The sequence below is a fragment of the Vipera ursinii genome (genome assembly GCF_947247035.1).
Source record: "Vipera ursinii genome assembly, chromosome: 3".
Taxonomy (NCBI): Eukaryota; Metazoa; Chordata; class Lepidosauria; order Squamata; family Viperidae; genus Vipera; species Vipera ursinii.
In genome coordinates this window covers 197,064,734-197,136,822 of record NC_139516.1, presented here as the reverse complement: position 1 = coordinate 197,136,822, position 72,089 = coordinate 197,064,734, and the positions used below count along the sequence as shown (strand labels likewise).

The window sequence follows — 72,089 nt, the reverse complement described above, 5'->3', positions numbered from 1 at the left end:
TAGTTGTTCTTCCTTGCTGATCAAATGTACTTGGCAAAAAAAGAGTGGACTCACATGATATCACTGCCCATCAAAACTAAATGGTGGCTTCAACTGTTTGGGGTATTATTACTGCCTCATTTTAACTATAGTTCTGCTGGCCATTCAGTTGCAAATTTAAATGGAATATTTCCAATTGGGTCTCTATTTAAAACTTGAATGTACAGAAAAAGATAACATAAAACAGAAGAGAATGGCAGAAAGAGAAAGGAACTAAATTAAGCATGTGACTAAAATGTTTGCACTTGAGACAAGCCCTTTGTAAGACCAATAATTCATATAAGGAAACCTTAGCTTTCTCTGGAGGCTGCCTGAACAAACAAAGATTTAAGGAAGGATAGGATGACAGAGACAAGCTTGCTTTTGAGACTCTGCTATATTAAAACTCTCCATATGAGACTCTGCTATATTAAAACTCTCCATTTGAGCCTGGGCTATAATAAGCAGCAAAGCCTGCAGATGAAAATTAGGAATGTGCAGAATATTCCTCCTGTTCATGGACCAAGAGAAAGCAAGTTTCATGCTTACGGTATGAATCTGAACACAAATAGAAACCTTTGAATCTACTTGATCAATGCAGCAAAGGCTCAGGGCAAAGGGATGGACTATAGGTAGGGGAAAGGAATGCGAGATGATTACATATGACTGCATCGTCAGACTCCTTTTGGTCTCGACTGATATCTAATAGACAGTAAAACTTTTTCTCTAGGAATATAAGGCAACTCAAATCTCTCCCAGAAAGTCAAGCAAGAAGGTGATTCAAAATTTAGAAAAACCATGTAAACATAGACTAGGTATCGGAATAGAGCAGGAATGGTATTAGGGAAAGAACAGAGAGTCAGTACTGGAACCCATGGAAGCTCTAGGTTGATTAAACCAATCCACTTACACAAAATCCCAAATGAGACAATTTCATTTAAGATTGATGGATTTTCAGAAGCACAGAGTCCAGATCATAGGTAATATTCTACTCTAGTAAGTACATTTGAAGGAAAATGCCTGGGCACAAGTCAAAAACAAGCAAGCAAACAAAAAAACAGTGACAAATTGGTACATATTTGGAGGAGGCCTACCAAGATGGTGAGGTGTCTGTAAATCTGCTGCCACAATGGCTAAAGGACCTAGATATGTTTAACCTACAGAAGTGACAAGTGAAGAGAAATATAATAGCATATCTTCATAAACTGTATAGGGCTGTCAGACAGAAGAAGGGGTAAAGGTAAAGGTAAAGGTTCCCCCGCACATGCGTGCTAGTTGTTTCCAACTCTAGGGGCCGGTGCTCATCTCCGTTTCAAAGCCGAAGAGCCAGCGCTTGTCTGAGGACATCTCCGTGGTCATGTGGCTGGCATGACTGGACGCCAAAGGCGCACGGAACGCTGTTACCTTCCCACCGTAGTGGTCCCTATTTTTCTACTTGCATTTTTACGTGCTTTCGAACTGCTAGGTTGGCAGAAGCTGGGACGAGTAACAGGCGCTCACTCTGTTACGTGGCACTCTGGATTCGACCTGCCAAACTGCCGACCTTCTGATTGACAAGCTCAGCATCCTAACCCACTGAGCCACCGCGTCCCTTGAAGAAGGGGTAGACTTGCCCTATATTGCCTTAGAAGGCAGGAGCATGTTCTTTGTGTTAAAACTATAAGGAAGGAGGTTCAAGCTATATCTCAAGAAGGACTTTCTGAGAACATGAACCATCAGATAGTGGAACATGCTACCAGAAGAAGTAAGGAGTGTTTTTTGGTAAAGATCTTCAGATAGAAGCTGGATGGTCATCTGAAAGTAGATTTAGTGGATTTCTCAGTGAGCAGGGTCACCTTCAACACTGTGACTTCAGCAACAGTTACATTTTTTAAAAAAAGAGAGGAGGGGAAGAGAGAGAGGAGAGGAGAGACGAGAACCTTCAAGATAGATAGGAAACCAAATCATGTGGGCCAATACAGTTCTGCCCTAGATTTAGCCCTCTTTTAACTGATTGTTGCCTTGGTAGTAGCTCTTCCTCCTGTCCTTCAAGGCCATTCTTTCTTCACCCTATAGGAGAACAGGAGAGGAGCAAGGATACACGAACTTTAGGTTAGGAAATAAAATAAAAGTAAGTATATCCAACTTGAAGGGACACGGTGGCTCAGTGGGTTAGGACGCTGAGCTTGTCGATCAGAAGGTTGGCAGTTTGGCAGGTTGAATCCCGAGTGCCGCGTAACAGAGTGAGCGCCTGTTACTCGTCCCAGCTTCTGCCAACCTAGTTTGAAAGCACGTAAAAAATGCAAGTAGAAAAATAGGGACCACTCCGGTGGGAAGGTAACAGCGTTCTGTGCGCCTTTGACGTCTAGTCATGCCAGCCACATGACCACGGAGATGTCCTCGGAGAAGCGCTGGCTCTTCGGCTTTGAAACGGAGATGAGCACCGGCCCCTAGAGTTGGAAACGACTAGCACGCATGTGCGGGGGAACCTTTACCTTTACCTTTTATATCCAACTTGGACATTGCAAAGTCATGTATGGAAGGATGGAAAAGAAAAGCTATTGTGAGTCTTGCTTGAGTGGTGCTGTGCTTGCCTGCTCTGTCCTGATCTGGAGGTAGCTTGCTTCAGGAAAGCTATATAAATCTGAACTGCCAACCTGTAAAATCCTTTTCATCAAGAATCGAATGCTTGGATTTTTCCTGATTTGTGTGTGTGTGTGTGTGTGTGTGTGTGACCGAAGAAAACTCTTTCTAGATGGAGATATCAATCTTCACTATCTTTACCCACCCTAAATGCCTTCCAGATATGTGGACCTCATTTCACAGAGCTCTCCTGCCAGCATGGCCACTGCTGAGATTTCTGACAGTCTATCCAGCTGGAGGGTGCTCAAGTTGGAAATTTCGGTATTTCACAATGTTTAATCTATGATGGCAAAATGGGAGCAGGAGCACTAATGGCCGTCTCTCCCCCCCCCCCTTCCCCATACCTTGGAATCTGCTGCATGCCCATTTATCTTCCTCTGTTGTTGTTTTTTTCTCCCTGGATCTCAATATGTGCTAAAAATGCTGCTTTTGAACAGAAGGGTGTCTCAGTAAAACTGAAGAAGCATATTGTTGGTAATGGTGGGAAGAATTCTAAGTTTGTGGAGCTGGCAATGTATATGATTCTTACCCGATGAGATCATTTATTTGTAGAACATTTTTTCTACATGAAACTTTGGACAGACCAGAGTTGAAGAAGGTGATGGTGGTAAATGGAAGTCTTCACTCATTTTTGATGGGAAAATAAACAGTCACATATTACATTCCTTTCTCCTTCAACTGAGTGACCAGACAAAAATCCCAAAGTGTCTTGCAAATACAGACCGATTAATAATAAAAACTGAACCTGCCACATGATAAACCCCAGTTGCACGCAGCTTAAAGCAGAGAGTCAAAAGAAAACACCTACAAAGATAATTTGTCACCCAGAATATAAAAAACAGAATTACTTCTAATGAGGAAACAAAGTTCTCTTCTTATGTTTGAATATCATCTGTGGCAGCTTTTCCCAACCTTGTAGGCTCCTCTAATGTAGAATATAGAATAATAGGATTGGAAGGGACCTTGGAGGTCTTCTAGTCCAACCCGCTCTGCAAGCAGGAGAACCTATACCATTCCAGACAAATGGTTGTACAAACTCTTCTTAAAAAACCTCCAGTGATGGAATGAATACACACAACATCTGAAAGCAAGTCATTCCACTGACTAATTGTTCTGTCAAGAAATTTCTCCTTAGTTCTAGGTTTGGATTTCTCTTTAATAATCTTCCACCCGTTACTTCTTATCCTGGTCTCAGGTGCTTTGAAGAATAGGTTGACCCTCTCTTCTCTGTGACAACACCTCAAATGTTAGAAGACTGCTATGATTTATGACATCTGACTACATCATTCCATTTAATTTCTTGCATATAGATTCTATTTGTAAAGAAGAAGAAAAAAGAAAAGAAAGGGATGGGGGGGGAAGAAAAGATGTAGAGGAGTTTGGCCTTAGAGTCTAACATTTTTTAGATGCTTCTACTATAAATTTCAGATGTATCAGCACAATGGTGCTGTTGTTACAGGATTAAATATAATTTATTTTGTAATTAATTTAATGCTTCCTTTTAATTATTATCCTAGTTCCATTTTTATTGGTTGTATTTATTTATGTTGTTTGTTTTTATTATCCTACTAGCAAGCACAACAAAATATCCCCCAGTTTTACTACATGTGTAATACGCTGATTGCACATTTTCAATAGATAAACCAAACAAACAAGCAGTCATTTCTTCTAATCAAGCGCACATTGTTATCTGATTGATGTGTCACATGATGTATAAAAGGTTTGCTGTGATTCATCAAAATGCTTTTCAGCAGCTGATACCACGAAAATCTGTTCTTTGATTTCTCAAAGGTATTATGATAACTCTACCTTCCTTCTCCCCCCTACCTTGTGTATGAAGACTATATTTCTCAATGTTTTCAGGATCTAGTTGATCACAGGATAAACCAGGTGGTATCTACAGGACAAATGAGAAAGTACAGTTGGAGGGGTAAGAATGAATTGCGGGCCCTTCATCTATGTATGCTTCCTGACACAGTCTTTGGCTTATGAATATTGCACACTACAGCAAACATTGAATTGAATGCCTGTGGATTCCAGCTACAGTTGTAATTAGCAGCAGTGATCCATCTCATTCCCAAACCCAACTGCTGTAGCTTGTGGTCAAGGCATCCGTGCCTCAGAGAGATGCTTCATGCTGTGAGGGCTCCTGTTGTGGTGAGTTGATGCATGAATGGTGAAACAGGGAGGCATTAATATGTGTCAGCCATCACTGCCTAAGACAGCACCAGCATTGCTGACATATTAGGTTAAGAGTTCCAGATATCTACACACACATTCCATTTGCATGAGAATTGTTCTAAGAGAAGGGATGTGAGATAGTCTCTCCTTGCATTACAGGAAATCTGTTCATGGCAAAATGGCACGAAGGAAGATGATCAGATTCCCAAAATCAAAAACCAGGACAGACGCCAGGCAGTCCTTGACTTATGATCACAATTGAGCCCAAAATTTCCATGGTTAAGTGGGGCAGATGTTAAGTGAATTTTGCCCCATTTTATTATCTTTCTTGCCGTTCATTCTTGTTGAATGAATCACTGCAGCTAGTAACACGAGTGTTAAATGAATCCCCCCTTCCAACTTTGCTGGTCAAAAGATCGCAAAAAGTAACTTCAAATGGTCACTAAATGAACTATTGTAAGTCAAGGACTACCTATCATTTGTACAAATTTACTTTATTAACATTAAAGATTATGCTGCACTGAATTAGGGCCATCACAATATGGTGGTGATGTAGGATGTCTCATGCCATTATTGATTTCTTGAAAATTGGGAAGACAATGTCCAAATTCTATAAGAAGAACTGGTAGTCCAACAAGAGAAAATGGAAGAGTATTCATAGAGTTTTGGGGTCTAATCCTGTGACTTCTGGATGTATCAGACAAATATCCTCATCATCCCTACCTAGAGGGAGTTCATTATTATAACGATATATTGTTTTCCTAGCGTTTAACTTTAGTATAGTCCAGATTAAATATGATTAAAATCAAAGTAATCAATCAAACAGAATGTGCAGGGCAAATGGGTTGGTCATTCCCAAACTGGCATTTCCTCTGTGTGTCAAATTACTATTCTCATCAACTCTGTTCAATATGACTTCCAGTGTCAGGCACAAGCAACCAGATCCACTCATAGAAAGGTCAAAGTCAGCAACTTTATTGTTTTCTATCTGTATTGCAAGAATCTCCCCAGATTGCTTGCCTTTCCCTGAGAACAACCAGATGAGGTTTTGTGGAACTTCAACCTTATGTCTTTTGCAGCTGCACAAGGACTCAAGGCTAGCTCTCTGCTTGACCCCTCCTCCCTGCCTGGCTGGGAGTTTCCCCAACATTCATATTGAAATGATATGTTGCTTTCTACCATTTCAACCATCAATTACAAAATATAGATTCTGTGTGAATAAAACAAATCATTACAATAATAACCTTGCAATTTCTTAATAGCAATTAGCAGGAATTTAGTTTAATGGAGCTAAAGTTTAAAAGGAAATAGTCTAGAACACGGGTGTCAAACTTGCGATGTCACGTGATGTGTCACGACATATTGTGACTTTTTTCCCATTGCCAGCAATGGGGTGGGCGCTGTTTTGGCATGACGCATCTGATCCGCGGGTCGGCAGTTTGACACCCCTGGTCTAGAGCCAGACTTACTGATCTGGTGGCATGTAAGTAAAATCAACAACATCATCTGAAGTTCACCTCTCCGAGATCCTAGCAGGCTTCTCCCCTCAAATAGCTTTCAAAGTTCAAATTAGCCTTGTTTAGAAGATTTACAAGTGCAAGATTCTGTTAATACAGACATGTGAAACACAAGGCCTGGGGGCCGGATCCGGCCCACGAAGTGGTTCCATGCGGCCCGCAAAGCCATCCTGGAAACAGTGAGGGAACAGCCCCCACTGCCTTGGCCCTGGCCCAGAGACCCTCCTTCTGCCAGAGACCCTCAGATCTGTCCCACTCCTGCCCAGGCCCCCATAGGCACCCTTGATGCGAACGATGTAGAGCTGGCCATGCCCACCCAGTAGGCCATACGCACTCTAGCCACGCCCACCCAGTAGGCCACACCCACCCAGCCCCTTGAGGGCAACCGCAATGCTGATGTGGCCCTCAATGAAATTGAGTTTGACACCCCTGTGTTAATATAACCTTACAATAATGTTAGAACCAGTAGTCCTGGTTTTGCTTCTTGTCTGGATTACATCTCAAAGCAAATATCAGTCTTGCAAATCTGAAAGTCTCCCGTCTTTCCTGGTAGTCTTATCCAGTCTAGCAAGCCAAATTTTGGACTGGGTGAGAAGTTGATGTGATCCGATAAGCCTCTTTTTAGGTTTAACCCAAATGGTTGAAGGGGAACTACCAGCATCCCTTTGATAGCAGAGGAATATATTTATTTAAGAAAAATAATCAGACGATTGTGCAAAAGTGCAATTAGGTTAGATAAATAATATAAATTCTATCACTACCATTTTATTTTCATTGTTGTTATTTTAATTACCAGTTACTTACGGTAAATTTATATCTTCCAGGAGTTCAAGGGAGCTTAGACGAAAATTGCCTTCATTTTATTCCCCCAATAGCAATTCTATGAAGTAGGTTGGGCTGAGAAAACAACTTGCCAAAAACTACTTGATAAGTTTCTTTGGACTGGAATCCAAGTCCAGATTAACAATTTATTCCCTGCACTGTATTATTATCACTGTCACCACACCCTCTTCAGAAGCCTAGAGCAATGTATCCATTAATCAGTGAATAAAAGCAATAAAGGGGACGCAGTGGCTCAGTGGGTTAGGACGCTGAACCTGTTGATCAGAAGGTCGGCAGTTTGGCGGGTTGAATCCCGAGTGCCGCGTAACAGAGTGAATGCCTGTTACTCGTCCCAGCTTCTGCCAACCTAGCAGTTCGAAAGCACGTAAAAATGCAAGTAGAAAAATAGGGACCACTCCGGTGGGAAGGTAACAGCGTTCCGTGCACCTTTGGCGTCTAGTCATGCCGGCCACATGACCACGGAGACGTCCTCGGACAAGCGCTGGCTCTTCGGCTTTGAAACGGAGATGAGCACCGGCCCCTAGAGTTGGAAACGACTAGCACGCATGTGCGGGGGAACCTTTACCTTTACCTTTTTAAAAGCAATAAACAATAAACACAAACTTCCATAAAAAGCAATAAAACAATGGGAATAAATGCCTTTAAAACAATTCAATTAAAAGCAGGTCTAAAAGACAGCTTAGATTCACAGGGGTGTCAAACTCAATTTCATTGAGGGCCGCATCAGCATTGCGGTTGCCCTCAAGGGGCCGGGTAGGTGTTGCCTGGGTAGGCGTGGCCTACTGGGTGGGCGTGGCTAGAGTGCGTATGGCCTACTGGGTGGGCATGGCCAGCTCTACATCGTTCGCATCAAGGGTGCCTATGGGGGCCTGGGCAGGAGTGGGACAGATCTGAGGGTCTCTGGCAGAAGGAGGGTCTCTGGGCCAGGGCCAAGGCAGTGGGGGCCGTTCCCTCACTGTTTCCAGGATGGCTTCGTGGGCCACATGAAACCACTTCGCGGGCCGGATCCGGCCCCCGGGCCTTGTGTTTGACATGTCTGGCTTAGAAGGAAAAACAATTTTTTTGGGGGGGAGGGGTCAGTTCTAACGATCCCTATTGCTGCTTTGTTCCCAGCATAGCAACTCTTCTTACCACCCAGTTCTCATTTCAATCAGTGAGGTGTTTTTTTTCCCTTTTTCTTTTCTAAGCTGTTCCCAATTTTGCAGCCAGGAATAAATGAGCAAATGTATGTGCAGACGCACCTACTCCCTGGAGTACTTGTCAAACGCAGCATCTGGATTTTTACGATCAGAGAGCAGCATTTTTATTTGTGTCCGTAAGTAAATAGCAGATGAGACAACACACTTAATGTAATAAATCAGGGATCTGAACACTCAATAAGGGTGTGCTCTTTGCCCTTTCCATGTTTATATAAAAACATCACACAGAACCAGATCATAATGGAAACTGCTTCATTGTATAAAATAGACCCAGCTAATATTTTGATAACTGTCAAATGTTCAATTGTGATAAGGGGTTACTGATTCTCACTGATTTATTTTCAACTTTCACTATTCTCATCATTCCCTGTTCAAATATGTTCATTGTAAAATAACATATAGCTCATTGATTGGTCTACTCCATTTTTTCCTTTCATAAAGTGGGTAGAATTTTGTCAGGATACCTCATATCTAATTCCAGGCACATTGAATTCTGTCCATGGCACAGAACCTGGAATCCCAAATCACTCTATTTTCATTTTTAAAAAAACTTAAAAAAAATCAATATTACCCTCACAATAGTGAAAATATATTTGAAGATATTCAAGTTGTTTTAACAAAAGGTTCTACTTTTACAAGGCTATTTCATCATCTTGGCCTCTTGTCAAGGGATTTACAACTCAAAGAGCTCTTTTAACAGCTGCGCAACTGGCCAAAATCAACATTTTCCTGGCATGAAAACCATGCTTTCCAGGCACAGAGATGCAGTAATGAGGGTTTCATGGGTCTAATTAGTTCTGTGATATTTATATTATTTATCTATATTCCTCCTTCATACAACTCATGCCAGTAGAACTGCAGTTATTCTCCTCTATGCTCTCAGCTCTATTCGTATTGAGAAACAGAGGCTGACAAAAGCTCTCTTGAGATCTTTATTGGAACTTCTCAATCACATAATGTCTATTGATCCAGTATTTCACACAAATATATTTACTTCCACTTTTCATGAAGCTGCATTAGTTGTGTAATCGTATCCCCCCCCCTTCATTCCATTTAAAGCCTTCTACGGTGCAGAATTGGGACATTGGAGAAAAAATGGACAGTACTGAATTTGTCCATCTGCTCTTGTCATCTAAAGAGGCCCTCTTCAAACTTCATGAGGTTTGGACACCTGTGTGTGGAACTATTCAGAGACTCTACCAAATGTGCTGGAAATACCGTATTTTCCGGCGTATAAGACGACTGGGCGTATAAGACGACCCCCAACTTTTGAGAGGATTTTCAAGATTTTTCATCTTATACGCCGGAAAATACTTACATGCCAGTTGCCAAGTGTCCAACACAAGCCCGATTCAGATCCGTCTGATACAGATGGTGCAAAGCCCTGCCGGTTCCCGCCTGACGCCGGACGGCTCCGCCGGTGCCGCCTCGAGAGGGAAGGGCGTGAGGCGCCTGCCACGGCTCCCTGAGGACTCCTTAGCAGCCGGGGAGCGCGCGTGTGCGTAGGACTGCCCTGCCGGCTCCCGCCCGACGCCGGACGGCTTCACCGGTGCCGCCTCGAGAGGGAAGGGCATCAGGCGCCTGCCACGGCTCCCCGAGGACTCCTTAGCAGCCGGGGAGCACGAACGTGCGTAGGACTGCCCTGCCGGCTCCCGCCTGACGCCAGCCTACCCTGCTTCCTCCACAGTGAGAGGGGAGGGCGTGCCTTCCCGGGCTCGTCGACTTGCAGCCACACCAGAGCCGAAAGGGGCTTTTCCTTCCACCCACCCTTTGGAATAAACGCAAGAGCTCCCAGGGTCTGGCATTTGCAAGGGGGAGGGGAAGGGGCTTAGAGGCTCTTGGGGGTGGGAAGGGAGAGTCACGTTGGAGGGGGGACTGGACTAAGGAGGCTTGAAGTTGCTTTGCAAGAACGGGGGCGCTCGATTGATTTATGTACTATTTTCCGGCGTATAAGACGACTGGGCGTATAAGACGACTCCCCAACTTTTGAGAAGATTTTCATGGGTTAAAAAGTCGTCTTATACGCCAGAAAATACAGTATGTCTGCATTCAAAGCGTACATTAAACCAGCAAGTCAGATTTCCTATCTCCAAAAGATTGTTAAGTCCACAATAATTGCAAAAGATAAAATCACCAAATGGGTTTTACAGATGATCAGATATCTGATCTTTGGCAACTGTGATCCATAAAAAAATGGTCTGGCCAATCAGATGCAAATCCATCATTGCATCACTGAGTTACGTGGACCATTGAAATCAGAGATGAAAAAAATGAACTATGAATCTCTAAGGAATCGCTTTTCCATCTGGCTTTGCAGGATCCTGCTGAGCCTTAGACCTTTTGCAGTTGGGTGCTGCTTCATGAAACAGTGGTCTTTTGTCTGAAATCTTCTCTGCCATGTTGGCATTTTGAGACTTTGTTCAGGCAGTTTTTAAATCCCTTCTTTCTACAAGCAGGCCGACTTAAATGTTTGCAAAATAAACGTGAACATCTGAACGGCATAATTGCTTTCAGGAAGGAATTCCCTTTGTGTCTGTATATTTCTATGTGTGTGCATGCTCATGCACACCCACCCTCCCACACCCTGGAATTATAGCATAGTCATAATGACCCAGAGGCCTCTTCCAAGTGTGTGAGTGTAAACAGAACCATTGATTGATGCTTTCCCCCCAAAAAAACACAGCTGACACAGAAATGAACATGTTAGCAATGCTGACCTCCTTACCAATGCATAATGCACATGACAAAGCACTATTAGTGTTAAGAAATGTGTCGCCATGTATGGTTCTCAAAAACTCTTAACCCCAGCAAATAAAAAAAACAATTTAAACAGGAAAAATTCCAAAAAACTTTGCTTTGGGAGGACAATTCTGTTGCTCTTCTTTTTGCCAAGTTCCCTCCCTTATTCCACTTGATAATGATATCTTTGGGTGTGCGTGTGAATGTTTAGCATTACACTGAAGGCATGCTTTCCCACAATTTTATGGGAATTTAGGAAAATTCTAGAATGTAGGAGGAGAGGCACTTTCCTGAGCACTTCAGGTTTCATTTTTGGAAAACAAGTTTCTAGCCCTTATGATTGGGAGAATGGGTTGCAAAATAATGCTGGCCAAGTTTCCAGAGAAATTGACAAATGAGGGGGTATCTTTTAGTGGTTAGAAATATAAGACCTTTGCTTTGCAGAGAAAAATAAAGAACACTGTGAAATTTCTAATCCATTCAGGTTGAAGAATTAATTCTTTCTTAGGACCAGTTTTCCCAACATATTTCTCCTCTCCTTCTTTATTTTTTCTTCCTCATTATTTTAAAATGGAATGCTGGCATAAGGTAAAGGTAAAGGTTCCCCCGCACATGCGTGCTAGTCGTTTCCGACTCTAGGGGCCGGTGCTCATCTCCCATTCAAAGCCGAAGAGCCAGCGCTTGTCCGAGGACGTCTCCGTGGTCATGTGGCCGGCATGACTAGACGCCAAAGGCACACGGAACGCTGTTACCTTCCCACCGTAGTGGTCCCTATTTTTCTACTTGCATTTTTACGTGCTTTCGAACTGCTAGGTTGGCAGAAGCTGGGACGAGTAACAGGCATTCACTCTGTTACACGGCACTCGGGATTTGACCCACCAAACTGCCGACCATCTGATCGACAAGCTCAGCATCCTAACCCACTGAGCTACCACGTCCCTCTAATGCTGGCATGGCAATACCTAAAACCATTTGCAGATTACAGTCCAGGCTGACTTTTCACAGAAGCTCATAAAGAGAGCCAGAAGTCTGGCAAAACACCCATATCACTAAAGCTGCCAATTTCATATGAAAAGGGAAAGATGTGTGTGCGTGTAACACACACACACACACGCGCACACACACACACATACACACACACACACACACACACACAGAGAGAGAGAGAGAGAGAGAGAGAGAGAGAGAGAGAGAGAGAGAAATTCTCAAAGAGCAATGTCTGAAATAAAGCTTATGCATTGCATCAGGGAGCCCTATGTTTGAAATACAAATAAGGAGAAATAACATTGGGGAAATCTCTCAACTCAGCTTGTGATTAGAAATACTTGGACCTAAATCGGGTGGATGACAGGTTATGGACTGATTGTGTCCTTCCTTTTCAGAGAGAAACACACAGTAGTGTATACAGACTTCCCCTTTTCCAGTTTCTTACAAATGCTCCTGGACATCTGTTGGCTACAAGCATGTACAAACAAGTTGGAAAAAAAACCCCAACAACAACCACAGAAGGAGCTAAACAAAATGGAGTCCCACCCCCCCCTGCCATTCAAGGTCTGATCAATAGCAGATTTGCTTGTTGTGGGCACTCAGCTTCTGAAATTGGCACAAGTTCCATTGATTGGATCAAGCAGAGGGACTGAGCAGATAGGTTCAGGTAACATAGCACTTTTGAGTTGCAAGGACAGCTTTGAAGAGAGGCAGACTTACTTACTTCCTGCCTGCCTACCTGCCTTCAGAAAGTTAAGGCAAAGATGATCCATCCATCCATCCTTCCTTCCTTCCTTCCACCCTCCCTCCCTTCCACCCTCCCTTCCTTCCTTCCGAAAGTTAAGGCAGAGCTGACCATTTTCTCCTCCTCCTCTGCAAAAAACACTGGAGGTTGAGTCTTATGAGAAAAGGAAGTGCATGCATGCATGCAAAAAACAAACAAACATGAAAACCATTAAATCCAACTGAAAACAGCAGCAGTAGTTAGGAAACAAACAGCAGCTGAAAGATCTCACCAAAGCTGCCATTCAAAGCTGATTTCGATCAAATAGCTGTAAACTGGCACAAGCATCGATAAAGATGAGTGCCACCTGGATGCCCTAGAGAAAACAATTGTTCAGGGTAGGTAGGAACTGAGAAAGATCCATCTCTAGTACTTACTTACTAATACTTACTTCTCCAACTACCCAGGAAAGGGAAGAGTAGGTGTTTAGAGTAAAAATCTCTACAGTATAGACAAGCACATGGAAACCAAAACCAAGTCATAAGTAGACCCCCCAATTCACAAACATTTGTTTAGTGACCACAACAGCACCGAAAATGTGACTTAATGACTGTTTTTCACTCTTAATGACCATTGAAGCATCCCCATGATCAGACGATCAAAATTCAGATGTTGGTTCATATTAACGACAGTTGTAGTGTCCCAGAGGGATGACCTTGGACTGCTTTCCTTGGACTGGAACCTGACTTTTGCTATTGATAATACAGGTAGCCCTTGGTTTACGATCATAACTGAGCCCACAATTTAAGTCATAAGTTATGACAGTCATTAACCAGGTCACCATGCACCCAATTTTACCTTTCTTATGGTGGCTGTTAAGTGAATGTGACAGTCATAAAGTGAATAGTGCAGTCATTAAGTGGATGCCACTTTGTTTGTCAAACAAACCTATTGTTTGCTATGGGGCATTTCTTGCCAGAAACTGGAAGAATCTCTTTTTTTTAAATTGTTCAGGCTTGAATGAAAATAGACTTGAGGAGAAAGTGGGGATAAGTGCAGTGACAATTAGTCAGCAGAAAAAGAGACTTTTCAGGTATATTTTAACTGAAGGGTTCAAGTTTTAGAAGATAAAATAGAAGTTGACAATTCTCTAATTTAGGACCCTTCTTTCCCCCTTCCCCAATTATACCAACGAAGGATATCCCCAAGGCATAGACAAGGGGTGTCCAACCTTGGCAACTTTTAAGACTTTTGGACTTCAACCCCCAGAATGGCTGGCTGGGGAATTTTGGAAGTTGAAGTCCACAAGTGTTAAATTTGCCAGGGTTGGATACCTCAGGCATAAATAAATAAGTCAAAATGGCAGCTACTATGGTATGAGTGTTGTACTTTTTTTTTTAAAGGAGCTCTGATGGCACTATTGCAGTTGCCATTTTTGACTTCTTTGTCCATGCTCTGTGTATACCACAGAATCAGTTCCAGAAGTAGAAGGCACAAAGAAGGAAACATTTTAAATACTCTTATTAGAAGACATTGATGTTTAATTAGGCTAGTTCTCCCTTTGAATCCTCCATTGGTGGATGGTCTTTTTATACCGTAGGCCTTCCTTTTCTGAAATACCTTATTAGTGTACCTCAGAACATTCTTTTAGAGATCCCTGTGCTATTTGGAAGATATTTTCCATTCAAGCAGAGATCCTGGAAAATTGGTGCTCTGTGACATCTACTGACTAACAGAGAGAATCACAGGTTTGCTTCTACTGATCCCTAATCCTGGTTTTTGTTATCAGGATGAATCAACTTTACCCTTCTCTGGATAGGCATATGGAAATCTGGAAATAAAATATGGAAAGCTGGGAAGTATGTAAATCACTGAATAGACTGCACACAGGTACAAGATCCAGAGACCATCTGAACAAATGGCTTCTGCTCTTTGCGATTGTGGTGACATGCAGACAACAACACATATGTATATCTGCCCTTTGTGCTCGAATCAGTGTACATTTAAGCACCTCATGACAGCACAACAGAACACAATGTTGCTAGTTTCTGGGCAAGATCTGTTTACCGTAATTTGTACATATTTTAATTTTGTACTTTAGATTTTATGTCATATAGCATGCCTTATTTTAATTGTGATGCTTTTGAAATGAATAAACAAACTTTTCCCTCAAATAAACCAATATCTTTCCAGCTCTATAGAGGAAAAATCATGATTAGGTATAGATATCCTGAATGTTCTAAGTGTCTGTCAGCTAAGTTGCTAATAAAGTGGATTGCAACCTCACATATCTCTAATCACTTACAGTATATTTTGCATCGGCCGGAAAGTTACTAGCAGCAAATGATCTCCTAAAGATTATTCTTTAAAGCAACACAAAGCTGCATCCCACATTAAGAAAAAGACATTTGATTCATTCTGCTGGTGTTATAATCACTGGAAAACACCTCCCCCCCCAAATAAAAACCGGCAAGGAGGTGAGAAGAGAAAAATGGCTCCAGAAGGGGAGGAAATTCCAGTCATCTTCAATCCTACCATCCAGCTGGCTTTTGTATTTTTGTATTTATTTATTTATTTGTAAGAAAGGCAAATTAAATGCAAATATAGATTTAAAGTCACATCCAGTGTGGCTTTATGAAGAGCTTGTCTCAGCTGTAGGGGGAAGAGAAAGATGATCTGTGTTGTTTACACTGTGCCAGGCTGCTGGCCTTAAATGAAATCACTTAAGAACTGCTGATCAAGTGCAGTCAATTTTTTAGACACCCAAAACTTTGCAATTGATTGCCCGTTATTTAAATTAGGACTACTGATTTCGTGTACCTTTTTTTTTCTTTGCAGTGGCAGGCACAACAATGACATGAAACCCAATGAAGAAGTGGGACTATGTTTTCAGCACTTCTGTGTCCCTGTTTTGGGAGATATGAATCACATCTGTGGGTGTCACATTATTTACAGTTTTTTGTGTCTAAAGGCTGAGATATTTGTGTGTTTTTTTTTCCAGTAGCATGCTTTTTTAATGGGCTGCCAAAAATCAGAGATGACCTGTGATTTACAATCTGTCCAATCCAACCTTAAACCTAATTGAAAGTCTGGCCCAAGAGGCTGTTTAATTAGGATAATTATTCTGAAGCTTCTTAAGAATTTTCCTGTAGATTTAGCTGGGGTTACAATATTTGGGGAGAACACTAGATGGCAGCAAAAGGTTAGTGCTTTGTGGGGTTTCTCTGCTGCCATCTTGTGGCCATCCCAAGCTTGTCAGCCCAGTATGCCTTAAATCAGGGGTCTTCAAACTTGGCTCTTTTATGACTTGTGGACTTCAACTCCCAGAATTCCTCAGCCAGGCACGCCTTAAATAGTCTTCCCCTTTCCAAAATGTATTCGTTACTGAGTCCAATTAAAAAACTACTTTTAAGCTGTAAACCTTATTAAATTTCATATTTAAAAACTTGGAGGACTGCCTTTACTCATTTCAGCCCATCTATATGTTTTAAGGACTATAATGGAAATACTTCTCACTTTCTTTATCCGAGATTTGTTGAGTTTAATTTGGGAGAAAAATATCAGCCAGGGACTATAAAATATATAACATGGCAGGATTTTTAAAAAGCTCTTAGGGCTATTTGTTTTGTTTGTTGAAAATTTGCTGGAATTTTGAGAATTACATGATTATATTATTATAACCATTGGTTTTTATTAATCTCTAAAGTGTCCTGCTATCCTGACAGGAGTTTTCATCCTTCCAGATGGACCTAAAATATCCATATTTTATGGATTAAAATATTTAAAAATCACTTATCTCATGTGAAAGTTGAGACACAATTATAAGAAAACCAACCCAAACCCCACAATACAACTGATTCACAATAAAATAAGGCAGAAGCAAAATGTTTTATAAGAAGCTCTAAGCAACATCAAAATCCTTTGGAAGCCATCAAAATCCTTTGGAAGCCATCAAAGGTCATATCACAATGATGTATTCAGCCCACAATTTATGAGTTCCAATCAAATAACAGAATAATTTGTTATCCCATGCTCAAACTCGCTTTCTTCAAGAAGACGTCCAAAGTTGGTCCTGACCAAACCACTGAAAACAGAGCAATTCTACGCTGCCTCACAATTTAAATTAAAATGGATGACTTTTAGCTTTCCTTGAGATTTAATCAATCGTTATAGCTAAAATCTCTATTTTTGTCAGCTTCTTCCGAAGCTCTAGGCTGTGGCCCAGGTTGGCAACCAAACCCTGCCATTCAGAAAGGGAGATATGACTCCAAAGTAGAACTTCCAGCTCTCCCATCTTCCGTGCCACCAGACTGCCAAGTCTTCCACCCACTTTAAGCCAAGAGAAGTGACTAATGTTTAGCTTTCCTTCTGTTGGAAGGGTTGGCAGACTGACATAAATTAGAAGGCTGCGGTGGACAGATCTGTTCCAGCTATTTTTTGCCATCATGCAAATAGCACTGTGCCAAATGCCAAGCAGTCGTGGCATGTGACTGACAGCACTGACAATCCCACATTGCACTGACATTTGGGAAGGCGGAACAAGAGAAACCATTTCCTTTAATGGAACAGATAGAGGACTGTTGTGGAAAAAGGCAGCGCTGCCTCATGTTGCACAAAGCAGTTCCAGCAGCCCAGTGAGGGGTTTATCAAATCAAAGAGAGACATGTAGCATGCATTTCCTGCCACCGAGAAGCTGTTACAGATCACCCAGGGTCAATCTGAAGCCACGACGGTCATGAATAATAGTTGTGCGCATTTAGATAGTTCCATGTTGGGTGAGATCTTTGATTCGTGTACATCCCAACTTCTGGATGTCTTGATAAAATAAATATTCCCTTCTAAAACTAGCGGTAGGCTCATTAAATACGGTGGAATGAGATGGAATGGGCTATCTGGATTTCAACAACTAGTGCAAACCTCTCCCCCCCCTCCACCCCCTAAATAATTTGAGATTATTCTGGGAGAGAGACAGACAGCGGAATAACAGAAAGAGAATCTAACACAGATATGCTTCTTTTATACCTTTATTTCTTAGGGAAAAAAGTCTTTTACCCAAGATAACCCCAATTGGGTTCTGCAATCAAAATTGTAAAATGTAGGGAATGAAAGGAAGACACTGATCTTTTTTTCCAAATGTATTTAGATCTTCTACAAACATTCAAAACACATTAAAAGGATGTAGAAATGGAAAAGTGAGCCTAAGTTACTGGATAGATACCTTATACTTATAGGGCTTGACTTTTTGTTTTAGCATATTAACTAAGTCATGAGTATAATATGGTTATATTAATGGTTATATCCATGGTTTATGAATTAGCCCAGTGTATGAACATATTATTCAACAAACCACAGCTTACCCCTCAGATTAGTGGATGTGAACTCCACCCTCCAATAATTTACATTCAGTTTACTTACACATGTGTCTCTTGGAAGAATCTTAAATAAGTTTATTAATGTTGAAATGAATGACATACCTTTCCTTTACAACTTAAGTGAGCATGGCCAAGATATATATAGATTTATATATGTGTCTGTCTGTTTGTCTCCTGGATGTTGAATGTGGAAAGAATCCACATTGACACAGCAATACTCAGAATATTTTCTACTGCAAGAATCAAAGGCAAAGATATCAGTCTCTTAACTTTTGCATTAATTACTAGCAAAATCTTGTTTTATTGCTGGACATGGTACTCAGTAACTGAGTCAATGGGTTCAGCAGTAGAGTATGCCCCATCATTACCAATTTAAGCTAGGTCAAATAATTCTCTAGCCCAGAGATGAAAGATCCTGCAAAGTATTTAGTTTGGGCTTGAACACTTAAGCCAAGGGTCAAACGTCTGGCTATTTATTCTAATGCCCCTCTAAACAAAGAGTTGTGTTCACATGGTCATTGTTTTCAAGGTCAAAAGCCTTCTCTGATGTCTATGATGAACTGGGCTGCTTGTGCTCTGCTGCTGGGCATCCACATGGTCCAAGCCAGAAGCCAACCAGCATCCCTTCAGCCCTGAAACGTGTGTTTGTAAAATCTCATCGTAAAATGGCTTGCAAAATGCTAAACAGAGAAGCATCCAACTGAGACTGTGCTTAGACTGCCTATCCAGGTCATACTATCCATTGCTTTTATTTCCATTTTTTCCAAGTTCCTGACAGAGTAGAATGAGGACATATCAAATGAATGAAAGCTTTGTAGACAAATTGGTAATGCGGAATCTGGATTTTCAGGGCAAAGGCCCAGCACCCCAGTTGTATCAACAAAAGCGTTGTGCTGTCGTTCTCACTGAGGCTCTTGTTATTTTTGGCATCTGGAAAGAACCTACTCCCCCTTGCAATACTTTTTCCCCCCAGACCTTTACAAGGAGCGTAAAATCCATCCAGCATCTTGAAGGAAGACCAGACAAGAAACCCATGTAGGCATGTTTTCAGCCTAGGACACAGGTGTCAAACTCGCCACGTCAAGTGACATGTCTAACGTATCTTGACTTTTTTTGCATTGCCGGCAGTGGGGTGGGTGCGGCTTCAGTATGATGAAACCGGCCCACGGGCCGGGTGTTTGACACCCCTGGCCAAGGATATCATATAGCATTGTCTCAGGGATGAAGGGGTAGTGATAAGTGATGCGTATGCCACCAGGATCCTCTTGAAAGATCCAGACTGAACTAGACCATTTCTAACATTTTAAAAAAATATGTTTTAAAAAAGGAATGCATCCAAGTCCAGATGGGAAGAGATGGAGGCACGCAAAGATTAAAAATAAAGAACTCCAGGGCTAAGCTTTTTTCCCCCCTAATAATTCATAACATGCTTTCTGTCATTTCTGTCATATCCCATTAACCCAGTAACAGGGGAGTTTGTGTGATACACCAAAAAAGCAGACCTGGTGAAGGGGAAAAAAAAAACAGCATTGCTTTTTGAAATTGTCATCAGTTGATCCTGTCACCTTCCCACTCGTTAGTCCAAACGGACTGAAGTTTCAAAATCTAGATGCACCAAGAGAGAATGTCAAATTTTTACAGAAGAAATGAATTGGGACATACAGGGACAGACAGCTTTGTCGTGATGATAGTGGTGTTAACAGGCTAAGAGACAAGCAGAAAAATCTATTTTAGGTTTTAAAATTAAACTGAATGGTTCTGACAGCATCCTAGTGACCAGCACAGGAGCTAATTTGTACCTTGTAAGTCTTATAATGACTTCATAGATCTTACAATGATGTGCATTACAAAATCCTCTGGAAATGCTATTAATTACTTTGAATTTTCATTTCTTCCTTTTCAAAAGTAGACAGTAATTTCCAACCTTTTCAGATCTAGGAACATGTCTGAACCTAGTCTGCTATGTAGCTTCTGAATTACGTGATTCCTCTTTTTCTTTTTACACTTTCCTAGGTATAGCTCAACGTACAGAAGGGGGTTACATGTAAGTTCCAGATTTAACTAGTCTAAATTCTTAGAAAACTGGGTCATTCAGTGGAAAATCATGGTGTGGCTTCGGGCGAAGCAGCTTTATATATTTCTTGGAGGGGGAAAAAAAAGACTTTCAATAGCTGCTTCTCAGAATGGGAAGGCCTCTTGATAACCAGTTGCTAGGGAACGCTGAGGTTGCTGTCAGATCCTGCTCTTGGGCTTTCCATAGGCAGTTAATTGGCCATGGTGGAAACAAAGCTTGGACAAGAATGTCCTTGTTTTGGACTGTCCAGAGTTTTTCGTATGCTCGAATAACAGAATAACAGAGTTGAAAGAGACTTTGGTCTTAGTGGTCTCTAATGTTCTGAGTTTGGAAATAAGACTCATTTGCTACATTTGGGTTTTGAGAACAGTCCTCTGTTAGTTCTGAAGAAGTAAATGGCCTGCTTTGGCTACTTCAATATGGGTATGAAACTCTGCACCATTGGTTGCAGTTGCTAGTTGATAAGTAGCTTGCCCGTGTAATAATAATAATAATAATAATAATAATAATAATAATAATAATAATAATAATAATATAATAAATAATAATAAAGTTGGAAGGGACTTTGGAGGTCATCTACTCCAACCCCCTGCTCAGGCAGGAAACCCTATACCAGACATGTCAAACACAAGGCCCGGGGCCCGGATCCGGCCCGCGAAGTGGTTTCATGTGGTCCGCGAAGCCATCCTGGAAACAGTGAGGGAACGGCCCCCACTGCCTTGGCCCTGGCTCAGAGACCCTCCTTCTGCCAGAGACCCTCAGATCTGTCCCACTCCTACCCGGGCCCCCATAGGCACCCTTGATGCCAATGATGTAGAGCTGGCCATGCCCACCCAGTAGGCCATTCGCACTCTAGCCACGCCCACACAGTAGGCCACACCCACCCTGGCCATACCCACCCGGCCCCCTGAGGGCAACCGCAATGCTGATGCGGCCCTCAATGAAATTGTGTTTGACACCCCTGCCCTAGACCATTTCGGACAAATGGCTGTCCAGTCTCTTCTTAAAAACTTCCAGTGTTGGAGCATTCACAGCTTCTGGAGGCAGGTTGTTCCACTGGTTAATTGTTCTAGCTGTCAGGAAGTTTCTCCTTAGTTCTAGGTTGATTAGTTTCCATCCATTGCCTTAATAATTTTCTTAAGAAACTATATTCTCCAAGCTTAGGGAGATTGATTTGATGGCACTGAGCAAAAGAGCTTAGAACCAATCAGAGAAATTTCCATAGGTCTTAGCCGTCAAGTTTTGCAAAGAGGAATAGCGGCTAGTGCTGTCAGTGAGATACTGTATCTCTATTGAAACAAAACCTCATACATTAAGAAGAGGGGGAAAAAATTCTGGAGAAAAGATAAAAAGCCCAGAGAGGAACATACAGCAAGTCAACATTCCATTAGCCACATTACATGCAGATGGTTGCCAAACACACCAGCCTTTTCATGGGAATGCAACTAAAGCCTGCCTATAGAATAGAGGCATCCAACCTTGGCAGCCTTAAGGTCTGTGAATGTCAACTCCTGGAATTTCCTATGAATTTCCTGGGAAACTCTGGGAGTTCAATTCCACAAGTCTTAAAATTGCCAAAGTTGGACATTCTTGCTATAGGAAGTAATTAGTCTTCTTACCACAGCATGACGGCAATTCTCTGCTATTATGATGGAATCTCTTAAAAGCCACCTCTGAAAACCAGAATAACTGGCTCTAGCTCTTGTTTATTCCATTTAGATTTTGCCCTTCAAGCAAGCAACTTCAAAGTAATCCATTTGATTCTTGTGACCCGGCAACTGATTCAGTGGATCAGTACACATTAAGGGTCAATGGAAATCTAAAGCCAGGTGGCTTCAGCTGGGGTATTCTGACCATAGCACACATCTCATCTTAGTATGAAACCATAGCTTAAGGCTGTAATCTTATAAGATTTACCTGAATGCAAGACCCACTAAATTTAATAACTGAAGAAGCATTCATCAGATTGCATTTTGCACATTTGACAAAAAAAAAGATGGAATGAATGCAGGTCATGGGTCCACAAATTATCAAACAAAACTTTTGCTATTCTTTACTATTGACCCAGAGTATTGTTTTTAGATATCCATAGGTAAAATTAATACAAAATATAGACACTTATGTCTTTAGCTTGATTTGATGAGTAGAAACAGGCTGTAAAAATTCTTGAGGCCAAAGACTTTTCAAGCCAAAGTAGTGAAACAGTGAACTCATTAAGCCTTATCATTAAGCCTTCTACAAAAATAGAAGAGTTTATCTATAGGTCAGGGTTGAATTATGGGGTCCTTGGTGCTTTCTGAGTTTGGTTGTTTACTTATAGATGGGTCATTACCCGAATAGGCAACATCATCAGTGCTGATGATGTTACAAAGTTACCCACTTGGGTAAGGATATCTCTGAGAGCAAACAATCAAGCTCAGAGAGCACCAAAATATAAAAATCTTGATTTTACATCCCATTGAAACATTTCATTATTCACAATCATTGCATAGATTCAAATCACAAGGCCTAGACTTCTGCATTAACGATCCCCTTTGATGTGTAAGAAGGGATATTGAGAGCCAGTGTGGGATAGTGATGGAGGCGTTGTACGTAGACTGGAAGAAACCAGAATCAAATCCACTTTGAGCTATGGAAACTCACTGGGTGACTGACCTAGTGTCCTAATCTTGGCTAGCTGAACCCACAGAATTGATGTCATAGGGAAAACTACAGGAAAACCAATACAGTGCATGTTGCCTGCAGCTTCTGGAGGGCAAGGAAGAGTCTAAATGAAACAAACAAATAAATGAGTACACTTGTTCCAGATATATTATGCTTTTTGTGCCATCTTATCCCGTTAGCATTTGAAACAAAAAAAAAAAGACTAGGTGGAAATGCATAGCTCTTTGTCTAGTAAGATCTGTGCCTTATGAATAAACAAATGAAGTCAAATTCTGCTCCCAGTTACGCTGACATAAATCCAAAAGTTTGCAATTGAATGCAACGGATCTACTACTTTATTAACATTTTGAGTTCTGCCCTAGGTGATTCTTTCTTTCTATTTCCCATAAATATGAAAGAAGACCCACCTTCTCTAGCTGTAATCCCACCGGAATCAGGGAGGCTTAGTTCTGAGTAAATAATTGTAGGCTTAAATAGCCAAGTTACCTAATGGCAATTTTAAAAGAATCATTTATTTTTGTCTGCTATTTCATTACTTCCTTAGCTGTTTCAGATTCCATAAAATTGGTTGTCAAGAGGGTTTGTTTACAAATTCCCACAGCACTTCCAGGCATAGCATCCAGACAGTTTGATTTGTATATACTTTAGTTGCAAATAGGGGGATTTTTTTCCCCTGATCACACCATCTTTTTTAAACAACTGAAGAAATATATCAGCTGCCAGTTTTCACCCCCAAATAAGATAAAAGGTTTGTCTCGGCCAATTAACTGTTTGGCTTCTTAGGCTGTGAAGGCTTTGGTACAAATCACAGTGCCTGCTAAACAATGGCTGGCATTTGTTTGCTTCAACTTGGCGCATTCTATAGGGCTAGGACTATATTTTCCACCATCCTTGGCGGCTACTTAGAGATGACAGTGATTGGACCCCAACACATACAGAACGCATCTCAATCAATTATGAGTTCCAACGAATGGATGACACCTGAATAGAATTCCCACATTCCATAAGACAATAAACCTGGGATTTTGGTAACAAGGGACAATAAATAGTGGAGATGGTCTTCATTCCACACTTGTCCTGTCCAACTAGTTTTCAATCTCTGTATCTCACCAGTCAGAAGCAAGGGTCAGGAGATTCAACAGCTTCTCATCCAACAAACACTTAAAAAGGAAGCATTCTAGCTGGTTAGGACTCCTGAAAGAAAGTTGTCACCAACAGAAATACTATAAAAGATACATAGCAATATTTTTTTTCCTTAGGGGAAAAGGACTACACACACACACACACACACGCATATAGATATATCAAAGAAAAGAAAATCCTACCAAACTAGTGTTAGTCACTTTAAAAGGCATCTGATTAAGAAGGCAACCTTGAATGTATTTATTAAGGCTAGGCAGGATGCCATCTATCAATTGTCATGAAAAAAAAATCATTTTTAAGATATCAAGGTGGTAGGTTGATGGAGGGTAGTATTTTGTTCTGAAACGTTTGTGACCATCTGGGGGAAAAGGGGATAAGAGGGGGAGGGTAGCTTCTGTTGTCGTGTTCTGATCCCATTTGTGATGCAGTGAGGCCGGCTTCTCTAATTCTGAAGTCTCTAAGTAAATTGTGCTCTCACATTCAATGACCCATTTTAGTTGCAAACAAAGAAGGCAACCTTGCAGGAAATTATTTTAAATTAAGACAAAAAAAATCTATTTTTGTTTAAATCCTATCCACCATTGCTAAACATAAAACATTCACCCTTCTGCTAAAGCTTTCCTTGACATTTTCCTCTTTCTTGTTTGAGTGCTTGGCTTTTGTCATCAATAGTAAGTTGGTCATGCAGATTAGTACATTCTAACATTCATGGCTTAATTCTAAATTTAAAACCCCTTGCCTGAGGAAATATGTTTTATGATTGGGTTTTTTAAAAAAAATGATGGTGAAATTACACAACTTGATCCAGATCACTTCTTGTTGAGAACAAGAATGCATTCTTTAAGACAAAAACTATCCTTTGTTTTTCTTCATGAAATGACTTTATACTATTTAATATAAAATAAACTGTTGCCCAAACCTCAAAAATAAAAGTTGTCCAGTCTGGACTGAAAATTAAAGCTCACATTGAATTTAATCACTGCCTAGAACTTCAAAGCTTAAATATACATAACCAAAATGTAACAAATATATACATGATTATTTAAGGTATAATCGAATACCTGTGGGTCTCACTGTTTCAAAACATTTGGGGGGGGGAAATAAGATACCCTTCTCCCCTCCAAGTCTTCTTTAAAAAGTTATTCTTCTGTAACAAATAACATCAAATATTATAATGAGAAAGAAAGAAAACGTATTCAGTTCCTCATTGCTAACATGGCATTTATGTCCCAAATGAGATTCCGCAATTGATCCATGATTTGCTTCAGCTGTTGATTCTTCTGCTTCAGTTTCTGTGAAAAGAAATGGGGGAAAAAAATAAAATAAACTGTCAACAGCGCTGCTTGTTTGGGCTACACACTGTGAATTTTAATTGAGGGAATGGCAGTATGCAGGACAGTAGAAAAGTCTATTGCTCAGTGCCAAATCAAGGTAGAAAGATTAATGGTTGATAGTCAATGTATGGAAGGAGAATGAATTAAGAAACAGTCAAAGAAGAGCATCTTTTCGCCTAACTTGATTTCCCAACTGTAGGCTGCAACTTCCACATCTCCTTTCTTAGAAAGGTATTTCCCTATTAGCAAGCTTATGTCAGTATAGGGAAGACACGTCAAGCTCGCAACATCACGTGACATCACGCGATGTATCGGAGCTTTTTCCCCACTGCCGGCAATGGGGTGGGCGCAGTTTCATCGTGACGTGTCCAGCCAGTGGGCTGGCAGTTTGACACCCCTGTTATAGGGGCTTCAGGAATAAGAAAATAAGCAACACGCATGCTCTGAACAGGTCCTGGAGTAAAAAGGCAATATGGGTAGGATATGAGAGGCAGTTTGGGGTTATGGTTAAGAAACCAGGAGACTGTGAGTTCTAGTCCTGCCTTAGGGATGAAGCCAGCTGGGTGACCTTGGACTAGTCACGCTCTCTTAACCCCAGAAAGCAGCCAGTGACAAGCCACTTCTGAAACCTTGCCAAGAAAAGTGTAGGGATTTTTCCAGGCAATTGCCAGGCACAATGGCACAAAAAAAGGGGGGAGAAGGATATGATACCCATACCCAGTTCAGAATAGAAAACCCTTTGCCATTCAAATCTTGCTGATACAACAAGCTTGCCTCACTACTATCCATGCAGGCTCAGAACTGTCATTCAACGATACATGGAAAGCAACAAATTCCACACCACTTATTTAGCCCTTAGCATGATACTTCACACCTTTCCATATTGTGGAATAAGTCGGGACCTGGGAGATTCTTTACTTACCTGTGAAAATTCCTTGCAAATTTTGGCCCTTCGTTTTCCAGGGAATATACAGATATATAAAGATACAGAATGATCTCTACTGCAGGAACTTGCTTTAAACACGGGAGTAAAACTTTGTATTATCCACACTGCCTCTTTTAAGGAGAAACTCACTAGAAGAGTCTACTTTATACTAGAATGACGCTTACATCTTGGAAGGATTAACAACTGGTAGATGGAGCCATGGGGAAAAAAAGCCCTACCAGCTCTTCAGATAACTTTGCCAATATTTATCAAACTTGATTTCCAGCTGAGACTAATCCTGTTGCATGAAAATGAATAATCAAACAGAATTCTATTAAGTTTTAAAGATCTACCAATAACTTGTTGGAACTAGAAATAGAAATCTAAGGCACCATTCTGCTCAGCAGGAATTTTAGTAACAAAAACAACTTAACTTGCCTTTTCCCAACATTTTAAGAGATGGTGACTAATGTATCTGAACCTAGCATGCATTTATATATTTATTTATTACTGTAAGTAGCTATGCCATATCTACTCAGAAATTAAAGTATACTGAGTTCAAGAGCATCTCAGGCCACAAGTCCTTGGATTTTACCCTCAATATTTAATGAACAAAGGACAAGTGAAGACAAAGCTTAAAAAACAAAACTAAAGGCAGCCACATTCCCAATTTAAAACCATCTGTTTAATACCACAAAACCGGACTGCCTTCACAAAGCATTGTACAAATAGGTTGTATTAATGACTGGCACAGAGATGAATTGAGTTACTACAAAGTTCTGTCAATTGTGGCATTGAAGCATTTTGATTTTTCCAAGGCCAAAAATTATAGCTTAGTTTGTGCTTTCTCTATGACTGAGAACTGAAGCATTTGCAATTTCGGTCTCACAGTGTGATGTCACTTAGATCTCTCTGCATAAAGAACCTAACACTCATTTTTCCTCCACCCAAATCCATTTTACATTCAGTCCCAAAGTAATAATGTTCAATTTGGTTTGGCTGCATAGCATTTTGCCTCCTAGGTTAGCAAGCTCAATCTGAATTTGCAGTTAAAGATAGGAGCCATGCCTTCTCAAGCATATTTTATCGGATAAATGTTCTTCCTGGGGTTCAGCTCTTTGGATTTTAGTGCTACACACTGTGTGGCTTTCCTTCTCAACTGCCCCATGGGGTTCTTTCCAGACTGCAACAGGAATGCCATACCATGCTGTGACTTTTAAACTAGATAGTGCTCAATGGATTTTGCTTTGTGTTGGTTGGCTTATTTCAGAAACTCTTGACATAGTTCAATACCTCCAAATATTGCAATGTATTCCATGTCTATATCAAGTTAACAGGGCTGCACTGAATCTTTCTAAACCCCATTCCATATTATAGATCAGTGCTTTTCAAAGTTACAGAATAACAGAGTTGGAAGGGACCTTTGGAAGTTCTTCTAGTCCAGGGCTTTTCAACCTTTTCACCAATTGTACCACTTTTAGGATATGGCAATATTCGAATACCACTTAGCAAGGTGTCGGAAACTTGATGACCAAAAAAAAGGAAAAAAGTGAAAAAGTACAGGTAGTCCTCGACTTACAACAATTCGCTTAGTGACTGTTCAAAGTTACAACGGCACTGAAGTGACTCATGACCATTTTTCACACTTATGACCATTGCAGCATCCCCAGGGTCATGTGATTTATATTTGGATGCTTGGCAACTGATTCATCTTTATCATGGTCACAGTGTCCCAGGGACATGTGATCCCCTTCTGCAACCTTTTGACAAGCCAAGTCAATGGAAGGGCTGCTGGTGGCCAAGTGCTAAGGTGGGACTTCCTTCAGACCCTCCCTCCCTTTCATTACAATCTCCCTCCCTCCTCTCTTCTTTCCTGTTTCCCTCCTTCCCTCTTTCTCATTCCCATCTCCTTCCTTCTGCAGAAAGAATTTGGGAACTCCCCCTCCATATTTTCCCCTCTTCCATATATTTATCAAACAAGGAAAAGCCTCCAGAGACAGAAAAGACAAGCTGCAGAGGGAACTAGCTTAAAAAGGCACATTCACCTTTAAGAATTAGCCATTGGCTAGAAAGGAAAGATGGGACACGGTGGCTCAGTGGGTTAAGACGCTGAGCTTGTCGATCAGATGGTCGGCAGTTTGGCAGGTTGAATCCCGAGTGCCGCATAACAGAGTGAGCGCCTGTTACTCGTCCCAGCTTCTGCCAACCTAGCAGTTCGAAAGCACGTAAAAATGCAAGTAGAAAAATAGGGACCACTACGGTGGGAAGGTAACAGTGTTCCGTGCGCCTTTGGCATCTAGTCATGCCGGCCACATGACCACGGAGACGTCCTCAGACAAACGCTGGCTCTTCGGCTTTGAATGGGAGATGAGCACCGGCCCCTAGAGTCGGAAACGACTAGCACGCATGTGCGGGGGAACCTTTACCTTTTAGAAAGGAAAGTTAAGGAGCCAGCAGCCAGCACTGCTGCTGGCTAAGGAAGCCTCCCCAAATGGCTCCATTCATAAGTAAACGAATGCTACAGGCAAAATCCATTCAGGACAAAAATACTGTACTTCAAAATCCCTTGCAGCAAAACTTACAGCTAACAATAGCAGAGCAATAGAATTAGAACCAGTAACCCCTCACTCCAAAATCCAACACGAGCCATCAGCCACAATAGAAATTGCCAAACACTCCTTAAGAACACAAAGCCCACATTACACAAAGCCCAGGATTTCAAAGTCACAAAATCACATAGGAATCCTTCCACTCTCCCAGTTGTTGTTCAGCTGATGCAGAACGAACCAAACCGAACTGAACTGAACCGAATAGAGCTGGAAGGGACCTTGGAGGCTTCTAGTCCAACCCCACCCCACCCCCCCGTTCAAGCAGGAGACCCCCCTCTCCTTTGTGGAAACTCCTCAAGTATTAGAACACTGCTATCACATCATCCCTAGTCTTTTTGTCTTGTTGTTGTTGTTGTTAGTTGCGAAGTCATGTCCGACCCATCACGACCCTATGGACAATGTTCCTCCAGGCTTTCCTGTCCTCTACCATCTTCTGGAGTACATTTAAGCTCACGCCTACTGCTTCAGTGACTCCATCCAGCCACCTCATTCTCTGTCGTCCCCTTCTTCTATTGCCCTCAATCTTTCCCAGCATTAGGCTCTTCTCCAGTGAGTCCTTCCTTCTCATTAGGTGGCCAAAGTATTTGAGTTTTAGCTTCAGGATCTGGCCTTCTAAAGAGCAGTCAGGGTTGATCTCCTCTAGGACTGACCGGTTTGATCACCTTGCAGTCCTTTTTGTCTAGACTAAAGGTAAAGGTTCCCCCGCACATGCGTGCTAGTCGTTTCCGACTCTAGGGGCCAGTGCTCATCTCCGTTTCAAAGCCGAAGAGCCAGCGCTTGTCCGAGGACTTCTCCGTGGTCATGTGGCCGGCATGACTAGACGCCAAAGGCGCACAGAACGCTGTTACCTTCCCACCGTAGTGGTCCCTATTTTTCTACTTGCATTTTTACGTGCTTTCGAACTGCTAGGTTGGCAGAAGCTGGGACGAGTAACAGGTGCTCACTCTGCTACGCGGCAGTCGGGATTCGACCCGCCAAACTGCCGAACTTCTGATCGACAAGCTCAGTGTCCTAACCCACTGAGCCACCGCGTCCCTGATTTTGTCTAGACTAGCTATACCCAATTCTTCCAACCATTCTTCGTATGTTTTAGTCTCAACATCTGAAGTCTCAACATCTTTTTTATAATGTGGTGACCAAAACTGGATCCAGTATTCTAGATGAGGTTTTACTAAGGTTTTGTATGAATTTCTTTCATATCTGGTGAAAAGTCCATTTCCAACTGCTAAACTTAATTACTTTTCAGCTGCTGTAGCGGTAATAAAACCTCTGCAATAAAGTTACAATGAGAAACATACTTTATTTTTACAGCAAAGGAAAAAAATAATAATTGCCTACTATGGCTGGTGGAAAATAAATTCAAATTATCCAGACTTTTTCTTTCGTATTTTAGAAGTTCTCTAAAGAATGAAATCCTATGAAGTTTACCAGCTCTTCTTTTTCCAGCCATTTGTCACAGGGACAGGTGTCTGGAGAGAAGCTTTTTAAACATGTCAAATGTTAATAACAAGTAAAACTTGAAAAAAAAATCAAGAAGACAATGAAGTAATCTAGAAAACGTTAACAAACAGCCCCAGTAAGAGAATGATTTCAGAACTTCAAATGGAGAAGAAAGAAATGTTTCTATATAAACTAATTTTATAGCATTGATTTATATGTCTTTTTTTTCTGGTAGAGGCAAGGAAACCTTTGTCTCTGCTGCTAGGTTTAGGAAGATACACACTGAAAACCTGTAAACAGTATTTGGCTACATAGATCCACTCATTTTATTATAGTTGGTGTAATGCCAGCCTTGTTAACCCCTCCTTCACAAAAAGCGCACTTCTGTGATTTACTAGCACAATCAGTCTTCACTAAAGTGATCGACTGCATAACTATCCTTGCCCCATTACATCAGCCCATTCCACTGAAATTAAAGGTCCAGGAAGAATACCTCCTCTGCCATTGCCTTCAGCCTTTGGGACATCCCACCCACCCCCAAGGTGAGGTAGTTCCCCACTCTCCTGCCCTTTCAGAATTGTCTGAAGAACAGGATCTGCTGTCTTTCTTGGGGTTCAACACGGGAGCTTTGAAGACTCTCCCCCTCACCTTTTAACTTTGAATTATAACGATCTTCGCCTCCTAATAAAATTTGATACGTTTTTTTTTAAAAAAATGTTGTTATATATTACTTGCATACTGCCTCTGCGTGCGTGTTTCTCTGCGAAGAAGAGAGGGCAGTTTCCAAAATAAATAACAAAACAAATATACTTTAATAAACAAACAAACAGATAAGCAATCAAGCAGCACAAAGCAGTTATTAAGGTCAAGCCGCTAGCACCAGATACAACAGGAACCATCCACCTTGGGTTCCTCTTGTTTCAACCAGCAGGCCTTTAAAAGGACCCAAGGATTTGGATTCAGAAAGAGAGGGAGGGATTGATATTGGGTTTCAATGCCCATTGAAACCCCCTCTTGCTGTGACCTGTATTTTTTTTTAAGCATTCATTTCCACTGATCAAATGTATGATCTCTCAGCTCCAATTTCTAATCTTGCTAGTTGATAAACATCCCATTAAATGTTCTCTCACTTTAAAGAGTGTTAGCAGTGCAAGGCATTTTTAGAAGGGTATAGGCTCTCGGAGAAGGCACTGACTTTATATATAATGGGAGGGCTTAGTAGCTTCAGTAATTTCTTGAGAGCAAGGCAGATTTAAACCTGAGGTTATCACTGACAATAAGGTAAAAGGAGGGGAATAATTCACAGAAGGGAGAGGAGAAGGACTTTGCAGGGATGAAAGAAATCAACCCACCTAGAAACTTCAAAATCAAACCTGGAAGAAGGCAACTGCAACTCACATAACTATGGTCGCAGACAAAGAAGTACCGACTATGGGCATGGCTGAAATATCTAAACAAGCAGGTGATGAGAGCTGAAAAGACTTCTCTAATCACCAGAGAAGAATGCTGAATTTTTTCACAAGTAGATTTGGAGATAATATTGCCAACTTTAATAGCTACCAGCAGTGATTATGCCAGAGGAGTTTTACATCTCAAAAGGATAGAGAACAGGGAATGTAGAAAGACCGAAGCAAGGATAACTTGTAATAGTTAAAGCAGGGTACATTGGATGTTTTTAGAAATAAGTGTAGGTCAGAGAAGTGGAAGTCTTTTAAATTAGGTGGTTGTATAATATACTGCGTAAAGCATAAGGCCATTGCCAATAGAGTGACGTTCCAAAGGGCTTTAGTAACTTGACGGTGCAAGTAATCCTGAGTTGATGTCAGAAAGGTATTTCAGAGAGTAGAAGTTGCAAGGTGTCTGCAATCTTTTGAAACAGATGCATCTTTTCCTGGAATTTCAGAACAGCTATGGCAGCCAGCCATGAATCCCAGGAAAAGACCCAATTGCTTTAGAGAACTGCTAATGTTTGAACTCTTCTGAACTACAAAGCACCTTTGGGGAATAAACTCTGAAAAGCCATAATAGCTAAATATGTGCTTGGTTACAATCCAGTCGCATTGCACTCATGTCAGAAGTACCAAGAGGATTAGCCGGTGGCATCACCATTGCCCAGGGGATGCCTAGTTGGGGGCTCCTTTCATCTCCCCATCAGGAGCTAGAGCAAAGGACGAGAGCTCACCCTGCCCCAAGGCAGAACTTGGGTCTCGAATGCAGCTTGCTGCTTGTCAAACCAGCATCCTAACCACCCAAGTGGCCATGTTCCTTACATTCCAATAGGACAAGATCTATTAGAATTAGTGAACATCACTGTTAGAAAGAATATGGACTCGCTGCAGATGTAACTGTAGAAGACTGAAAAATTCTATGAAAAGGCAGCCACAGAAGCACTCGACCGAGTTGTACCCATGCGGCCCCTGACCCGTTGCAGATCCCAGTGGGCTCCATGGTTTTCTACGGAGCTCCGGGAGATGAAACGGCAGAGACGGGGCCTAGAGAGCTGTTGGAGATCCAGCCGATCCGAATCAGACCGATTGAGACTAAGGTCCTTTACGAGGTCTTATCTCGCGGCGCTAAGGAGGGCAAGGTCTAATTACTTTGCTGCCCTTATCGCGTCCGCAGATAATCGCCCGACCGCCCTGTTTAGGGTGACCCGCTCCCTCCTTAATCTAGAGGTGAAGGAGGATCCCTTGCAGGGTCGTGCTGAGGAATTTAGCCAACATCTGCTGGACAAAATCGCTCGAATCCGGACCAGTCTGGATTCCAACTGGGCAGAGTCTGACGATGAGAACATGGACAGTCTTGTTGATGTTATCTGGGAAGAGTTCGATCCTGTGACTCTGGACGAGGTAGAAAGGATCATGAGGAAGCTAAGCTCCACTACATCCTTATTGGACCCGTGCCCCTCCTGGCTGGTTTATTCGGCTCGGGATGGGACACGAGGCTGGATCCATGCAGTGGTAACTGCTTCATTGAAAGAGGGCAGTTTCCCCGCAGCCTTGAAAGAAGCGGTGGTGAGACCCCTCCTCAAAAAGCCTTCCCTGGACCCAGCTGTTTTAAACAACTTTCGCCCAGTCTCCAACCTTCGCTTTCTTGCGAAGGTTGTTGAGAGCGTAGTGGCGCATCAGCTTCCTCTGTTCCTAGAAGATACTGATTATCTAGACCCGTACCAATCGGGTTTCAGGCCCGGACACAGCACAGAGACAGCATTGGTCGCTCTGATGAATGATCTCTGGCGGGCTCGGGACAGGGGTCATTCCTCTGTCCTCGTCCTATTAGACCTCTCTGCGGCTTTTGATACCATCGACCATGGTATCTTACTTCGGCGTCTCAGGAGATTGGGAGTGGGAGGCAATGTTCTTCAGTGGTTCTCCTCCTACCTTCTGGAACGTTCACAGTGGGTGTTGGTGGGTGACCAGAGATCGACCCCGAGGCCTCTCATTTATGGAGTTCCTCAGGGGTCGGTCCTCTCACCCCTCCTGTTTAACATCTATATGAAGCCGCTAGGTGAGATCATCCGTGGTTTTGGAGTGGGTTATCATCAGTATGCTGATGACACCCAGCTTTTCATCTCGACCCCAAACCACATCAGTGATGCCCTCGACGTGATGTCCCGTTGCCTGGAAGCGGTCCGGGAATGGATGGGGAGGAACAGGCTACAACTCAACCCGGACAAGACTGAATGGCTGTACATACCGGCATGTCAGGATATTCAGAGTACTCCATCCCTTAATATTGGGGGCGAGTTACTGCCCCCCGTAGATAGGGCTCGCAACCTGGGTGTCCTCCTAGATTCACAGCTCTCCTTAGAAGATCACATAGGAGCTGTGACTAGGGGGGCTTTCATTCAGGTTCGTCTGGTGTGCCAGCTACGACCCTATCTGGACCTGGATGCCTTACGTACAGTCACCCATGCACTTGTGACCTCTCGTCTTGACTACTGCAACGCTCTTTACATGGGGCTGCCCTTGAGAATCACTCGGAAGCTTCAGCTGGTACAGAGTGCAGCTGCACGGACGCTTTTGGGGGCTCCCCAATACTCCCATATTACACCTCTGCTTCGTGAGCTGCACTGGCTTCCAGTTGCCTTCCGGGTGAAATTCAAGGTGCTAGTGATGACATACAAAGCCCTACATGGCATGGGTCCGGATTACCTACGGGAGCACCTACTGCCAGCGTCAACACCCCTCTGTCCTGTGCGCTCCCACAGAGAGGGCCTCCTCAGGGTGCCACCGGTTAGAGAATGCCGGCTGGTGACCCCCAGGGGGAGAGCATTCTCGGTGGGTGCGCCAATCCTCTGGAACCGCTTACCAGCCGAAATCCCGATGGCCCCCGACCTTCGCACCTTTCGGAGAGATTTAAAAACCTATCTATTCCAGCAAGCCGGCCTGGCCTGATAGATTTGGGGTTTTATTTGTAGATCTGGGGTTTTATTTGTTTTATTGTTGGTTTATTGTATACTTACTTTGCTCTGTACACCGCCCTGAGTCCTCCGGGAGAAGGGCGGTATATAAAACGAATAAATAAATAAATTTTTATTTATTTATTCGGTTTATATACCGCCCTATTCCCAAAGGACTCAGGGTGGTTTACAAGGCAAAATTTAAAAACAATCCAATATAAAATTAAAATAAATTAAAATAAATTAAATTAAGTCTAGCCACAAAAATTAAATCACAATTTAAAAACATTAAACCCCTCAGTCCAGACCAGATTTTAAGAGATGTTCAATGCAAGAAAAGATCTTGTAATGCAATAGGCAACTGGAATACAATTTTTGCCAAAATAGAAGCATGGGAAACCAAATGCAGATTAGAGTTAAGATTACTTGGTTTGCATATAAAATGCTTATAAAGTTTAAGGCCATCTGTAAGTCTGTGGGGAGAGAAATGTGGGGGGTTAAAAAAAAATAAAAAAGTAAACGTACCAGCAAGATTTGATTTGCAGGGCATACTTCTCCAGAATATAAAATCAAAGTAGAGGACAGATTCAGGATGCTTAATTTACGTGAAAAAAGAGAGCTACCGAAGAGATAAGAGACACTGTGAAGCAGAAAATTTCAAAGGGGAAAATATCCAAGTTGTTTTTAGAACAAGTGATCTTAGTCGAGAAAAAAAAAAGGATGATGAAAATCTTGAGAAACAAGAAGGGATATATGACGATTGAGTATGGACACAAACAAGAAAAGACAAGGAAACTAATGAAGGAAGCTAACAAATAAAACAAGAAAGGGAAAATAGGACAATTTTTAGATGAAAGTAATGAAGATTAACCACAGAAGAGACTTAATGGGGCCAAATAAAGCTAAAGAAAGATGGAAAGACTGTAGGAAGATCTTTTTAACAATGGAAATATAGAACAAAAACATGGCAGAGAATGAATATATATAGAAACAGCTCTGATATAGAATTAACTGGGAAAGCAACTTGTGCATATGAGCTGCTTGAAGTTGCAGCGGAGACAGTGAAAGTGCTATCAGCTCTATTCCCAACAAATATGAAACAAAAATGTGTAGCCTAGATTAGAAAATATTAATACACATACCTATATCCAAGAATGGAAATGAAATGAAAGGCATGAAAATTTACATTATATGAAAATGTGTAATGAACAGGATAACGAATGTGAGAAAGACCTTTACCTTCCTATTGTTACCTACAGCCAAGCCTTTCTTTGAACCATATCAGAATATGTAATACATCTTAATATATTAAAGTACAGGCAAATCACAAAAATGATAAATGAGTGGCATGAAATCACAACATCAACCTGCCATTTTGTACCTACCGTATTTTCCGGCGTATAAGATGACTTTTTAACCCATGAAAATCATCTCAAAAGTTGGGGGGTCGTCTTATACGCCCAGTCGTCTTATACGCCGGAAAATAGTACATAAATCAATCGAGCGCCCCCGTTCTTGCAAAGCAACTTCAAGCCTCCTTAGTCCAGTCCCCCCTCCAACGTGACTCTCCCTTCCCACCCCCAAGAGCCTCTCAGCCCCTTCCCCTCCCCCTTGCAAACGCCAGACCCCGGAAGCTCTTGCGTCTATTCCAAAGGGTGGGTGGAAGGAAAAGCCCCTTTCGGCCCCGGCTTGACTGCAAGTCAGCGAGCCCGGGAAGGCACGCCCTCCCCTCTCACTGTGGCTGGCATCTGGCGGGAGCCGGCAGGGCAGTCCTGCGCACACGCGCGCTCCCCGGCTCCTAAGGAGTCCTCAGGGAGCCGTGGCAGGCACCTCACGCCCTTCGGAATCGAGGCGGCAACGGCGGAGCCATCCGGCGTCGGGCGGAAACCGGCAGGGCTTTGCATCATCTGCATCAGACGGGTCTGAATCGGGCTTGTGTCGGACAGTTGGCAACTGGCATGTAAGTATTTTCCAGCGTATAAGACGAAAAATCTTGAAAATCTTCTCAAAAGTCGGGGGTCATCTTATATGCCCAGTCGTCTTATACGCCGGAAAATACGGTACTTTCTGACAGTGGATGCAAGCATGTAAGTTAGACACACCTTTCACATTAGCTCTAGGTATCTGCCTTTGCATTATATAAAGAACAATCAGGTCTTGATAGCAGAATATCTGCTTATAATGATTCTTCAAAACACTCGATTAGGAAGAATCCACTGTAAGAATTGGAGTGATTCACAATTGGAAAAAAAAAGTGGGACGCGGTGGCTCAGTGGGTTAGGACGCTGAGCTTGTCGTTCAGAAGGTCGGCAGTTTGGTGGGTCGAATCCTGAGTGCCGCGTAACAGAGTGAGCACCTGTTACTCGTCCCAACTTCTGCCCACCTAGCAGTTCGAAAGCACGTAAAAATGCAAGTAGAAAAATAGGGACCACTACGGTGGGAAGGTAACAGCGTTCCGTGCGTCTTTGGCGTCTAGTCATGCCAGCCACATGACCACGGAAGACGTCCTCGGACAAGCGCTGGCTCTTCAGCTTTGAAACGGAGACGAGCACCAGCCCCTAGAGTCGGAAACGACTAGCACACATGTGCGGGGGAACATTTACCTTTACCTTTTTACAATTGGAAATGAATGAAACAAACTAGATCACAAAACTGTCCTTAAAAATCTTAACTGCTGGAGATAGTTCAATATGACAATCACTTATCCATGTAGTTATCACCGAGCCAGACTTTGATGACACTGAACTAAAAATTGTATGTAGACCCACAAGAAATAGTCTGTAGGAAATTCATGTATAAATTTATAAGACCTAATTTGTATGAAATAGTTAACAGGTGTTCAAAATATCAGAAGTATTCTGGTATCAGATCAACCATGTTTCAAATTCAGGACCATTCTGAGCTTAGAACACAGTACACTGTTGGGTCACTTCAAGATTGGATCAGCTCATTCAAACTCAAGATACTCTGAAATCTCAATACTTTTGCATACAGTAGGTATGTAAAAAGTTAGTTAAAATCCAGGGCCCGTGCAGTTAGGAAATAAGACAGGTGAACAACAGTGTGAAAGATCCTGCGTATGTACATAGGGTACCATGGTATCCACCATCATTGCTACTTTGTCATCAACTGACTATACAAAACAGGGGCCTTCAAACTTGGCCCTTTTATGACTTGTGGACTTCGCTGGCTGAGGAATTCTGGGAGTTGAAGTCCACAAGTCACAAAAGGGCCATGTTTGAAGACCCCTGATCCAAAGGCAAAGACCAGGCCACTGACAAGATCATACTGTGTTAAACCCATTTTTACAGAATGGAAGATCGCCTCTACAACTTGGCCTTGGTTCTCTAAAATGTGAACGAAGAGAAGGCAAAATAATTCCTAGGAGTTGCAGCAAAAAGCAAGCAGCGTAATATAAGAGCCGGCTTAAGCACAAGTACATATACATATTAAATGTAAAGCCATAGATTGGAATTCCAGAAATATCATATAAGTAAGAGGGAAATGCATCCAGAATGTAATTTGTATTAAAAAAAACCCAGCTCCCCTGAATCTGGCTCTTTAATTTAAATAGTAAGTCCTTTCGGCAAAAGAAACTGACACATTTTAAATTATTCAGATGGCAAGAATATCTCAGTGGCTCCCAGATTTCTTTTCAGATTATAAATGGGGTGTGGAGAGGGAAGAGATTTGCTCATGAATATTTGGTGCTGCAAAGTAAGCTTCCTTTTTTCAAGGAAACAAAAACAAGAGCCTACTCATCAGTAATAAATCATGAAAGTGCCAGCACAAGTGCATAATGTTCTCAGAATCAAGGTGACCTGTCCTAGGCCATTGAAAAAGAATAAGGAAAGGGAATGAGGAGAAAGGATAGTCTTGTACAGAAAAAACTGATGTGTGAAAACGTAATTTGCCATGATTATGCAACTAATTGTGCAGCTTTTCCCAGGTTTGCACCTTCCAAATGTCCTGGGCTTCAACTTACATCACTCTTGACCAACTCTGCCAACAAGCTGGCTGAGATTTGATGGGAATTCAGATCCAACCATCTATATGCCACAGGTTGAGAAAGCTGGTCTAAGGTGACCTGGTTTGAAATGTAGCACAAGTACTAAAAAGCTGGTAAAATGTCAGCTTCAGACAGCATAGGTTACAGTAAAAGGCAACCTTGACTTCCAGCCAATTTAATTCACTTCAATATATGTCCGCATCATTGACAGGGAAGTGCAAATTAAATATTGATTCAGAAATGGTACACACGGTTCATACTGCCTACTTTTGCTGGTCCTCCACAGAAGGCAATGAATAGAGGGAGCCTTGGTGCCCTTCAAAGAATCAAATATTGACCCAGAAAAGTTTCTATTCAGTTTGTGTCTGAGGTGAGTCTTAGTTCAAGCGAAGCTCAAGTTAGCAACCCCAGTTAAAAGATTGCTACACAGCTAATACTAAGGAAGAAATGAAATTCTGCATGAGGAGAAAATAAAAGCAGCTTTCGAAGGCACATTCCATTCCATTTTTAATTATCATTCAGGAATCAAGGAAAATGTTCTACCTTTTCAACACCTCAATCCAAGTGAGCAAGTTGTAGGTGAACTGAAAAAAAGATGTTCATTATGTCTAGTGACACATCCCTTATGTATTGTAATTCAAAGGTTCAAAAACCATTTTTTGAAGAATGTTTCAAGGCAATCAGGGAAAGCTACCTGATTTCATTAATTGTTCCCCAAAATTTTCCTGTTATAACTTGAGAAGAATGTCAGATTTAGACTGGACTGATAGAAATGGGACCATGGCATCTTTTTCAGGTAATTCATTACTAGAACTGTTAAGGTCCCATAGCATCTTCTTTTGTTCAACATGATCCATGACCTATTTATTACTTGCTATTTGTATGTACACTGTGAGCTTATGCAATGGAGACAAATTCCTGCTTGGCCAATAAAGAATTCTATTCTATTCTATTCTATTCTATTCTATTCTATTCTATTCTATTCTATTCTATTCTATTCTATTCTATTCTATTCTATTCTATTCTATTCTATATTCTATTCTATTCTATTCTATTTTCTATTCTATTCTATTCTATTCTATTCTATTCTATTCTATTCTATTCTATTCTATTCTACCCTACCCTACCCTACCCTACCCTGCTCTATTCTATTCTATTCTATAACTGACATTATCCATTGGTCCATCAATATCAAGATACTGCTGATATCCAATTGTGAATTACCACCCTGGGTTACTCTGGAAATGTGTGAAGTCTTTTCTCAGCACCTGGAGACTGTTGGGGTCTGGATAGGAGTAAACAAGCTGAAGTTAGGCCCAGGCACTCTTGGTCTTATCTCTGGAAAGGACAGCACTGTCTCTGAGAAAGTCTACAGGGTTCATTCTGACCTCAAGATTAATGTTGGATAACCACATGAAAGCTATATAACCAGGATATTTCCCTACCTGGAATGAGAGAATTTGCAGTGGTAACTGACGCAGTCAATACAAATAGGACTGCCTTAAAGATCACTCACAAATGGTGCCTGATGCAAAATGAAGCAACCTGCTTGAGACTAGCAGTAGAACACATTATATCTGTGTTTTGGTCCTACCTAAGTTATCAGTACATTTCCAAGAATAATTTAAAATGCTGGTTTTCTCCATGAAACCCTCTACAGCAGACATGTCAAACACAAGGCCCGGGGGCCAGATCCGGCCCGCGAAGTGGTTTCATGCGGCCCGCGAAGCCATCCTGGAAACAGTGAGGGAACGGCCCCCACTGCCTTGGCCCTGGCCCAGAGACCCTCCTTCTGCCAGAGACCCTCAGATCTGTCCCACTCCTGCCCAGGCATCCATAGGCACCCTTGATGCGAATGATATAGAGCTGGCCACGCCCACCCAGTAGGCCATACGTACTCTAGCCATGCCCACTCAGTAGGCCACGCCCACCCAGGCCATACGTACCCAGCCCCGAGGGCAACCGCAATGCTGATGCGGCCCTCAATGAAATTGAGTTTTGACACCCCTGCTCTACAGATAGTCTTTACTTAAATACCACAATTGGGATTGGCAACTTCATTGCTAAGACATTAAGCAAGACATCATGTGATTGTGATAAAACCAGGGGTCTTCAAACAAAATTCCTCTTCCTGCTGGCTGAGGAATTCTGGGAGTTGGAAGTCCACAAGTCTTAAAGCAGCCAAGTTTGGAGACCCCTGTGATAGACTTACACCCGCGCTTCCACTGCAGTCATTAAGCAAATCACCCGCAGTTGTTAAGCAAAACATCACGTGACCATGACTTGCAATGTCACTCTGTTATTCTATGTTCTAAGTCACGGGTGTCAAACTGGCTGCGTCATGTGACGTGCCGCGACTCTTTTTGCATTGTTGGCAATGGGGCGGGCGCGGCTTTGGAATGATGAAACCGGCCGGCAGTTTGACACCCCTGTTGTAAGCGGAGGACTTTCTGAAGGAGCCGGATGGTAGAACGCTGCTCTGAGCACCTGAGAAGTCTCTTCTTTCACTTTTGTTTTATACAGGAAAATATTACAAAGAATGGCATTGTGTAACACAAGCTGCTTTAGGCTTGATGACACAGGCCTGTGAGTGTCTATTCAGTTTTAAGTTCTACTAAGCTCAGTGCACCTTACTTCCAGGCGACTGAGCATAGGACTGCAAATGAAGCTGAAGCCAAAGCAACAGAGCACATATAAGCTCCAAAGTTTCTTGCTCATTTATGCGTTTTGCATGTGGTACCGGTCTGGCTAAATTTATTTCAAGCAGGGTTGCTCTGTAGAAACTAATAAATATTTATCCCAGGCTATTATTCTGAAAAAGTGCCCTTCCAAAATGTTTTTTTTAAAAAAAACAAAAAACCAGGAGAATACAATACGATTTTTTTTTGAAGGGCAAAAAATAGCTGGTGGTAAGGTTTCAAGGCAAAAAATCATAATGCAGTGATACCAGTGTACTTTTTAAAGAAGTGATTAAATTATATCATAAACATTTATGAAAATCCTCATACGAGAATGCTCCAAGGAGGATGATAAACAAATCAGCATTTGTGGACAACAAGGAAAGAAATATATAAACTCCCCAAAAGAGATTGTAAAATATATTAACAGTTAAAGACAGCAAAGCGCTCACATAAATTTATATTACAGTAAAATCCTATGTAATGTTATACTATTAGTTTAGTCTAATGGTTTGCTTTTCCAAATTCACACTGCTTTGGGGTTTTTTTTTTCTTTTTTAAAATGTCTAGGCACTCTATATTGAAATCCAGTGCTTCCTTACATCTTTTTTCTCACTAATTGGCAATGACAGAAACTGAAATGTCAAACTGATTCTTTTGAAAGCAATTTTTCACCTTTCCAAGATATTTTAATGACTGAAATATTTTTTTTTAAAAAAGACAGGGATTTTATAGCTTGATTGTGGCAAAAAAAAATCTGCAGTCAAAAGATTACTAAATAAAATGCATGAATTATACCTTTGTGCTGGAAGAAAGGAAACAATGAACAACAACAAAATTCAGACAGCCTAAGATGTATTCAGGCATTAAATTTCCTCAGGGTTAGAATTGCATGAGTATAGAATAGGGATGTGGCTTTGGGCTTCATTGACTATGCTATACCTGGGTTGCCCGGCTGATTATTCTCCATAAATTTGTAGGTTTCCAATGCAATTTAGAATTCAACCCCATCAGGGTTCTTAATCATGAAGGGTGTCTATCTATATTACTACATGGAAGGCCAAATGGTAAAAAAAAACGAAGCTAAGGCAGAACCAGCCAATGCAGTCACATTTTATTCTATGCATTTCTAATCAAACTTGTATTAGGCTGTAGTCTGGCATTTCCATATGAACACTCAAATTAGTTTTTCACAGGGATGTTACAAATAAGACTGCTGGAGTTCAGAGCCTTTTAGACTCCCTACTTACAGTTCATTTTTCTATATGTATGCTTACCCAGAGCATTGAATGATAATATTTAAGGCATTGGAGATAAATGACACAGTTAATCTGTTCCTTTTTCTCTGCAAGTAAATGAATGTTTTGTGCTATTCCATGTTAACCATAAGGGACACGGTGGCTCAGTGGGTTAGGACGCTGAGCTTGTCGATCAGAAGGTCGGCAGTTTGGCGGGTCGAATCCCGAGTGCCGTGTAACAGAGTGAGCGCCTGTTACTTGTCCCAGCTTCTGCCAACCTAGCAGTTCGAAAGCACGTAAAAATGCAAGTACAAAAATAGGGACTACGGTGGGAAGGTAACAGCGTTCCGTGCGCCTTTGGCGTCTAGTCATGCCAGCCACATGACCACGGAGACGTCTTCGGACAAGCGCTGGCTCTTCGGCTTTGAAACGGAGATGAGCACCGGCCCCTAGAGTTGGAAACGGACTAGCACGCATGTGCGGGGGAACCTTTACCTTTACTTTACCTATGTTAACCATACTGGATTATGGCTGACAAAATCACATAAAAGAATCCCTCTCTTTGCTCTATCCCAGTATTTTTTAAACTTGGCCACTTTAGGATGCTGTCTGGGCGTTCTGGGAACTGAATCCTACACATCTTAAAGTTGCCAAGATTGAAAAACACTGCTTTGCCCTAATGGATTGCAGCCCAACTCCTCTGGATCCTCATTTCCTACTTTTCATTCAATAATTTTTGTATCGTAAGATCTTACATCATCTTATTTGTGCATTTATCTTTCACAGACAAATAGCTAAAAGACATCACACTTCAGGTACCTTAATCATAAATGCTAATTTGATAGCTGCATTAACTTGGAAGTTAATTTGCAACTGTAGATTTTAACACCAAAGCTGAAAATTTGATTCCATCTTTAGCATAAAGAACTTGTTTCCCCCTCTCTCCTGCCATGAAGAAATTATGACAAAGACTCACACAATCCCCCTCCGTGCATATCACTTTGCTGAAAATAGTTAATGGAGTTTTTAATTCCTATCATGTTTACTTTATCCTGACCATTCAGCAACTGTGCATCTAACTCCAAAGGTCTCTGAAATCAAAGCCTTATCCAGAGATGGACAAGAAGAAGAGGGAGAACAGGGCTCCTATTTTATTCTGTCTGACCTTATATTGTCCTTGCTCTTTGAAACTCTTCTTACTTCTATTATAGGTTCAGGATGCCACTGGACAAACTTGCGAAAAAGATTGTTCCCTGTAAGCCTAACATTTGTGTATGCTTATATCTACAAACTTTGTTCTGCGAGAGTTAAACCAAGAAAAACTCTGCCCATTGCAACAATTAATTTTAGGCCTACATAGGTTAAACTGAAGGGACACGGTGGCTCAGTGGGTTAGGATGCTGAGCTTGTCGATCAGAAGGTCGGCAGTTTGGCGGGTTGAATCCCGAGTGCTGCGTAACAGAGTAAGCGACTGTTACTCGTCCCAGCTTCTGCCAACCTAGCAGTTCGAAAGCATGTAAAAATGCAAGTAGAAAAATAGGGACCACTTCGGTGGGAAGGTAACAGCGTTCCGTGCGCCTTTGGCATCTAGTCATGCCGGCCACATGACCAGGGAGACGTCCTCGGACAAGCGCTCGCTCTTCGGCTTCGAAACGGAGATGAGAACTGGCCCCTAGAGTTGGAAACGACTAGCACGCATGTGCAGGGGAACCTATACCTTTACTAGGTTGTACTGAATATATACTAGATAATAAACAGCTGACATCCTTCTGCTGGCAAAGGCTTTTTGTTCTTATGGCAGCTTCCGACGGTAGCAAAGTGATGAAAATAAAAATTGGGATGTGCCTAAATGGTTATCCTTCTATTCTCCGTGCAACAACATCCAATTATTCAAACACTGGGAAAACTCAGTAAGTTGGAGAGGTGACAGGGTGATAACAAATAAATAGATAAAAGCTTTTCCTTCAGGGGATAAAGAATTGTATTCAAGGGCACCGGTTGAATACAATCCAGTGTGGCTTATTATTTTAAAGTAACACACAAAGCTTTTTTTCATCTTTTAAATACCAAATGGAAAACATCTCTCTATCCCTATCTTTCTACCCATCTCTTTTCTATGGCATCCTTTACAGCAAAACCAATCCATGCAAAGCTAACAGGCACCCACTCTTCATAGACAAATATTTACCTACGTATATTTGATCACATCGGCTGTTAAAAAAATGCCATGCAATTTCTCTCTAAAAAGTAAAACTGACAATCCTTTGAGGCAAACCATTAGTGGTGTTCTGTCTGGAAAAGAAAGACAGAATGCTCTAAATCGATCTACATTGCTAAATGACTGAGCACATCCATGACCCTCTTTAAATGTCAAGACTAGAGATGTACTTACGGATGGTCAAACCTCAGGATCAAATGTTAATTTTGGAGGAAGCTGTAGACTTTCTGTCCAAAATGAGTCTTTCTTCAAATAAGCAGGTTATATATAGTTAACAAATATGGATACTTGAAGTTCAAAATAGAAATTCTTGTAAGCTACTGCATATAAGTAGGCAGCAAAACCGTACACTCACAGTGATGATGTTGCCTAGTTAGGTAATGAAATGTCTTCAAGCAAACATACCAAGAAATGCATACAGTTTATTCTAATAAAAAGTAACCATCAATGGGCAATAGGAGTTCAAGCGAGAACAATGCAGGACACTTGCTAGAAGAGTCCAGTTGAAGAAAGAAAGTAGGTACTAACTTTTTAGAAGAATCTATTCTTTTTTTTCAATTAGTGTCCCGTGAATGAATAACCAGCCCCATCCTTATACAAATGGAAACATCAAGCAAATGACTGAATAGTTATCATACAGTAAATTTATGAATAAAGCACCTAACAAAATTCCTCAAACCATTATAAGCCAGGAATCTACCAGCAAATTAAACTGAACTGAAACTTAAACTGAAAAAAAGAGTGCAATTTTAATATTTTTAATTAATATAAATCCAGACCATAGCTAATGAATGAAATGGCTACCAAGAGTGAGCATGTACAATGAAGGGCACAGAACTAAAGAGAATTACAAGAAGAGCATTTGGGACTTAAGTACTTTTCTAAGGTTTGATTGGTTTCCCCAGACACATAATTCATTTTCAAAACATAAAATGAGTGTCCTACAAGAATTAGCATTTAATAAAAATCAGAACAAATCCTAGTTCATGGGCTGTTAAACACATCCAGAATATCATCTCAAAATGTAAAAATACAGAATTGTCATATATGGCCCTAGAACATGGGTGTCAAACTGCTGGCCCGCGGGCTGGACGTGTCATCCGGAAACCACGCCCACCCCATTGCCGCCAATGGCAAAACCGTCCTGATACGTTGTGCGACGTCACGTGACGTCACAAGGTTGACATGTCTGCCCTAGAAGGAACATATTTTTCTAATGTAATCTTTAAACAGTTAAAATAGTATAATGTAATCTCCTGCAAAATTAATACACAACTAAAGGAGAAAAAAATGTTATTTATTTGTATCCTGCCTTTATTATTTTTAGAAATGACTCGAGGCAGCCAATATATCCAACATACTTCTTCCTTCTATTTTCCCCACAACTAACAATTCTGTGAGGTGGGTTGGGCTGAGAGACAGTGACTGGTCCAAATTCATCCAGCTGGATTTCACGGCTAGCTTGAGACTTGAAGTCAAAATCTCCTGCTTTCTAGGCTGGTGCCTTAACCATCAGACCAAACTGGCTGAGATTATGTAGCAAACATTTCAGAACATTATAGATTTTTTAATTTATTTATACATTATTTTGTTTGTTAAAATGTTTAATAAGTCAACCTGGCTACTTTACAAATTAAAACAATTTAATGAAAAATTAAAAATCCTAGAATGTTCTGAAATGTTTGCTATACAGTCTCAGCATAAACGCCTTCAATGATAGTTGTTCAAAAATGTTCTTTAAGGCAGTAGATGAATGGATGGACGGATGGGTGGATGGATGAATTAATATATTTACAGGCCCTGCACATCCTGGACCTAAATTATTTCAACTTCTTCTCTCAGGATGCTGCTGCAGGGAATTGCATGCCAAAACAACTAGACACAGACAGTTACCCCCCTCCCCCATGCTATCACACAGCTAAACACCTAATTTCCACAGAGTTATACCTAAGGATATCTAAGCATGTAGTAGGGCTGTATTACTATCCTTTTTATCGTTCCTATTGCCTACTCCTATTATTATCTTATGACTATCATTTTGTTGGTTGTTACCTATGATTTATGACTGTATCTTATGATTTATCACTTTGTTGCTTGTATGTATATTGAGAGCTTATGCAGCGGAGAGACAAATTCCAATCACACTTGGCCGATAAAGAATATTGTATTCTATTTCTTTTTCATGACTATAAACCATGAAGTTTCATATACAACCCAACATTTGTGTCCTGGGCTCTATTTACTAATCTTTGTTTTCAATGAGTCAAAAATATATATTTGGCTTACAATCCCACAAAAAGGTACTCAGAAATAAAATACTGTCTACCTTGATAACTTCCATGATTTCCCGTCTTTCTTCACTAGCAAAGAGTAGCTGGCTGGTGGCTCCCCGATCATCATGTTTAAAGCCATCCTCTTCCACGTAAGGAATGAGCTGCTATAAATAGGGGGGGGGGAGAAAATCCTATGTTAAGACTTATGGAGAACGTCTGGTGGAATCTGGAGTTATGGTAAGCTATGTCATAGTAAGTCAATTATGGTAAATATGAATTACAGGAATGTTCCTTTTTCTAACAGCATTTATGTTATATGACCTGTTCTTGGACATTTCAGAAAGCTTAAGATGTCTCAAAGCAATAAAAATATACTTTGCCTTTTACCAACTTGCAACTCGCTATAATTTTTTCAACCATATTCAAAAGGCATGAGCAGGAAAATACATTAAGTTTCACCATCTGGAAAAGATGGATACCATACGTAAGCTGATCTGGATCTACTGGCAAATCCTTCGGTGATCTGCAGTACATTAGCTCTCAGTAGTTTTACAGTAAGAGCAATATAATAATTTTCCCGCTCTTTGCTGTGCAATTGAGAAACCATGAGGTAAAGCAGAAGAGTATTTCTGCAGAAAGAATTATTCTAAACTCTTGGTTTAATGGACCTCAGCTGAGTGGACTTCAGATATAGTGGACAAAGATTTCATTTGGGCTTCATCCAATTTAACAGACAAACGTCTATTAAACTGAGGATTTGTCTACTAAATTGAAGTTTTAGTGCTAATGGTGCCATTTGCATCAGTTAGGTAATTATGCAAATAATATAAATGGATGTAAACAAGATAAGCTTGAACTTTACAGACATTTGTATTTAATGACACACACCCCTTCCCCAATGATCCATTAAGTAAAGATTTTACAGTAGTTATTACTAGCATTTGGCTGTATCCATTTTAATCCAGGTTTCACATAAGAATTTTGGGATTTTAGAATAAATGAGATCTGGAAACAAATCACTTTCCCTCTTCTTCAGGTCTAGATATTTGTGCCTGTCTCCCCTGCCCATTTTACTTACCTCTATTGGAATAGGTTCAAGTCCTGCACAATTTTCGTTGCACTTATCGTACACTAATCTCAGTTTCCGAAACAGTATTGAGAGTTGGCGCAGATGTTCTTGCAGTTTTCCTAATCTGTCTTGATATGTGCCCGTATGATAGGTGACACCATTTGGAAGCTGGAATATTCAAATATTTAACAGCAAGAAATCAAATTTCAGCCACCCTTGAGATTATACAATGGCAAAAGAAAACCTCACTCATTTTTTTCAACAAGCATGAACAGTTTTGGAGAAAAACTTGTTTAGTTTCCAATGCTATCTGAGCTTCATTCAATTTATTTAGAATAAATGTTATCCAATGTCTATACTTACTGAAGCATATAACAAAATAGAAAATAATAATCAAAGATTAAAACACCATCATAAAATTATCCGCCATGCCTACAAAATATGTTTTTGAATACTGATGAGCTTCTTCTGGAAAAGAATTTCATAGTCAGAGCTACCTCTGAGAAGAGCCTACTAAGAGCATTTTCCCCTCATTTTAAAAACATGTTTGCAAATATTATGAGAGATCAGAGAAGTCTGATTCGCCAAAGGCAGATTAGAAGTAGACATCTCTTCTAACTGAAGGCGAAGAATTATTGTTTGCCAGTGTTCATTCATCCCTAGCTGAAATCTGCCATCTCATGATACTGCTCCAGAATATTTGGATAAGAACATAAGTAGAAGCCCACTGGATCAGCCTACTTAACCCAGCCCTCTGTGTCCAAAATGGTCTGAAGTTACCATGTAGGGAAGATGGGCAGGACAACAATTTTAAATGAATAAATGAAGCTGATAGTAAGTCTTCAAGAAGGATTTCAATTATTAGCATGCTCCCACTCCTGTTTCCTACAAATGGGACCCAGAAGCCTCTAATACAGGGGTCCTCAAGCTCATCAGTTCACTGATGCCTTCAGTGTTCCTTAACGCCCAGTTATTTTATGAAAATAATTTAATTAATACTACTTAATAGAATTAAGAATTATGTACTCTCACTTGACTGAGATGGGTGGCTATAGAAACTGAATAAACAAATAAATAAATAATAGCAATTATGGGTAGTCCCATTGATCCTTGGGAGTCGATCGTGCCCGCTTGCTGTAATGCCAAAGGTAGTTATGTAATATCACAGCAGGACAGTTTTGTTACTGAGTGTAATAATAAAACAATCACATTTAAAAGCACATTTTAATGGGACATGTGTGATTTTATAATTTTGCATCCTTCCCAAAGTCTGGGATTCTATTCTTAACATGATCACTGCCAATTTTCATATTCATTCTGGATCAATATTTCTGCCTTATAACAGGAATTAAAGAAAATTCTGAACTTCTTGTTAGCATATTGTGAGCAAGTTCTGACATCAATGCTACTTTGTATGCAAAAGCACCCCCAAATTTGTGATTCCCCTTAGGTTTGCTCACAAAGTCCTGAAAAGTGGAAGGGGTCCACAGCCTTCAGCTTCATAATTTCTGCATTAAGAGAGATTGATTGAGATCAGCAGAACATATATAAACATGCTAAATGTGGCATGCCAAAACAATTTTCTTTGATAATTTTTTTCCTCAAATTTTGAATAAAGCATATTATTCTGCAACTGGAAAATTATATTTTTTAGGATGAAAAGAACTGTAAACTATGTTTTTAAAAGTCCATGTAAAAACTGTAGATTGCTAACAGAAGAATACTGGCTGAATACATAGACATTTTCTACAGATTCAGTGGAAATATGAACTATATTAAAAAAAATAAACCTAAGCAATCAAAATAAAACAATAAAAGTTAGGGGAATTATTTTAAAATTTAAATATAAAAAACTGGGGAGGAATTTCCTAGAAGAAATAAAAGTGAATATGGGAAAATCCTACAAATCCATCAACTATGGAATAATAAAGAATGACATTTACCAGCTGCCATCAAGGTACATGCAAATAAGCAGAAGCAAGAAGGTTATATTTTACATTAAGGGGAAAAAACATGCAATTGGTCTGTTTTCTTTATAGCAGCACATTGTTTAAAAAAAAATCTTGAACTCAAAATGAATACTCTCCAAGAGGCAGATTAATTAGAAAAGAATTATCTGCCTCCTTTACCATATTCTCAGTGAAGCTAATATTCTCCAATTTTAGAAGTAAATTATCTAGGGAGAAAGGCAGATAAATCGTTAAAGCAGGTTTTTTTAATGAAAATATATAGGAGGCAAAGACTTCCTTTTCTGAATTCCAAAGATGTCTTTAGCTTAACTGTTTCTCACTGTGCCCTTTTTAAAAATTAAGTTCAGGTTTTCTACAAGAGATGAGACAGGTGATTCCTTACTTGCATATTTCTTAACAGCTGGAAGATTTCCATAGTGCGGAATACAATGTCCTGCACAGTCTCTTGACCAATGCGACACAACGAAGCTGTGTTCACTTCTCGTGCAGCCTGACCCTGAGGCCCAGAAAATGGACCAGAAGGCAATCCTGGCCCTGCTAAAGGCGGTGTAGACATCCTGAAGTGCAAGAGAATCAAACTATAAATTAAACTATAAATAGGAAAATGGAGTCAAAGAGTATACAAATCTGTTGGAAACAATTAGCATATGTTCAGCTATAGCACCTTCTTCCCCACTCACAATTACCCAACATGAATCTTTAATATATTAATACTTTGCTATTGACATACTGAAGTTAAATTAAATTTGGGCCCTCTGTCTACAAATTGATGTCATGCTCAAAACCTTACATTTCACAGAAGAGGCAGAAGAATTCATTTAGGGCACATCACTGCTCAGTGCACAAGTCCAAATTAAAGACTCCTTGCTAGAGAGGGATCTAGTTTCTGCTTAAACATTCAGATGAGCCTTCTTTACAGTTGCACACTTTATACATTGCTTTTGTTTCTGATTTAGAAAGCTCTTTCTTTTTCTCTAGGCCACTTTTGCATAGGTCCCTTTTGCATATCCTATCCTATCTTGGAACAGCAATCTTTGCCCTTTCTTATATAAACCAACTGCTGGACTAGGCTGCTTGAAGACCCAAAACCAATTCAGAAGAACCAACACCTTTTCGTTTTGAAGATTTCGGGAGCTGACTTTCCAGAATGTCTTATTTACTAAAGCCGTGGTGGCGAACCTATGGCACACGTTCCACAGGTGGCACGCAGAGCCCTCTCTGTGGGCACGTGCGCCGTCGTCCCAGTCCTAGGCCTTTGGCTGGGTTTTATAAAATCTTTTCGCTTTAGGCCTCCGCCGCCGTGTGCAAAAAAAAAAAAAAGTTCAATCAATCACTTTCAACTTCTCGTGGGGAAAAAAAAAGATGTCGCAAAGTTGGAATTGATTGAACTTTTTAGTCCCACCCAGTCTGCCGTTACCACCAGAGCCACAGCCACCCAATGGGCCACACCCACCCGGCGCCCGACGATACATAAGTGGGTTTTGGGTTGCAGTTTGGGCACTCGGTCTCTAAAAGGTTCGCCATCACTGTCCTAAAGCATCTGCTATGTTTGAAACCTATTCTTGAGTCTGCTTCCTTTCTATCCCTATACATCCAGGGCTGGAAGGGACCTTGAAGGGCTTCTAGTCCACCCCCCCACCCGCCTTATTCAGGGCAGGAATCTTCCATTCTGGAGAAATGGCTCTCCAGGCTGGAGCACCCACAATTTCAGGCGGCATTCCCAGGACCAAATACTTAAGACAGGGCCCTTAATTTGTTCTCAGCTCCAAAGGGACAGAACCCTGAAACATCTCTGCTCATCAAGTCTAGCAGTTTCCTTTAAAAACACACACATACATACACATACACACACACACACACACACACACACACTCTCCCAGAAATGAAATCAGCCATCTTTTGGGGGCAGCCTGCCAAACCTCAGGCACAAAAACGGGTCTTTATAAAATATTTGCATCATTTATAACAGGGGTCTTCAAACTTGGCCCTTTTATGACTGGTGGACTTCAACTCCCAGAATTCCTCAGCCAGCCATGCTGGCTGAGGAATTCTGGGAGTTGAAGTCCACCAGTCATAAAAGGGCCAAGTTTGAAGACCCCTGATTTATAATCTCAGCCTTCCTTCATCCGACAACTTGCAGGGACACTGGACTACGGGGCCCATCATGCCCAGCCACTGAACTGGGGTTGGTAAAGGATGTAGTCCAACTATCTTTGGAGGGAGGCGGGAAGGAAAGAAGGCGATAGCCACGAGAGTACCTAGCGGTCGTTGTCACGCTAACGCCGGCCTTTTACGTCCCATCCAGGGCCGTCGACTCTCCCCGTCGGCGTCGACTTCCTCCCAGCGCGCAAACCGGCGTTGGACGTCGAACGGCGGGACGTGATGACGTCACGCGGTACGGACTCGGCGCGATGGATGCCTTCTGCGAATCGGCAGGGCGCAGCCATTTTCCTCCCCTTCCCCCTCCCCCGCCGTACAGGCACTCCTTCTCGGACCTCCGCCCTCCTCGGGAGGAAATGGCCCGCACGGCTCTCTCCCGTTACTTTCCTGGGTGTTTCAATTGTGTTTTGATCGGGAGGACTACATACCCCATTGTCTCCAGCCGATATAATGTAAACTAGGGGTCTTCAAACTTGGCCCTTTTATGACTTGTGGACTTCAACTCCCAGAATTCCTCAGCCAGCATGCCTGGCTGAGGAATTCTGGGAGTTGAAGTCCACAAGTCATAAAAGGGCCAAGTTTGAAGACCCCTGTTTTTCCCCCCCACTTCTCCTGTGTGGCCGGTTCTCCCTCCATGGCCAAGAAGAGTGCAAAATCAAAGGAAAAAAAATACCTTTTTGTTTTTTTCTTCTTTAGCTTCTACGTAAAATGCAGGGTTTTAAGAGGCTGGATTAGAAGCTGAAAAATGGGAGGTTTTCAAAGCAGGTTTAATGCTGGTTGCCTTTAATTCAGTGCTTCTCAACTCCTGCTGCTTTAAGATGGGTGGATTTCAACTCCCAGAATTCCCCAAACAGGCTGGCTAGGAACTTCTGGGAATTGAAGTCCACCCATCTTAAAGCACCTGAAGTTGAGAAATATTGCTTTAACCGATGGTCATATATACTGAATGGGATGCATCAAAGGTTCCAGATAGGAGATGAGTTGGAGTCCATTTAGTTGTAGAGATAACACAGTTTTAAGATATACTCAGGATGGGATGAAAAATATTTGAGGAAGGTACATTCTTTCAGTTGGTTTAGACAAGGAATATATTGTCTTTCATTCTGTGAAGCACAATACAATATAATTGTTGGACGTCAGCACCTACCCACCATCCTAGAGAAGGAAATATTTGGGATATTTTAAAAAAGGCAGAATATTATATTTTCCCCAAGTAATACTGTTAATAGAAAAATCTTAGACAGAAACCAGTCCCCAGTCTCCTGCCCCAAGTAGAAACTCAGGAAATCGCCTTTTAGAAATGCAGATACAGTAATTTATTCAGAAAGATTGAGGCCCCATTCATGAGCAAACATACTACGGGGGCAGAAATCCATTCAAGACAAAATATTTTCAAATCCCTTGCAGCAAGATTTGACAGCTGACAATAGCAGAGTGATAAGATTAGATCCAGCAACCCCTCATCCCAAGAAATCCAATACAGGACTTACCCATCAACCACAATAGAAGTTGCCCAACACTCTTAGAACACAAAAGCCCACCTCAATGCACAACTCCCTGGAGCATTCTAAAAACAAAACCCAAAGGAACATATAAAAACCCACCAATCCCAATCCCACTTGGTCAGCTGCCCTAGAACCACATGGAGTTATGGTTCTGCAACTCAACAAACTGGACCTTCTTTCCTAAAGCATTCTCCGTTTTCTTATTTCCGGCTTGGACAGGACCTGATTTTTCTTTCAACATAACCAATGAAATCGCTTGCTTTCAGAAGTTGTGGATGCTTCAACACTGAATGCTTTCAAAAAGAGATTGGACAACCATTTGTCTGGAATGGTAGAGGTTCCAGGGTGTTGGACTAGAAGACCTCCAAGGTCCCTTCCAATTCTGTTATTCTATGTTCTATGTTTAAACCCAGGAATTATGTCTACTATATTCACTGTGTTTTGCAGTAAGTATTATGAAATTATTTTCCTTAAAACTGCTTGAATGCATGTGATACATACTACTTTTAGGTTTCTCATTCTCATTTTTTCTCCGCTCCTCCTTTTTGTATATTGAGGGAATTAATTAAAAAAAGACTTATGAAAGAGTACGAACTAATGTAAGTCCAGATTGAAATACTTGGAAGTATATATATATATATGAGACCAATGGCTGGAGATTCAATGAACAGACAGAGCTCCAGAGACTGTCTTTGTTCCCCAGTACCTCTTAATAGTTTTGTTGGAATGATAAGAGAGAGACTGAGAGACTGGTAGATAGATGGAAAAATAGATCGATAGATTGATAGATGATTGAAAGATACATAGATGTTATATAGATAGAGAGATAAATAGATTATAGAAAATGGAAGATACAAGATAGATAGATAGATAGATAGATAGATAAGACAGATAGATAAGACAGATAGATAAGACAGATGAGATGGAGAGATGGAAAGAGAGAGAGAGAGAGAGAATGAGAGAAAGAGAGAGAGAGAGAGAGAGAAGACAGGCATATATAAATGTAACATGAATAAAAGCTTAACAGTGATCTGCTCAACCTGTCTGATGTAGCTGGGAAACTGGGCCCTGCTGAAGCTTGCACATTTGTCATTGTCAGAGGCAGAGGTGCTTGAAGAAATACAGCATATAATTAGCAATCTGAGCTAGGATCCACTTCTGCAGCTAAGAATAAACAACGCTAACAAGCAAAGCAACAGGAGCATCAGGTGCCAATAGCTACCTCACGGGCAGTTGGTATCACAGCAATGCTTGCGTTTTGCTATTGATGATGTTTTGCTTAACTCGAATGAGTCAGATGAAGTCTCCGGCTGGAATGACCAACTTCAAGGAGTTTGTCACTAACATGATGTAGACAATAGAATCTTGTATGTGTATCCTGGGAATCAATTATTTAGTTCCCATCCATCCTTTTTAAAAGGATAACGCATTGTTTATGCTCCATATTTTTGTAAGAGGTATATTTTTGGTACCTTTAGTACCTTCAAATAGCTGTCTAATTCATTCTGCCCCGACTAAAAGCCTTCCACGCGTGCTCTTTATTTATTATTTCTATTTATATCCCTGGTTTGTGTGCATAGGACATCCTCAAACACCATCCTGGGGATGATGGAGTTTGTAGTCTAATTGAACTGAAGAGGTTCAAGATGACCCGGAGAAGGAGAGGTTTTTTTCTTTTTTCTTTTTCTTTTTTTAAAGAAATTTCTCTTAAAAGGATAATAATTTCCAGAAAAAATGGAAGATAGATTTTAGCACAAGATTAATTCATGACAGATACAAAGCCTTTCCTATTGAATTATAAATGTTGAAAACCATGAGGGCATGCCAAATTTGAGATACAATATTAAATCCTTGCCGTCTAGAATAATTTATCACTCATAAAACCCTGCAAAAGGCTTAATTTCTAGGTAATTCTGAGCAGTTCTGAATGTGCCTATCTAGAAATAGGGAACACTACTTTTTACCTGTGGCACATTTCCTGGGTAAAGATCTCATATTATTATAACATTAAAAAGCATCTATAAATATCCCAAGGATTTAAAAACATAGCTGCAAAACTTTTTTTTTACTGTCTTGCTTTAGAAAACCAAAGTCCTGATCTTGAAAGCAAGCTTGCGAGTAAAAGCTTGTGTCCTGTTGTTACTTCTGTAGGAGAGATAAAATACAGTATTTTTAAATGACACCAAACTGACAGGAGTAGCCAACACCCCAGAAGACAAACTCAGGATCCAAAAAGATCTTGACAAACTTGAACCATGGGCCCTATCCAACAAAATGAGCTTCAGTGTGGAGAAAAGCAAAGTTTTACAGTTAGTCAGGAAAAATAAAAGGTACAAGTACAGGCTGGGTGAGACTTGGCTCAAAAACAGTAACTGTGAGAAGGATCTTGGAGTCCTAGCGGACGATCACTTGACTACAAGCCAGCAGCATGCAGCAGCAACCAAAAAAAGCTAATACAATCCTTGGTTGAATAAACAGAGGCATAGAATCAAGATCACGCAAAGTATTAGTTGTTGTTGTTAGTTGCGAAGTCGTGTCCGACCCATCGCGACCCTATGGACAATGTTCCTCCAGGCCTTCCTGTCCTCTACCATCTTCTGGAGTCCATTTAAGCTCACGCCTACTGCTTCAGTGACTCCATCCAGCCACCTCATTCTCTGTCGTCCCTTTCTTCTCTTGCCCTCAACCTTTCCCAGCATTAGGCTCTTTTCCAGTGAGTCCTTCCTTCTCATTAGGTGGCCAAAGTATTTGAGTTTTAGCTTCAGGATCTGGCCTTCTAAAGAGCAGTCAGGGTTGATCTCCTCTAGGACTGACCGGTTTGATCGCCTTGCAGTCCAAGGGACTCGCAGGAGTCTTCTCCAGCACCATAGTTCAAAGGCTTCAATTCTTTGGCACTCAGCCTTTCTTATGGTCCAGCTTTCACTGCCATACATTGCAACTGGGAAGACCATAGCCTGGGAAGACCATATGCACTTTTGTTGACAGGGTGATGTCTCTGCTTTTTAGTGTGCTGTCTAGATTTGCCTTGGCTTTCCTCCCAAGGAGCAAGCGTCTTTTAATTTCTTGGCTACAGTCCCCATCTGCAGTGATCTTGGAGCCCAGGAAAATAAAATCTGTCACTACCTCCATTTCTTCCCCATCTATTTGCCAGGAATTGAGAGGGCCGGATGCCATGATCTTGGTTTTCTTAATGTTTAGTTTCAACCCAAGTTTTGCACTCTCCTTCTTCACTCGCAACAAGAGTCTCTTTAGTTCCTCTTCACTTTCTGCCATTAGAGTGGTATCATCTGCATATCTTAGTAAGACCACACCCGGAATACTGCAGCCAATTTTGGTCACCATATCACAAAAAAAGATGTTGAGAGTTTGGAAAAAATTCAGAGAAGAGCAACTAAGATGATCAAAGGCCTGGAGACTAAAACATACGAAGAACAGCTGTGGGACTTGGGTTTGGCTAGTCTAAAGAAAAGAAGAAATAGGGAGACATAATAGCAGTATTCTAGTATTTGAGGGGCTGCCACAAAGAAGAGGGGGTCGTTATTCACCAAAGCACCAGAGGGCAGGATGAGAAGCTATGGTTGGAAACTGATCAAAGAGAGAAGCAACTTGGAATTAAGGAGAAACTTCCTGACAGTGAGGACAGTTAACCAGTGGAACAGCTTGCCTCCAGAGATCGTAGGCGCTCCATCACTGGAGATTTTTAAGAAGAGACTAGACAGTCACTTGTCTGAGAAGGTATAGGTTCTCTGCTTGAGCAAAGGGCTGGACTAGAGGACCTCCAAGGTCCCTTCCAGCTCTGTTCTATTCTCTATTCTTTAAATTCAGCTGGAATGCTTGAAGGTCTTGGATACTGAGTGTCTTGCATTCTTGCCAAATGATTGTTTACATTCAAAACTGAAAATACATTTGATCTGTGTGTCATGGCTGTTTGGAAAATAAGGAGATGCCTTCTTTCAGGTAATTCTCTGTCTTCTCACAAAGCAAGTGCCCTTAGTCCTTGAAAGAGGAAGGTGGGGGTATCAAAACAGAACTTTTAGCTCTGGGGACTACACAGCCTGCTTTCAAAGATTTGCCCAAAGCAAGATAATAAATCTCTCTCTACAGCTGTCAGCCAGTATTCCACAGCTAATGGCGGAAGAGTCAGGGAGGAATCTTGTACAGATATCAAAGTCCTAATAATGAAAATCAGCTGCTACAAGATATAGCAACCCATCTTGTTAAAATATATCAGGTCCTGGATGGAAATCTTCTATCTCTTATCTTACCAGAATCAGATTTCTGGCTTCTGTCTTGATCTTGGACGTGGAGGACACCTGAATTATTTGCCTTAGGCTATTCTTGCTTTTACTGAGTTGTAAGCTGCCCAGAGTTGCTTCAATAGTGAGATGGGTAGCATATAAATTTAATAAATAAATATCAAGAGCAATGGGAGACCCAGGGCAGCATAGGGGCTAGGAAGTTGTTGTAGGAAAGGGATGGTAGAACCTGGGGTGACGTGAAAAGAGGGATCAGCCTAGAATCCCTACATAGCCACAAGGGAACTAAGGTCAACCCCCTCCTTGAGTGCCGTTGACCCTTATCTAACTCTAAGCAGGGTGCCAACAATTAGTTGAGAAAATTCCTATGCATAGACTTTTAGCAGTAAATCGGTTTTCTTGAACCTTCACGTGTGGACTTGGTCTTTCATGCCAGACAGTTGGACTGGAATTAAGCTGAAGTGGCTGGAACAGACCACTCAAGACAGCTGGTAACTTCAACAGGTTTATTAAGACAGAGCAACTCTAACAGGAGCCTTTCGGCTTTTTATAGTCTGGCGCCGGTCGTCTGGTCCAATCGCCGGCCGGTCTTTTTCCCGCTTTGCTTCTGCTCCAATCAGCTTCGCGGAACGCCTGACAGCTCGGCTCCTCGTGCTGGCGGCATGTGTTGCTTTGACAGCTGAAAGCTGTCAACTAGTGCGCCTGCGCAAGTCGGGGGTTTTGACAGCTGTCAAAACTCCCTCGTGGCCGGCTGTCAAATACTTTTACCTCATGTTCGGCTGTCAACGTTTCTCTTATTATTGCGAACTGAATGTGTTAACATATTAAATGAACTATATACATATAATACACCCCTTACCCCTCTCCTGGATGGTTTCCACCCCCGTGTGTTTGTTTGTTGCTCCCTGCCCATTCATAGTCCTGCAAGTAAGTCGGTGGTTTCCTCGATCGGCTGGACCGTCGTGGGGGAGCCTCGTCTCCGAGTTCTCCTTCCTCCTGCGGTTGTGGCTGTGCTTCTTCGGATGGCGGAATACTAGGTATGAAGGGGGTTAAAAGGGGTTGTTGTGATGGTAGGGGTGTGTTTTGTGGTTTGCGGATTCGTATTTGGTCTAGGTGTCGTCGTAGTTGGCCGTGTGTGTCAGAGTGGATTAAGTATGAGACAGGTCCGGTTTGCTTTATTATGACCCCTTGGATCCATTTTTGGTTGCTGGTATAATTTCTAGCCCAGATAGCTTGCCCTGGGAGAAAGGTTCGTGGCGCGGATGTAGGAAGTTCTTGGTCATTAGGAGTTCTGTCTGGGTGTAGTCTGTCTAATCTTGTTATTAGCCTCCTGCCCCATCGAAGTTCAGCTGGTGATTTGCCAGTGGTGGTACCGGGTGTCGTGTGTTGGGCTAGGAGGAATTGGCTAAGGCGTCGGTGCCAGTTTCCTTTTATGAATTTATTAAGTGCTTCTTTTGTTGACCTCACCATTATTTCTGCCATGCCATTAGTCGACGGGTGGAAGGGTGCGGACGTCACCAGTCTAATACAGTTCCTCGAAGCGAACATCTGAAATTCACGAGAAGTGAATTGTGGGCCGTTATCGGAAACTATGACGTCTGGGAGGCCATGTGTTGCAAAAACTTTCCTAAGTGCTTGTATAGTGGAGTATGTTGTTATTTTATTAAGGGGTATCACCTCGAGCCATTTAGAAAAGCTATCCACAATTATCAAGAAATTCTGCCCTCGTATTGGTCCCGCAAAATCTAGGTGGATACGGGACCATGGGTTTTTTGTTGTTTCCCATTTATGGATTGGGGCATGGGGTGGTTCGCTTCTTGTTAGTTGGCACGTATAACATCCCCCAACATGTTGTTCTATGTCCTTATCAATTCCTGGCCACCATACATAGCTTCTTGCAAGTAACTTCATTTTGACCATTCCCGGGTGCCCTTCGTGTAAGGTTTTTAATGTTTGTTGTATATTTGTGTGTGGTATCACTACTCTATTTCCCCATAGTAGACAGCCTAAATGAGAAGTTAGTTCAGCTTGTCTGGTGAAGTAGGGGCGAAATGTTTCTGCTGGGCTTTTGTGTGGCCATCCAGTTGTGACCCATTGCAGAACCCTGCTGAGAGTTGTGTCCCTCGCGGTGCTATCAGCAATGATTTTTGCTGTGAGGGGAAATTCTGGTAATTCCTCGATGGCCATAATGTTACTTGCAGGGGCTGGGTCTGGGTCGTGGCAACGTATAGGGAGTCTGCTGAGGCAGTCTGCATGCCCTAATTCCCTGCCTGGTTTGTATACCAATTTGTAGGAGTAAGCTGATAGAAAGGTTGACCAGCGTAGGATTCTAGGGGACAATATTTGCGGGGTCGTTTTGTCCCAGGTAAATATGCCTAATAGGGGTTTGTGGTCTGTGAAGATAGTGAACTGTCTGCCATACAGATAGTCATGAAATTTTTTAACCCCGGCGACGATGGCCAGGGCCTCCCTGTCAATTTGCGCGTAATTCCTTTCTGTTTTAGTTAGAGTTCGAGAATAAAATGCAATGGGTCTTTGGGTGTCGTCCTGGTCCAGGTGGCTCAAGACTGCCCCTATTCCGTATGGAGACGCATCGCAAGCGATGCAGACGGGTGTGTCCTCCTGGAATAGTGTGATAGTGGAGCTTTTACAAATGATGCTCTTGAGTGACTGGAAACTATTTTCATGCACTCTTGTCCAGGTCCAGGTTTTACCCTTGTCTAATAGCCTATGAAGTGGTTCTGCAATAGTAGCCTTGTGGGGGAGGAAGGCATGGTAAAAATTTAATAGTCCCAAAAACGCCTGAAGTTCCTGTTTGTTTTTGGGGCTGGGGGCTGCTTGGATGGCTTTTAGTTTGTCGTTAGTGGGGTGGATGCCCTGAGCGTCAATCTTATACCCGAGGAATTCTGTAGAGGGAACTCCTATAGAGCACTTTTCTCTTTTTAGTTTAAATCCGGCCGTTCGGAATCGCTCTAGCACAGCTGACAGCCTGTCAGCCAGAATGGCTTCTGTTTCTCCGGCGATAAGTACATCGTTGAAGTAAGGGGAGACCCCGGGGATTCCCTTTAATGTTTTTTCCATAATGCTTTGGAAAATGCCTGGGGCGGTCGAAATGCCAAATTGTAGTCTTGTCACTTTAAATGCTCCACGGTGCGTGACAATTGTCTGGGCAACCGCGGTGTCATCTGTCACAGGCAACTGCAAATACGCCTGCGTGAGATCTAATTTCGCAAAAATGGCGCCGGAGCGAATGGAAGCCAGGACATTCCTAACTGCTGGAATGGGGTAAGAGTGGGCATTAAGTGCTAAGTTTAGCGTCCCCTTATAGTCAGCGCATATTCTAATCTGGCCATTTGGTTTCACAGGTGTTACGATGGGGGTTTCCCAACTGCCCCCGTCAGTAGGTTCTAAAACTCCAAGTTTGACAAGGCGTTCCAGTTCGTCCTCGATTTTTTGTTTGAGGGCGAAGGGGACCCGCCTGGCCCTGATTTTAATAGGCTGTATGGCGGGGTTTAAATTAAGGGCGATGGGAGGTCCTGTGTATTTGCCTAAGGAACCATCAAAAACGTCTGCAAACTTCCTGCAGACGGTCTCCAGGGTTGAGGTTTGAATGGCGTTGACGCCCGTAAGAGCAATTCCTAAGGGGTTAAACCAGTTTAACCCTATCAGATTAGTGCGATCTCCCTGGGTGACTATTACTTCTAGCGGTCCCTTGAACTTTTTGTACTCTACCCAGACCTTAGCCCTGCCCTTGAGTTGAATCGGTGTTTTCTGGTAGTCAGCTAATTGAACTTGAGGGCTTTCTAACGGTATTGTTTTTTTACTGCGCTTACAAATTTCCCTATACGTCCTTGACGAAATTAGGGTTACAGCAGAACCTGAATCCACCTCCATGTCGCAAAAGACTCCCTGTAATTTAGCTTTAATTTTTACCTTAGGGCTCAAACTGTGTACCCCCTCCACTGTTTTCACTAACCCCTCTGAGGGCTTTCCCTGACTGGCTCGGTGGGTGATCGTACCTGGGGGAGTAGCCTCTACTTCATGCAGGTTGTCGCGGGGGCGGCCTCGGCAGACGGGTTTAATGTGGCCGGTCTTGCCACAGTTATGACATTTAGCGCTCCGGAAACGGCAATTTGCCCGGGCATGGTTGCCTCCGCAGCTGGCACAGGCGTTTCGTTGTTCTCTCTGGGCTGAGGTGAAGTTTCTTGGACTGGGACGGTCGTTGTTGTCGCTCCGTCTACCTTGCCTTCTCTCCATTCGGCGTTGAATTGCATCGGTGTCTGTCAGATCGATGGACTCTTCGTCGCTGAGACACGCTTCGTCCTGATGGACGCTGCTTTGGGGTTCCAATGCCGTTCGGTTGAGGGGCTTCTTGTGGTTATCTTCATACGCCAAAATCTCTCGGGAGACCTGGGCGAGTGTCATCTCCGGTTTGGACGTGATTTTCTTCTTGAGACGTTCGTCCCTCAGCCCGATGACCACCTGGTCCCGAATCCGGTCCTCTAAGTCGGGGAAGTTGCAGCTCCGCGCAGCGTGCCGGACTCCCGCAATGAAATCATTTGCAGGTTCATCCGGCCGTTGTTTTCGCTGGGCGAACTGTACCCGCCAGTACAGTTCTGAGCGGGCCGGCATGTAGTGCTTGCTGAGCCGGTCGACGAGTTCTGAATATGGAACTTCTGTGATCGGCACCGGGCTGAATAAACCGACAGCAGCATCGTAGACGGGCGGACCGCTGATGTATAGAAGTGCAGCCGCCTTGGCTCTGTCATCTGTTATTTTGCTGACGAGGAGGAATCCCTCTACCTGCCCCAGATGCGACTCCCATCGCTCGGGGTGGTGAGTGTCGAACTCCCTCACTTGTCCGAAATTTGCCATGCTGTCAGGGCTCGGTGGTCCGCTTCGCTGCGGGAGTTAAAACTCCCAGTGACTCGCTCTATAGGCCGAGGACTCTTCCTGGCCGTGACCTCAGCTCTGGAAGCGGATCCCACCTTCGTCGCCAGTGAAGTGGCTGGAACAGACCACTCAAGACAGCTGGTAACTTCAACAGGTTTATTAAGACAGAGCAACTCTAACAGGAGCCTTTCGGCTTTTTATAGTCTGGCGCCGGTCGTCTGGTCCAATCGCCGGCCGGTCTTTTTCCCGCTTTGCTTCTGCTCCAATCAGCTTCGCGGAACGCCTGACAGCTCGGCTCCTCGTGCTGGCGGCATGTGTTGCTTTGACAGCTGAAAGCTGTCAACTAGTGCGCCTGCGCAAGTCGGGGGTTTTGACAGCTGTCAAAACTCCCTCGTGGCCGGCTGTCAAATACTTTTACCTCATGTTCGGCTGTCAACGTTTCTCTTATTATTGCGAACTGCTTGTGTTAACATATTACATAAACTATATACATATAATACATAAGCAGGGCTGAGTCCATGTCTATGTCTATGTACATGTCTGTGTACATGTCTATGAACCTGACGGGCTGACCACTTTAGGCCTTTCAGTATCTCTCAGCCCAAAATAACTCAGAATTGTGAGTTGTTTCATGGATAAAACAAGAGGTAATGCACATGTGCTCTATCTAGAAATCCAATAAAAAAGAAATGAAAAAGCTGTAACCATAAATATTTGTGATACCAGAAGAAACAGCCTTGGCAGTTTCAGCCTTCACATCTACTCTGAAAGATGCTAAAATATCTCATACCTTGATTGGATTAGTGTCTGGTTTTCCTTGCCCGATAGCACTACACCTTGACCTCATTTTGATCCTTTTTGCTTTATTTGGAAACGAGGAACATTTAGGGAGGGGAGCAAAGGTGGAAGTAACCAGTTCTATCCTTGGGATTTTAGGAAGGCAGGTATTAATCAACTCAAGCAAAAGGTTAGAAATTTTAAGTAATACAGGTAGTCCTTGACTTAACAACCAGAATGGAGCCCAAAATTTCTGTTTCTAAGCGAGACAGTTCTTCAGTGAGTTTTGCCCCATTTTACAACCTTGCTTGCCATAGTTGTTAAGTGAATCACTGCAGTTGTTAAGTTAGTAACATGTTTGTTAAGTGCATCTAGCTTCCCCATTGATCTTGCTTGTCAGAAAGTCACAAAAAGTGATTCCATCACCCTGGGATGCTGCAACCATCATAAATATGAGTCAGTTGCCAAGTGTCTGAATTTTGATCTCGTGACCATGAAAATGTTACAATGGGCGTAAGTAGGAAAATGGTATCAGATGATACCACTCTAATGGCAGAAAGTGAAGAAGAACTAAAGAGCCTCTTGTAGCAGGTGAAGAAGGAGAGTGCAAAACTTGGGTTGAAACTTAACATTAAGAAAACCAAGATCATGGCATCCGGCCCTCTCAATTCCTGGCAAATAGATGGGGAAGAAATGGAAGTAGTGACAGATTTTATTTTCCTGGGCTCCAAGATCACTGCAGATGGGGATTGCAGCCAAGAAATTAAAAGACGCTTGCTCCTGGGGAGGAAAGCCATGGCAAATCTAGACAGCACACTAAAAAGCAGAGACATCACCCTGTCAACAAAAGTGCGTATAGTCAAGGCTATGGTCTTTCCAGTTGCAATGTATGGTAGTGAAAGTTGGACCATAAGAAAGGCTGACCGCCAAAGAATTGAGGCCTTTGAACTGTGGTGCTGGAGAAGACTCCTGCGAGTCCCTTGGACCGCAAGGCGATCAAACCGGTCAGTCCTAGAGGAGATCAATCCTGACTGCTCTTTAGAAGGCCAGATCCTGAAGCTAAAACTCAAGTACTTTGGCCACCTAATGAGAAGGAAGGACTCCCTGGAGAAGAGCCTAATGCTGGGGAAGATCGAGGGCAATAGAAGAAGGGGACGACAGAGAATGAGGTGGCTGGATGGAGTCACTGAAGCAGTAGGCGTGAGCTTAAATGGACTCCAGAAGATGGTAGAGGACAGGAAGGCCTGGAGGAATGTTGTCCATAGGGTCGCGATGGGTCGGACACGACTTCGCAGCTAACAACAACAACAAAGGAAAATGGACATGTCACTTTTTTCTGTGCTGTTGTAACTTCGAGGACTACCTGTAATGAAGTCACCGAGGGTGAAAAAAATCCTGAGAAATGAGATACTGGAAGCAGAAGGCATGAAAAGGAAAAATATAAAAGGGGTTAGATTAGGTCTGGATGGGGACCTTGAACTTTGGCTCAACCCCGACAAGACTGAGTGGTTGTACGTGCCAGCATCTCGTGAAATTCAGATTATTCCACCTCTAATTATGGGGGGTGAGTTATTACCCCCCGTAGATAGGGCTCGCAACTTGGGTGTCCTCCTAGATTCGCAACTCTCCTTGGAAGATCATATAGGAGCTGTGACTAGGGAGGCCTTTGCCCAGGTTCGCCTGGTGTGCCAGTTGCGGCCCTATCTGGACTGGGATGCCTTGCGCACAGTCACTCATGCGCTCGTGACCTCCCATTTGGACTACTGCAATGCTCTGTACATGGGGCTGCCCTTGAGGACTACTCAGAGGCTTTAGCTGGTGCAGAATGCAGCCGTGCGAGTGGTGGTGGGGGTTTCCCGATACTCCCATGTAACACCTCTACTCCGCAAGTTGCATTGGCTTCCGGTTGCCCTCCGGGTGAGATTCAAGGTGCTGGTGATGACCTATAAAGCCCTAAATGGCATGGGTCCGGATTACTTACGGGAGCACCTGCTGCCGGCATCAACTTCCCTTCGTCCAGTGCACTCCCACAGAGAGGGCCTCCTCAGGGTGCCGTCGGTCAGGAAGTGTCGACCGGCGGCCCCCAGGGGGAGGGCGTTCTCTGTGGGCGCGCCAGACCTTTGGAACCGTTTACCGGTGGAGCTCCGGATGGCTCCTGACCTTCGCTCCTTCCGCCGTGACCTAAAAACGTATTTATTTGAACAAGCCGGCCTGGTCTGATGGGTTTGGGGTATTTTAATATTAATTTTATTAATTTTTACTGTAATTGGGCTACAATATTTAATTCTTTTTTAACTTCTGTACATTGTATTTTTATTGTATGTATTGCCCTGTACACAGCCCTGAGTCCTTTGCGAAAAGGGCGGTATAGAAATTAAATTATTATTATTATTATTATTATTATTATTATTATTATTATTATTATTATTATTATTATTATTATTATTATTATTGAAGAAGCTGAAAAGGAAAAAGGAATTTTGCAGAAAATGGAAGTACACTTAGCTTATTATTAAGGAAGAATATGAACTGGTGCTTTTGGCCTGTATGGGCACAGAGCAGGAAGGCTAATACTCAGAATAAGATGAGATTGGCAAGGAATACAAAATGTAATAAGGATGTGACTCAAATAGGGAGATTATTCCCTATCTCAGGGTGAAGATGGGGAAGAAATTAAGGGGAATATGAGAAGACAATACTATTTAACATATTCTTTGCCTCCAATTTCTCTCAAGAGGGAAGTGGCTGTTTCTAATATAACTGATGTAGCAGATGACATAGCCCAGGATTGATAAATACTCTATAAAATCTATTTTGGTTTCTTAAAGCCTGTCATCTACTTTTCAAAATGGTGAAGTTGGTCAGATAGCCATTTACCCACTGTGTACAGCTAATCCTCATTTAGCAATCAAAATGGTGATGAAAAAATAACTTTATGACCAATCCATGCATTTATGACCTTTTCAGGTCTGCAAAGCAATGGAAACTTAAAGTAAAAGCTTTAGCACAGTTATGGTTTCACTTGCTGATGTTGTTGTTAGTTGTGAAGTTGTGTCCGACCCATCACGACCCCATGGACATAGTGCCATTCAGCAATGTTTTAAATGCCTAGAGCAGTGGTCCCCAACCTTTCCAACTTTGTGGACCAGTGGCTTCAATGGTGGTGTAGAGGGAGGGGAAGAGAGAATGGTTCTACGCAAGCAGCAGACAAGTGCGCTCGCATGCAGCTCCATTTGTCCAGGTAGAGGTCACCTGTTCACCTGTTTGCCTGCCCTTGTGTGGCCTGGTTCTGAACAGGCTGTGGCCCAGTACTGGGTCATGACCCAGGGGTTAGAGGCCCCTGACCTAGAGGATGGAATAGAAGGGACACTTATTAAATCTGCAGGTGATTCCTAACTTGAGGAATTGGTTAATACCCTAGAGGACAAATTCAAAGTAATTATGACATGCTTGACCATTGGGTCACAACTAACATGAAAGTGTTTTACAGATTATCCTACCATATATCTAGCTGGAGAAAATTAAAAAATGCATAGGAACAAGTATATATAGGGCAGTAAACCATAGAAAGTATAGACTGGATGGCATAATTATATGGGTACTGTACATAGTTTGCTGAAAATCATTATTAAAGAGTGCTCCTCAATGGCTTTTTGTTACTTTTGAGAAAAATATCATTATGTGTTGAAGTGCGACAAAGTTCAATCCTAGTTCTTCTACTATTTTTTACTAATGACTTGGATGAAGAGGTAAAGAGAATCCTTATCAAATTTGTAGATGAAATAGACTTGTGTTTGCTTCCTTAGGGAACAACATTAAATTTGTTTAATTTTATTTTCAGACCAGTTGTCTCATCCATCAACATCACTTTGTGTTTTGTTTTTGCTTCTATTCTTCAAATACCTGAAAGTACATCTCCCAGGAAATAGTCCTCTTGTATTTCTAAAGTTCAGGGTACTAAGAAATGACTTTAAGTTGCCAGAAGATAGGTTTCAATGAAATATTAGAAATATCATTAGGAAAAAAATATAATCAGGAAAAGAAAAGTGCTGACAGTATTGTATACTATTTGATGATAGAAGCAATGGAATGAATGAGTTGGGCACTTTCTTTCCAAGGATGTTTTCAAGAGATGGCTATTCAGCCATCTATGTAAAAAAAAAAAAGATAAAGTTAAATATTTCCCCTGTCCTATTGTGTCTGACTCTAGGAGGCGGTGCTCATCTCTGTTTCCTAGGCAAGGGAGCCAGCATTGTCTGAAGACACTTCTATGGTCATGTTGGCAGCATGACTATAAGCCAAGGAACACTGTTACTTTTTCACCAGAGTGGTACCTATTTATCTACTTGCATTTGCATGCTTTTGAACTTCTAGGTGAGCAGGAGCTGAGGCAAGAAACAGGAGATCACCCAAACACACTGTGCTTGGGTCTCGAATTGCAACCTTCTGGTCAACAAGCCCAGCCAACATGCTTCCTTCTACGTAGGAAGTTTAATTCAGATTCCTGAATTGAGAAAGAAGTTAGATCTGATGTTAGACCTAAGTGAATGCTTTCACACCTAGAGCTGGTCTAAAGGTGTTCTATGGTTTCATATTCATTATTTCTTAAAGTGTCATTGCAGTCCTGGACTGCAGCAACAGAGGGATAGCATCAAGATCACAAGAAGTAATAGCGCTGCTCTCTACCACACTGGTCACGTCACTCTTGAAAGACTGCATCCAGTTCTGGTTACCATGATACAAAAAAGATGCTGAGACCCTAATAAAAACAATGCAGAGAAGAGAAGCAAAGTTGGTAAGTGGTCTGGAAGCTAAATCCTAAAAAGAACAGCTAAAGGAACTTGATATATTTACCTAACAAAGAGAAGGCTTAGAGGTGGCATGATCACTGTCTTCCAATACTTGAAGAGCTCTCAGGAGGGGGTCTTAATTTAATGCCCCAATGAATTAAATATGTCAGTCTCACTGAGTCCCAAGCCGCTGAAGGCAAGAAAGGAAGTAATGGTATGGAAGCTTGTCAGAGGGAGAGCCAACCTGGAAATAAGGAATTTCCTGACAGTGAGAATAATTAATTAATGGAAGAGCTTGCTTCCCAGAGTTGTGGGTGCTCCATCACTGGAGGTCTTCAAGAAAAGACTGGACAACTATTTATCAGGGGAGGTATAAGGCCTTCTGCCCTGAGCAGGGGGTTGGACTTCAAGACCTCCAAAGTCCCTTCCAGCCCTGTGATTATATAGGCCACCCATCTCACCTAGAGGTGACTCCAGACCACTTGCAACCAAGTAAAAGCAACAAGATAAAACATTAAAATATTAAAATAATACATATTAACAGGAAAACTGACTTAAAATTAACAAGGATGGCAAGGAAGGGAGCAAGATACACATAGGGTGGAACTGGTGTCTTAGCTCAGTCCATTAACCACCTCTGGCATGACAGGCTCCCATTGGGGCCACAGGCCAGATTTCAGGCCCTTTTAGAAGATCAAGAGGTGGGTCAGATTTCACCTCGGGGGGGGGGCACAATGTTCCAGAGGCCTGGAACCATGTCAGAAAAAGCTCTTTCCCTGGACCTCACCAATTAGAATGCCTTGATTAATGGGGTCCATAGCATGGGTAGGGCTGGTTAATTCCATTGGGGTGAGGTGGTTGTATATGGTTCTCATCCTGATTTTTGATAATTCCAGTTTCTTAACTTTGACTCTGAAATATGTGTAGTTGTTGTTCATCGCATGTGGCAGTGTTGCAAAGGGAAAAACTTTCATGTAAAAACTGGGGATTCTAAATTTGCTAGAAGTTTTTAAGACTTGGTTTGGGACTCAGTGAAACGGACATATTTAATTCATTGGGGACTTAAATTAAGTTGGCTTCCCCAAATCTGGAGTTGATTACTGTTTTCAGCATATGCATACAGATACCTTCTTGGGAAAAATTGTGAAAAATTGCCTTTCAAAATAGCACTCTTCCCTTCCCTTGTCTTTTCCAGTTGTCTAATTGATTCAAATTATTGCTATTTTTCCCAATTGGAAAAGGGAGGATTCCTTCCAATCCTTTTCCAAGTCAGGACAGCCAATCTCTTTTCTCTTCTATTTTCTTGAACTTTTCTTATAGCTAGTCATCCTTTAACACTAGTCCTTGAAATCTACTGGAACACTAGATTTTGTTCTTGGTGTTCATGCTGGCCTGCAACATCAAATGTTCCTGACTTCAGAATCTGAGGCTTTGAGATAACAGAAATTAAGCAGTATCTCTGAACTGGCTGCTGCTGTTGAGGAAAGGGAAGGGAAGGGAAGGGAAGGGAAGGGAAGGGAAGGGAAGGGAAGGGAAGGGAAGGGAGAGAGAGAGAAATAAAAAGAAAGACAGCATTAAGAAAAGAAAGAGAGAGAAAGAAAGGAAGGAAGAAAGAAAGAAAAAGAAAGAAAGGAAAGAAAGGAAGAAAGAAAGAAAGAAAGAAAGAAAGAAAGAAAGAAAGAAAGAAAGAAAGAAAGAAAGAAGAAAGAAAGACATTTGGTACCAATTTCTGAATAAAAGAACAAATATATGGAGCATGAAAATGATCCTGATCTTCTCACCAACCACATGTTAAATGCTAAGTACGAAGTGTAAACTTTACTTCATAATCTTTTTTCTTTCACTGTGGGCAATTTTCTAATACACAGTAATAAATGATGACATAAAAAGAAGGCCTTCTATAGCTTTTCTCTAATGACTCATAACCATAGGTCTGGGAGACATATAAGAGCTTAACCATTTGGCACCCAAGGAGGGGGAAAAATGTTAATGTTTTTTTCATCTGCTGGGGATTACATTTACATTGCCAAGCCAAATTCTCCCACTGCATGATGGGAAGGCTACTGTATCAGATTTATTTCATAGTTTTCTGGCAGAATCTGGTTCTTAGCTTAAAAGGAATCCCATTGTCTAGATAGCCTGTGCTCAACAAAAGTTACAGACTAAAAAAAGGCCATTATTGGAGGAAAACGTGATATCTCACAAAAAAACTGGAGGTGCTATCCAAGAAGTATGTGAATTATAGCAATAAACAAAACCAAATGATATGTTTACATCAAATGGCAGTGAATGTCTCCTGTCTATACTGTTTTCCCAGTTAAAATCCCCTCTGCATTTTTCCAAAAGGAAGAGAGACTGATCCTAGTGAACAGGCTTCCCAATGAAATCCCTCTCCAGATGTATGAACTTTAACTTCTAGAATTCTCAACGGTAGGCATACTGGCTGGGAATCATGGGTGTTGAAATCCATACCTCTGAAAAGCATGCTTGGTTATTTTCTTGCAGAGTAGAGAGAGTACCAAGGTCTCCATAAATCTGATATTCCTTTACTTCTACCCTTTGGCCCTAATGTTTTTGGAGTTTGGGAGACTGTATATCTAGGTCAGGATCACACACAGGATCAAAGACAAGTGAAATGGATATCATTGCCCAGCCAAGCATCCAATTGGCCATTATATGAAATAGTTGAGCCGAGAACCTGATCCAGGATAACTGTCATTGGGATAGATTTGTTATTATGATCACTGACTTGTTTTGATAAATAAAAACACATTAAAAATTAGAAAAAGTAAAAATCAAACAAGATAGAATACTGAAATGGGTGGTTGGGTTCATCAGTGAATTATCAAAGTCTGCCTAATTTTATGGGCAGCATAACAAAATTTAGCTATGCTGAAGGAGACTGACTCATACAGATCTGATAACTGTACATAACAAAGCAGAATTTCCCAGGTGTTTTACCAGGGTCAGATCTTATAAAGTAGGTTCTGGAATCATTCTATAGAGGGTATAGTATAGCAGGACATAAGCTGTAGTTTCAATAGCCCCTTGTCCACAAGGAGGCAACCTAGAACTAAGGAGAAATTTCCTAATATTTAGAATAATTAATCAGTTAGAATAATTCCAGAAAATGTAGGCGCTCCAACATTTTAGGTTTTTAAGAAGTTGTCCGAAATGGTATAGGTTTTCCTGCTTGAGCAGGGGTTTGGACTAGAAGACCTCCAGGTTCCCTTCCAACTCTGTTATTCTGTTACAGTCTCTGTTCATAGGGGACTTCTTTGTATTGGGCCCCTGTTGAAGCATGCTAAAATTAGTGCTCTTCAGAACTTGGAAACGATGTGGTATAAGTGTCTCAATGGTAAGAGGTTTTTTTTATATTACATAAATGTAGGTTGAGGCAAGGGATGCAGTGGCTCAGTGGGTTAGGACGCTGAGCTTGTCAATCAGAAGGTCAGCAGTT

The 72,089-nt window shown here is 41.8% G+C and overlaps 1 protein-coding gene across 1 annotated transcript; it reads right to left on the bottom strand.

The window, feature by feature from the left end:
• Nucleotides 1–24,468: 24,468 nt before the first annotated feature.
• MED30 (mediator complex subunit 30) lies at nucleotides 24,469–52,596 on the bottom strand. The gene is made up of 5 exons (XM_083359835.1): nucleotides 52,507–52,596; nucleotides 50,631–50,805; nucleotides 48,288–48,446; nucleotides 47,263–47,373; nucleotides 24,469–25,375 (listed from the first exon to the last, which is right to left on the bottom strand). Exons 2-5 carry the CDS (start codon nucleotides 50,802–50,804, stop codon nucleotides 25,280–25,282), a joined length of 540 nt encoding a protein of 179 aa, XP_083215961.1. The 5' UTR covers nucleotide 50,805; nucleotides 52,507–52,596; the 3' UTR covers nucleotides 24,469–25,279.
• Between the last annotated feature and the right edge of the window lie 19,493 nt (nucleotides 52,597–72,089).

Excerpts from the sequence above, each read along its gene's own strand:
- MED30 (XM_083359835.1), bottom strand. The coding sequence starts at position 50,804 with ATGTCTACACCGCCTTTAGCAGGGCCAGGATTGCCTTCTGGTCCATTT. Across the intron at positions 48,447-50,630 it reads AGCTGTTAAGAAATATGCAA|CTTCCAAATGGTGTCACCTA; the intron begins GTAAGGAATCAC and ends TGAATATTCCAG. Across the intron at positions 25,376-47,262 it reads AAATCATGGAAGTTATCAAG|AAACTGAAGCAGAAGAATCA; the intron begins GTAGACAGTATT and ends TTCTTTTCACAG.